Source organism: Chiloscyllium plagiosum, unplaced genomic scaffold (genome assembly GCF_037043375.1).
Source record: "Chiloscyllium plagiosum isolate Xiang-an unplaced genomic scaffold, Cpla_swu_hap1 HiC_scaffold_17, whole genome shotgun sequence".
Classification (NCBI taxonomy): Eukaryota; Metazoa; Chordata; class Chondrichthyes; order Orectolobiformes; family Hemiscylliidae; genus Chiloscyllium; species Chiloscyllium plagiosum.
The window spans coordinates 78,404,028-78,476,116 of NW_028270155.1; the positions used below are offsets into that span (position 1 = coordinate 78,404,028).

Below are 72,089 nucleotides of genomic sequence, written 5' to 3' on the forward strand. Positions count from 1 at the left end.
TGTGCACAGTAAACCACTTGTATCCAGCCAGCTCACAATCAATCTGCTTATTCTAAATCTTCTTGTTATGTTTTGTTTTCATGGCTTCTTAATGATTCCCTGGCTGAACATAGAACATAGAAGAATACAGCGCAGTACAGGCCCTTGGGCCCTCGATGTTGCGCCGATCCAAGCCCACCTAAACTACACTAACCCACTATCCTCCATATACCTATCCAATGCCCTCTTAAATGCCCATAAAGAGGGAGAGTCCACCACTGTTACTGGCAGGGCACTCCATGAACTAACGACTCGCTGAGTGAAGAACCTACCCCTAACATCAGTCCTATATCTACCCCCCATTAATTTAAAGCTATGCCCCCTTGTAATACCCGACTCAATACGCGGGAAAAGGTTCATACTGTCGACCCTATCTAACCCCCTAATCATCTTGGCTGCATGGGTGTTTTTTTTTCCTGATGGTGGAATATTGAATAAAATTAATTATACAAACAGAAATCTACTGTTTTTTTCTACTTAAACTATTTTTTAAAAAAATTATGAAATGGTACAAAGTGCAATTAGTTAACAGTAAACACAAATCAACTGGTCATAAAAAAACACAATTTACAGGGGAAGGGGCAGCAAGGCTGAACCTCAAACCTCACTGAAACCTCAGTTTTCAGGGAAAAGAAGACAAACCTCAATCCCATTTTCCCTCAAAGAGGTAATGGAAACAGACAAGATGGTCCAATCCAGGAAAAAAAAAGTGCATAGAACACAGACCCCCCCCCAGCAACCTTGCAAGGCACCCTGTGAAATTCTGTTAAAATGTGAAATTGGAGGGTTTTTTTTCTGATTGGTTAAGGCTAAATGATCATTATCATAAACTTTTCACTGTTTCACTGCACAGATCCTGCCTGACCAGCTGATTGTTTTCAACGTTTTCTGTTTTTTTTTCAGAGAAGTCTGTAATTATCATTCCATGTCTTACTTCTTGATTGTACGTGGTGTAGTCAGGAGGTGTGTTTGTACCACTGTATTTCTAGAGTTTGTCTCTTATACAGTTGGACTAGTCATGTTACTTGTCAATTATAAATCTAAGGGCCATGATAGTTTATGTTGTTGAAAGTCAAGGACAGAAACATGGATTCTGTTGCTTGTAAATCATTTGGGATCTATCCCAAAATGCTGAGGGAAGTGAGGAAGGAAATTGTATGAAATCTTTATATCCTCTTCAGTCACAGAAAAGACCTGAGTGAACTGGAGAGTAGCCAACGTTATTCTTTTGTTTAAGAAGAACAGTAGGGATAATCCAGGAATTTAAATGCTGGTGAGATTGTAGGGAAATTGTTAGAGAATATTCTTGGGATTGGATTTCCACAACTGTTGGGGGGAAAAGGACTTGTCAGTGAAAGGCAGCATGAACGTGACTGGGGGTGATGGTGTCTCTCAAATTTGATTGAGTTTTTTTGAGAAGTGACAAAGACAATTATTGAGGGCAGTGTGGTAGATGTTGTTTATATGGACTTCAGAAAGACCTTTGTCAATGTTCGTCGTGGCAAGCTGATACAAAAGGTGAAGTCACATGAGATCTGTAAGCTGCTCAGATGGTGATCACTGGTGATTTGGAGAAGAATGTAAGGGTTCTGATTGGTAATGTTGTGGATGACACAAAAAGTTTGAGAGCTGCAGGTAGTGAGGATGATGGCCAGAGTAGATGGCAGGATATAGATAGGCTAGGGACTGATGAAGAGAAATGGCAGATGGCATTTAATCTGGACAAATGAGAGATAATGCATTTTGGAAGGTTTAACTCTGGCAGAAATCTGCAGTAAATGGCTGAACACTTAGAAGCATTAATATACAGAGGAAGTAAGGCATAAATGTCCATTCTTCTCTAAAAGTGGCAACAGAAGTGGATAAGAAGTTCAAGATGGCAGTTAGCATGTTTGCCTCCATTGGTTGGGGCACAGAGTTTAAACATTGGTCAGTCATGTTGCAGCTATATAGAAGTTTAGTGAGGTCACATTTGAAATATTGCATACATTTCTGATCACCACGTTACCAGAAGGATTAGTCATAGAATCATACAGAACGGAAACAGGCCCTTTGGTACAACACACCTATGGCAGGCAAATTTTCCAAGCCAGACTAAACGTAATTTCCTGCGTTTGGATCATATCCCTCCAAATCTTTCCTATTTATGTATCTGTCAAAATGTCTAAAACGTTGTTACTGTACCTGCATCTATCACTTCCTCTGGTAGTTCATTTGAACCACTATCTATGTGAAAAGACTGCCTCTCAGGTTCCTTTTAAATCTTTCTCCTCTCACCTTCAAACATACCCTCTCGTTTTGAATTCCCCTACTCAAAGGCTTTGCTACTCTTTGCTAGTCACCTTTTCTGTGCCTGCCATGATTTAAAAACTTCGATAAAATCATCTGTCAACTTTTTGTGCTTCAGTGAAAATAAAGTCCCAGCCTGTCTTTGGAGACAGAAATGGTTTACGACCATGTTGTTTGGTTGGAAGAATATTAGGTATGAAGAGAGATTAGACAAACTTGATTTGTTTTTGTTTGAACGTCGGAGGCAGAGGGGTGACCTGATGGAACTTTCCAAGAGTATGAGAGGCATTGATAGAATTGATAGTTGAAGTCTTTCACCACAGTATAGAAATATATGCGTATTACTAGGGGTCATGAATTTTAGGTAAAAAGGGAAAGGTACCATGGAACAGATCGTGTACTGTTTATCAGAAGGTTTAAAAACTGGGGTCCTACACTAGTAAAGTATATAAATCACTGACTGTGCATTTCAGTTTAGTTTCTGGATTCTGTGCTGAGACAACAGTTTGAAGTTTGATGGTTGTGTAAACCTTGTGATCGTAGAATTCACCAGATAATCATCAACTGAAAGAAGACCCATGGGATTATCCAGAGACAGGAACATGGACCATCGTCCCTGAACACAGCGTGTTCAGTCTTTTCTGGAAATTTGCTGATTTATATTCACTTTACTCAATTGTCTTATGCTCATTAAAGGTATGGCTTGTTAACCTCGATATGAGTTTCTTGCATTAATGAATAAATTTTTTCAAATACTTCTTCCATTTATTTAACGGATCCAAAGTGTTCATGCTCAATATGTGAAGGCCTCCAAGAAATAGTGATAAATTAAGTATGTAATCCATGGTAGGGGCATTCACTTATTCACATTCACTTTATTCAAGAAATTTTTCTGCAAATAAGTTTCAAGGTCCATTAGACTGCAATAATTCAAATAAATGTTGTCTCCAAAAGCCATTTCCAGCAAGAGAGTGGATCAAACTACATTCAATCTGAACGATCTAATGGAGGCAGATAATGAGTGGGAAGCTGTGAAAGCAGCAGAAGAGGTATTGATAGTCGGTGAAAGAAATTTGTGCTGATCCTTACAGCAATTAGGTCTTGGTATCGAGACTGGCTCTAATGTACTGACGGGTCTGTCAGTTTCCAAGTGATCGATTGCGATAGGGGACCTGTTTAGTCAGAGGCACAGAAAGACATTTCTGTGGCCAACAGCAAGAAATCAGACTGGTGTGTTGCCTCCCTGGTGCCAGGATCAAGCATATCTCGGAGAGAGTGCAGAATTTTCTCAAAGGGGAGTGGTCACCAGCAGGACGCCATTGTACACATTTGAACGAACGACATAGGAAGGGAGAAGGATGAGATTCAAAAGGGAGAGTACGGGAAGTTAGGCAGGAATTTAAAAATGAGATTCTCAAGGGTAGTATTATCTGACTTACTCCTGGTGCTATGAGCTAGTGAGGGGATGGAATAGGAGGATACAACAGACGAATGTGTGGCTCAGGAGCTGGTGCAGAGGAGAAGTGTTCACATTTTTGGATCATTGGAATATCTTCTGGGGTAGAGGTCAGGCAAGAGAGGAAGGAGAGTGGCATTTCTGATAGGGATAACATTACAGCTGTACTTAGGGAGGATATTCCTGGGAATATGTCCAGGGAAGATATTTGGGTGGAACTGAGAAATGAGAAAGGGATGATTATCTTATTTGGATTGTGCAATGGTGTCCCCAGTAGTCAGCAGAAAATTGAGAAACACATTTATCAGTAGATCTCCGTTATCTGTAAGAATAATAGGGTGATGTTAGGGTATTTTAACTTTCCAAACATAGACTGGGACTGCCATCGTGCTAAGGGATTAGATAGAGAGCAATTTGTGTGGTCTTTACAAGAAAATGTTCTGATTCAGTATGTGGGTGTACCTGCTAGAGAAGATGCAAAACTTGACCTATCATGAGAAATAAGTGAGGGCAGGAGAAGTAGGTGTCAGTGGGGAGCACTTTGGGGCCAGCGTACATAATTCTATTAATTTCAATGTAGTGATGGAAAAGAATAGACAGGATCTAAAAGTTAAAGTTCTCAATTTGAAGAAGGCTAATTTTGATGGCATTAGGCAAGAACTTTAAAAAGTTGATTGGGTGCAGATATTCGCAGCTAAAGGGATGGCTGGAAAATGGGATGCCTTCAGAAGTGAGAAGATGAGAATCCAGAGACAGTATTTCCTGTTAGAGTGAAAGGAAAGGCTGTTAGGTGTAGGGAATGCTGGATGACTGAAGAAATTAAGGATTTCGTTAAGAAAATGATTGAAGCATATGTCAGGTATAGACAGCAGAGACAAAGTGAATGCTTAGAAGAGGATAAAGACACTAGGAATATGTTTTGGAGAGAAATAAAGAGGACACAAAGAGAAAAGTGGACAGTTTTGGCAAATAGGGTTAAGGAGAATCCAAAGGAATTTTATAAATCCATTAAGGACAAAAAGATAACTAGGGAGAGAATATGACTCCTCAAAGATCAGCAAGGCAGCCTATGTGAGGAAGCACAGGAGATGGGGTAGATACGAAACAAGTATTGTATGTCAGTGTTTTCTGTGGAGAAGGACATGGAAAATACAGAAATAGATGGTGACATCTTGACAAATGTCCATATTACAGATGAGGAAGTGTTGGATGTCTTAATAAACACAAAGGTGAATAAATTCCCAGGATCTGATTAGGTGTACCCTGGAAATCTGTGGGAAGCTAGGGAAGTGATTGCTGGGCTCCTTGTTGAGATATTTGTCTCATTGATAGACAAAGGTGAGATGCCAGAACCCTGGAAGTTGGATAATCTGGTGACACTATTTAAGAAAGATGGTAAGGAAAACCCAAGGAATCACAGACCCGTGAGCCTGACATCGATGGTGGACATATTGTTGGAGGTAATCCTGAGGGACAAGAATTACATGTATTTGGAAAGGCAAAGACTGATTAGGGAAAGTCAACATGGCTTTGTGCATGGGAAATCAAGTCTCACTAACGTAATTGAGTTTTTGTTTGAAGAAGTAACAACGAGGATTGTTGAGGACAGAGCGATAGATGTGATCTATATGGAGTTCAGTAAGGCATTCGACAAGGTTCCCCGTGTGCGACTGGTTAGCAAGGTGAGATCTCACGGAATTAAGGGAGAACTAGCCATTTGGATGCAGAACTGGCTGGAAATTATATATTTATATAATTTATATAATTTATATAAATTATATAAATAATTTGATTGGGAACATTGGAGGTATAGTTAGTAAGTCTGCAGGTGACACCAACATTGGAGATGTAGTGGACAGTGAAGAAAGTTACCTTAGATTACAACAGGATATTGATCAGAAGGGCCAATGGGCCAAGGAGTGACAGATGGAGATTAATTCAGATAAATGTGAGGTGCGGGAAAGACAAGTCAAGGCAGGACTTATGCACTTCATGGTAAGGCCCTGGGGAGTGTTTTTGAATAAAGAGACCTTGCAAGTGGAGTCCAAAGTCGATGGGATAGTGAAGAAGGCATTTGGTATGCTTTCCTTTATTGTTCGGAGCAGTATGTATGGGAGTTGAGAGGTCATATTGTGGCTGTACAGGACATTGGTGAGGTCACTTTTAGAATATTGTGTGCAATTCTGTTCTCCCTCCTATGGGAAGGATGTTGAGAAACTTGAAAGGGTTGAGAAAAGATTTACGAGGATGTTACCAGGGTTGGAGGATTTGAGCTATTGGGAGAGGCTGAATAAGCTGGAGTTGTTTTCCCTGGAGCGTTGGAGGCTGATGTGTCATCTTATATATGTGTATAACATCATGAGGGATATGGATAGGGTAAATAGGCAAGGCCTTTTCCCTGATTTTGGGGAAGTTCAGAACTAAAGGACATAAATTCAGAGTGAGAGAAAAGAGATTTGAAAGGGACCGAAGTGATAACTTTTTCACACAGATTGCGGTGCATGTATGGAATGAGTTGCCAAAGTAAGTGGTAGAGTCTAGTGCAATTACAAATTTTCAAAGTTATCCAGATGGCTACATGGATAGAAAGGGTTTAGAGGGATATGGGTCAAGTAGGGTGTAGGACCATTTGGCGCAGCCACTTTGGCGTGGCCGGTTCGGCACAGACCATTTTGCTGCAGATCTGTTTAGCCATGGAACTGTTTTGGCGCAGCTCGTATTGATTTCAGGATTAGTTAACAACATTAATGAAAGCAGTAAAAAAGCTGTTTCGGCGCAGCTCATATTGTTTGCTGGCTTAGTTAACAAGTTTATTTTATTTTTTTTCTCTTTCACATTTTTACTGAAGAGGATAAACATTACTTTTATATTTATTGCTTTCATTAATATTTTTTACTAAGTCTGAAAACGAATCAAATTTTATTCTTTATGGGCGGCACGGTGGCACAGTGGTTAGCACTGCTGCCTCACAGCGCCAGAGACCCGGGTTCAATTCCCGCCTCAGGCGACTGACTGTGTGGAGTTTGCACGTTCTCCCCGTGTCTGCGTGGGTTTCCTCCGGGTGCTCCGGTTTCCTCCCACAGTCCAAAGATGTGCAGGGTCAGGTGAATTGGCCATACTAAATTGCCCGTAGTGTTAGGTAAGGGGTAAATGTAGGGGTATGGGTGGGTTTCGCTTCGGCGGGTCGGTGTGGACACTGTAATCTAATCTAATCTAATTGCGTTCAGTAATGTGTTTAACTAAGCCTGAAAAGGAATCAATTTTTATTTTTACTGCTTTCATTAATCCTGAAATCAATATGACCTTCGCTGAAATAGCTCTGCAGCTAAACGGGTCTGCGGCAAATTGGCCTGCGCCGAAACGCTCGCGCCAAAGTGGCTGCGCCGAATGGTTCCACTCTGGGTCCAGTACCGGCAAATGAGACTCGATGATTTTAGGATATCTGGTCAGCATGGACAAATTAGACCGAAGGGTCTGATTCCATGCTGTCCATCTTTTTGATCTATAACTCAACATGATTCTGATTTTGAGAATGCTATTCTCTCCAGCTGTGGTGACAATAAGACAATTAGTTCGTTCAGAAGGGCCTTCTTATTCAACTCAATGTTGCGGTCTCATCAAAAAGGTAAAAGAGCACGTGTGTCACAGTGATAACAACTGTTGGATAAAGGATAATAATTTATAGCGTCCACCAGGGCTATGTTGGCTTAGAAAACCTCCAAAAATTCTGTGCAGCCATTCAAATTGATTAGGGGCCTTAAAATAAAGAATGCTGGAAACATATTTAAATGTCATTTAGCTGAAATTATAACAATTTCTCTCCCCACAGATTACAACTGACCTCCAGAGTGATTTTGAGTTGTTTCTGTTTTACATCTGATTTCCAGTGTCTGCAGCATTCCACCTTTGTGGTAGGCTCAGAACCTTTTGCTTTGGGAGGTCAACTAAATGTCCAACCGTTAACTGGGTGAACAACATTCTGAAATTAAAACTATTCCCAGTGTTTGACTAAACTGGCAAGTTACAGTCCGTAAGCCCATAAATTAAACAAAGTTTCTTGAAAAGTTATTGATGAATTTGTCATACAGATCGAATGACCTGTCAATAATGAAAATTACAAGCTACCAGTTTCTCCATTACTCCTGAATTCTTAAAGCCAAATATAAAATCAAAAGTGTTCTAACGATCATTACTCTTGATCTATATTTGCCTGTTCTGTTCTCAGTTTAATGTTTCATTTCTACTTCCTGTGTTAGACTTGGTTCTTTAACACATTTAGAAGTGATTTTTCTTTGACATGAATCCTATCCTTTTCATGATAATATCCAAGATATATTCATTGAAAGAACTCCATGTTTTAGTTACCCTGTTTTCTGCTTCATGAACTATCTCCAATGTGACTCTCTTTGAAGGAGTTCAATTGTTCGCTTACTCTTTAGTGGCTCACTTATTCATTTTGGTAATGGTGATAACGACAAGAACAAATGAATGAACTGTTTGATATTTGAGGCTGGCATGGTGGCTCAGTGGTTAACAGTGCAGCCTCACAGCATCCAGGGATCTGGGCTCAATTCCAGCTTTGGGTGACTGTGTGGAGTTTGCATATTCTCCCTGTGTCTGCGTAGGTTTCCTCACAATCCAAAGATGTTCGGGTTAGATGAATTGGCCATGCTAAAATGCTTATAGTGTTCAGAGATGTGTAGGTTAGATACATTAGTCAGGGGTAAATGTAGAGATAAGAGGGTATGGGTCTGTGTGGGATACTCTTCAGAGGGTCAGTGTGAACTTTCTGGGCGGAAGGGCCTGTTTCCACACATTAACAGAAAAGAGATGCTGTTGGGGTTGGAGAGCTTAAACCAAAAAGAGGATCATATTTTTCACACCCCCGCTCTATTACTCATGACTTCAGCTCAATCGTCAAGTTATCCTTACTTCTCTGCAGCATTCAACCTTTCTATTCCAGAATAAATGTTTCTTCTGATGTTATGTCTCTCCCAGATATGATATGGAGGTGCTGATGTTGGACTGCGGTGGTTAAAGTTAAAAAAAAAACACACAACACCAGGTTATAGTCCTACAGGTTTATTTGGAAGTACAAGCTTTCAGAACACTGCTCCGAGATTACAGTATCATGCAACTGAAACAATATATTGGACCTAGATTGCTGTTAAGTCTTTCACCTTTTAGAATGAGTTGCAGGCTTCAGTACGTAAATATGAGTATAAATCCCAGAACTTCTTTAAAGTCCCATTCTTGAGATAAATGAAGTTTTTACACAAAAAAATGACACCTCATCCCAGACAATGCATTAAAGGTGTGAGGTTAGGCGGGGGTGGATGGGGAGGGGGTGGGTGATCTGTGTTTGGGGCTGGGGCTTGTGCGCTTTGAGCTAGGGTGCGGGGGGTGTGGTTGGACCGGGTTGGGGAGCGGGTTTGTTACAGGTTGGGGGTGGTGTTGGATGGGGTTGGACCGAGTTGAGATCGAGGGATGGGATTGGATTAAGTTGGGGGGCGGGGGGGCGCGCGCTTTGTGCTGGGGGCCGGGTGGTTTTGGACGGAGGGGACGAGGTGGGGGCGGTATTGGGGGCAGGGGCGTGTTGGGGGGTTGGTGGGAGGTGTTGGATGGGGGCTGGGGGTTGGGGCCGGGCAGGCTGGGGGCTAGGTTGGGGGTGAGAGCTTGATCGCTCTTTGCTGCTGCAGTCTCCTGAACAGGGACCAGACTTTAAAGCCCCAGAGGAAAGACATTTAATCGATTTTCCAAATAATCAATTTTCCGAATGAAATAGTGCCCATCCATCAGGTTCAGATAATCGAGTTTCCACTATATAAGCCTGTGAGATGATGTCTGCACAGGTGTGAGTCTTGAGGGTGCATGTATGTGTATATGAGAGAAAGCGTGATTTTGATAGAGGGTCTGCATGCGTGTGTGAATATGCAAGAATGTGTGTGTGTGTGCATGTGTGTGCATATTGTGGGGTCACCTGTAGTGTGACATGAACCCAAGGTCCAGGTTGAGGCCACCTGAAGTTATCTGGAGAGCGAGCTATAGGGAGAGGCTGAATAGGCTGGGGCTGTTTTCCTTGGTGTATCAGTGGCTGGGGAGGGGTGACCATATAGAGGTTTATAAAATCACGAGGGGCATGGATAGGATAAACAGACAAAATCATTTCCCTGGCATGGGGGTGTCCAGAACTAGAGGGCATAGGTTTATGGTGAGAGGGGAAAGGTATAAAAGGGACCTAAGGGGCAAAGTTTTCAAGCAGTTGGTGGTGCGTGTAGGGAATGAGCTGCCAGAGGAAGTGGTGGAGGCTGGTACAAATACGGCATTTAAAATGCTTCTGGGTGAGTATAACAATAGGAAGAATTTAGAGGGATATGGGCCAAGTGCTGGAAATTAGACTAGATTAGGTTTGAATATCTGGTCGGCATGGATGAGTTGGAGGGAATGGTCTATTTCAGTGGCTGTGTGTCTCCACGTCTCTATGACCCTATGAATCTATGAGACTCGAAATAAGTTCTGAGATTTACATATTAATGAACTGAAATCTGCAAACCATTTTAAAAGATGGAAGACTTAACAGCAATCTAGATTTATTCAATATTTTGTTTCAGTTGCATGACACTGCAACCTTTTGCTACAAATTCTGTGTCTTATGATCCTGTTCCACAGCTATCTGATGAAGGAGCAGCGGTCCGAACGCTATTACTTCCAAATAAACTGGTTGGTCGATAACCTGGTGATGTATGATTTTTAACTCTATCAGATATGTTTGTTAAAAGAACTGTAACTAACATCAATGATCATCCAGCCAAATTGTATCCCTGGAGAACATGTTTTCTATATATAAATAATTATCCCAGTTCCAGATCAGCTGTGACTAATCTCTTTTCTCTGAGTATGAAGTATCCGTTCAATCTACTTCCAACACTTGCTGATGTTGAATTCATTTATTGCCCTGTACTTGGGGCAGTAGGAGTGCTCAGTAAGTTACTAATAGCTGTTCAGCTTTGGGGAATTAGACGAATGTTTCTGCTTTGAATTTAATGCACAATGAGCCAACAGCTGTGCTCAAAACTGTGTGAGAATACAACACTGTTCTTTGTCACGTTTTCATGCAAAATAACTTGGATTTTTTCTTAAGCTCAAAATCTGTCATGACCCATTATTATGTTATATTGATCTTGAGATTTTTAAGATTATAAAATTGTAATGTTTGTTTAACTACAATTAACACTGCTTATCACAAAATATAATTATTGGAATGTTAATTGATCAATTTACTACCGTATGCAAGCTTATTTTAAAATAATTAAAAATAATTGAAAAGAATATTACAAAACTATTTACCAGTTAAGCTGAAACCTTTGGGAGCAATATGTCAGTGGCTATGTTAGCACAGAGTTGAATGTCCTGATGGATGATGGTTTTAATTTAAGTCTGGCAGAGGTAGACAACTACTTGTGATTGGAGTTGGGACCACTGCTCTTTCTGGATAATCTGAATTCAAATTGCCTTCAGGAGAAATTATGGGATCAACTAATTGGAAGCAAATTGAAGAATGTTAGAATCACCCCTAGAAATAAGAATTGAACAAAAGTCTAAAATATTTTGAAGATGGGAAACAAATTGAGAAGACTATTACTAAGGCACTTGGTTTTCGAAGCGTGATTATAACAGACTAGAGTGAATTAGTGAAAAAGGTTTACTTTTGTGAAGCCTTTGACAATATTCCTCATGGGAGACTAATTTGTATAATTAGTTCATAGGGGATTCAGGGTGATTTTGCAAATTTGGTACAAAATTGGCTTAAAGACAAGAGACAGAGACTTGTGGTGGAGAGTTGCTGTTCAGACTGGGGGCCTGTGACCAGCGGTGTTCCACAGGAATTGGTGTTGGCTCCATTTTTTGTTTATCATTTATGTAAGTGATTTAGATGAGAATTTAGAAGGCATGGTTAGTAGGTTTGTGAATAACACCAAATGTCATATGATAGTGGACAGTGAAGAAGTTTATCTAAGATTACAAGGAGATCTTGATCAATTGGGTTAATGGGCTGAGAAGTGGCAGATGGAGTTTAATTTGGATAAATGCAAGGTATTGCATTTTAGTCAAACAAACAAGGACAATACTGATACAACTAAAAGTGTGCCATTGTGTGGTTGTAGAATTGAGAAATCTGGGGTTCAGGTACAAATACTTTGAACTTTGCGAAACATGAAGGCAGGATGGTTATGAAGGCATTTAACATACTTATCTTCATTGCTCAGTTCCTTGAATAAAGGAGTTTTGACATGTTTTATAGTTGGACAGAACATTGGGAAGATCTCTTCGGGAGTACTGTGTCCTGCTCTAGTCATCCTGTTATAGGAAGGAGACTATGAAGCTAGAGATCGTTCAGAAAATATTTACCTGGATGTTGCTGAGAACGGAGGGTTTGAGTTATAAAGAGGGGCTGGATAGGTTTGGACGTTTTGCAATGGAGTGTAGGAATTTAAGGAGTGACCTTACAGAGGTTTATAAAATGATGAGGGGTATAGATAAGATAAATAGAGACAAAAAAACCTGCAGATGCTGGAATCCAAAGTAGACAGGCAGAAGGCTGCAAGAACACAGCAAGCCAGGCAGCATCAGGAGGTGTCGATGTCAACGTTTCAGATATGACCATTCTATATGACTGTGTGTATGTGTGTGTGGGGGGGGGGGGGGGGGGGGAGGGGAGAGGTGGTAGCTGCAGATAAAGGGGGTGGCGGGGGCGGAGTGGTGAAGTAGGGATAGTGAAGACAGGCAGAGGGTACAACCTGGTTGGTCAATTGGAGGAATTACTCTGGTTGGTGGCAGGGAGCAGTGGAAGGGGGGAGGGCTGGGAAGGGAGGCGGTGGTTAGGGAGGGTGGTTATTTGAAACTGGAGAACTCAAAGTTGAGTCCTCCAGGCTGTAGGGTGGCCAGGCGGAAGACAAAGTTTTGTTACTCCAATAAGAGCTGTGCTTTGTTTTGCCAATGCAGGAGGCCAAGGATGGTCATGTTGGAATGAGAGTAGTTGGAGGAATTGACGTGGGCGGTGCGTGGGAGGTCTGGTTGGCCCCTGCGAGCCCGGCTGCGATACTTGGTGAACCCTTCCTTAAGTTTACATTTGGTCTCCCCGATGGAGAGAAGACCACATTGGGAGCACCTCATGCAGTAAACTAGGTTGGAGGAGAGGGGGGGTTGGTGTACCGCCAGGTTTCACATCTCTTCTGGGTGTAGGGGAAATATCTGGGAGTTTGGTGCCGTTGAAGGGAACGGTCCTTGTGGAAGGCAGAGAGTGGTGGGGAGGGGAAGATGTTCTTGGTATGGGGTCTATTTGGAGTTTGCAGAAGTGTTTGAGGATGTGGATTGGATGTGGAGACTGGTGGAGTGGGAGGTGCGGATAAGGGGGACTCTGTCTTTATTGCATTGGGGGAGTTTAGAGCAAGATTAGAGTGATGCTAGAAAAACACAGCAGGTCTGGCAGCATTGGAGAAGCAGGAGAATTGACATTTCGGACAAAAGCCCTTCATCAGGAAGTGGAACGGGGAACGAAGGTGATGCAATGGAGGGCTGTCTGGATGACGGAGGGAGGAAAAGCAAATTGTTCAAAAAAGGTGGACATCTGGGATGCTCGCAAGTGGAATGTCTCCTTGTCCGTGCAGATGCGGCGGATGCAAAGGAATTGGGAGAATGGGATGGAGTTCTTGCAGGATACAGTGTGGGAGGTGGTGTAGTCCAGGGAGTTATGGGAGCCTGTAGGTTTGTAGGGGGCATCCGATGGGGGCCGTCACTGGAGATGGAAATTGTGAGGTCAAGAAAGGGGAGGGAGATGGAGCAAGTGAATTTGAAGGCAGGGTGAAAGTTGTGGATGAAATCGATGAACTGCTCCAGTTCAGCCTGGGTGCAGGACAATGCACCGATGCAGTCATCGATGTAACGGCAGAAGAGTAGGGGTACATGGCCAATGTCGGTACTGAAGGGACACTGTTTGATATAGCCGACAAAGAGGCAGGCATAGCTGTGGCCCATTTGGGTATCTGGAGGACAGTCCTCTATATCGCAGAGGCTAAACACCAACTCTTCAAACCACATCCTTCCTCCCCCTTGCCTACGAACCCATCGCTATCCATCAGGCCCAAGTCCAAGACATTGTCAGTGCCCTCATCGCCTCTGCTGATCTCCCCTTCACTGCCTCCAAACCCATAGTCCATCAGCCCCATAATGCCTGGTTCCTTCCAGTCACTGCCTATTTCCATTCCTCCAACCACTCCCTTTTTGACACGACCATCCTTGGCCTCGTCCATTGACAAAACAAACCACAGCTCCTATTGGAGGAACAGCACCTTATCTTCTGCCTGGGCACCCTACAGCCCAGAGGACTCAACTTTGAGTTCTGCAATTTCAAATAACCACCGTCCCCATCCCCAACTCCTTTCCCAGCCCATCCACATCCTCTCCACTGCTCCCTGCCACCAACTGGATACATTCCTCCCATTGACCAACCAAGTTGTACCCGCTGCTTGTCTCCACCTATCTCCATTTTACCACCCTGCCCCCGTCTCCCGCTTTATCTGCAGCTCGTTCCACACCCACCCCCAATCCTGAAGAAGGGTCACATCTAAAATTTCGACTTCTGAACTTCCTGCTACTGCCTGGCTTGCTGTGTTCTTCCAGTATCTTGCCTGTCCACTATATATCAGATGAATGGCAGGTATCTTTTCCCTTGGGTGTGGGATTTCAAGACTAGGGGCATATTTTTAACGAGAGAAGACCAACATTTTTTTTAAAAAAAGCACGAGGGACTTTTTTATACAGAGTGGTTCGTCGATGGAATAATGTTTCAGAGAAGTGGTGGATGGGAATACAGTAATAAGTTTTAAAAGACAATTGGATAAGTACCTGAATAAATGTTTGGAGGTATACGGGCTAAGGGTAGGTGGAACGAGTTTAGTTTGGGAACATGGTGGCATGGACTTGTTGGACCGAATAGTCTGTTTCCGTGCTGCATGACTCTATGACTCTATGCCTAGTTAACAGCTTGAGATGAAATGCACTGGTGAAGAACTGCTATCAGATATGCTCGTTTACTTAACGTTTAGTAATCACCAGGATCAGTACAATTGCATCCAGGTATGTCAGAGAATTAATGATGGTGACTGTTGAGCAATGGCCAAAAGTTCTCCATCTTCCTTAAATATATGACTGGACCAGAGGACTGATGCATCTGGGAATTGAGCCAAGCCTATTGGCGTTAGGTTGCATTGATTAACAGCTGAACAGCCAACTTAGCTCACTGACTCTCAACCTAAGAGACGGGTGAAGTATGTTCCAACCTCCTTTAATTGAATCGATATTAATTCAAGAAACTACAACCTGTGTTGTTCGTTTATCATACAAACAAAAATGGTAGTGAAATTGTCATGATTAGTTGCACATATTTAAAGACCCAATTTGTTGTCCATCGCTGTTGAGCAATACGCATCACAATAAACTGAAATACTAAAGCATGTATGCAATATTAAAATCATGAAAAGGGCCACTGCCATCAAACTGAGTACTTGTCATAATTCTCAGAGTTATTCTGTCAGAATGTAGTCTGATATTCTGAAGGAAAACTAGAAAAAGCAACTGGTAATTGATCACTTTGAATGGGAGTAAATTAAAAATCATTGTTTGAAGAAATGTATATAAAGTAATAATGCAAAATTACAATGAATATACTGGACACAGCTTCCAACCAAACCAAGATGGACTACAAAGCTATCACAGATCCAAACTGAAGAGCAAGACACATATGTTCCTTTTAAGGAATGTAATTACCTTCTAGACTGTGAGTAATTTAGCCCAATTGGCTGGTTTGCCTTACAGCGTAATGCTAATAGCATTGGTTCACTTCCTAGACCTAGTTGGGAATTTCTCAATTTCACCCTTGCTGGTGATCCTCAGGATAAACCATCACTAGTCATCTCTCTCTCTGTCTCTGTCTGTCAGAGTAGCCTTCTGGGATGATCGTCACTTTATTCTAAGTGCAATCATATGCAGATTGCCACACTATTCCTCCAATTTTACTGACTGAAATATCTGCACTTCTGACAGGAGATTCTGTTCAGGACACTATCAGATGTACTTCCATTCTGACAGTTCCTACAGAACAGTTCGGGAGAGGATAAACCACGACAAATTTCTCACATCAGTCGGTTGCAGTATTCTATAATTGAAAGTTCTATAAACACGTGAAAGCTCATATGAAAGGTCAGATATGCGATGTAAGTGTGAGGTTAGGTTGCCAGAATGGTTGGTTTCCCATTCGGTAGGTTATCATATTGATGGTTAAGGTTAGCGGATCAGCTACGGTGGGTATCAGATGAGTAATGGTCGGTAAGTGATCAGTCGGATGGCAGATAAGTCGGTTGCAAGGTGGATGGAAGTGTGGGAGTCAGATCTTGTGCTGTTAGAGCTGTGCCTCGAAGTGGTAGGTGTACTGGATCCCAGAGGTAAGAGGGTAGATGTAGGCTAAGGTTCTTGGTTTCTCGAGAACTGTGTTTGTGTTTGTGTGTATGCGTTGGTGGGGGATGGGAATGTGTGGACATGGAACAGTTGTGGATGTGTTGTAACTTGTGCATTTGAACGATTATTTTGCTCAGGAATGAGATTAGATGTTCAATGGACTAATATTTCCTGAGTTAATATTTACTTAACTGTAGTGGAACCCGATACATTCTCCAAGATAACGTCATATTTTTACAGTGTTCCAAGCATATTGTAATTTTCAGTGGAATCTTCAATCTTGAAATCTATAATCCTGGGGACTCTACAAGGTCACAAGCTGAAAGTCCCATCTACACTTCAGCAACAATTTTCTGGCAAGCAATAACTCCAGGACAAAATGTGATCTATTTGGATAATGGAATGAGATCAAATGGGCATTCTTGTCTTCATCTGTGTGATGCCTCAAACACTGTACAATGTACATCTATTTCTAAAAATCAACCTTTCTTATTTTTCATAATTAACTACAAGCATTTTCATTTTTCCTATCAAGAATTCAAGTACACTAAAAATGCGCTTCTAGGTATCATGTAGTCACATTAACAGAAAAATTGCTACGAAACTGCTGCTTTGAATCTGGACAATAATATTATCTTTTATTTAACAGTTAACTTGTTGGCGATCGCAATCCTATCTCGCAGAAGCTGTGGACTCTCCAAAAGTGTCAATCATTACCTGGTGGCCATGGCAGTGACAGATCTTCTGGTTGTCATCTCTGATGTAATGTTGAGATGGCTTATCATTTACTTTCCAGTTTCTTTCCTGGATATTACTCCTGTATGTAGTTTGGTTGCAGTGCTTATTATTGGCACCACAGTCTGTTCAGTTTGGCTCACAGTTGCTTTCACCTTTGATCGATTTGTGGCTATTTGTTGTAAGAAACTCAGAGCAAAATACTGCACTGAGAAAACAACGCTCATAGTTATTGGAACAGTAAGTGTGTTGGGCTGTTTGGAAAGTATTCCCTGGTTTGTGAAATACAGAGCTAAATACACCTTCAATAACCTGGAGTGGTTTTGCATCACAAAACCAGAATATTACACTTCAATCTTCTGGGCAGCATATGAACTTCTGCATCGTTTTCTAACCCCTTTAGTACCATTCCTTTTGATAGTTCTCTTTAACATTCTGACAGTCAGGCACATTTTCATGGCAAGTAAAGCCCGCAGAAGACTCCGGGTGAAAACTGAAAGGGAAGGTCCGAGTGACCCAGAGATGGAAAGGCGCAGAAAGTCCGTCATTTTACTCTTCGCTATCTCAGGCAGTTTCATCCTGTTATGGACGACTTATGTTTCATGCTTCATCCATCAGCGAATTGCATTCATGTACAAGTTATCTCCTCCTTCACGTATCATGGGTACCATTGGATACCTGCTCCAGCTCCTCAGTACCTGCACAAATACTTGCATCTACACAGTGACCCAGAGTCAATTCCGAGAGCAGTTAAAAACAATGGTGACATATCCCTTCCGTTTGATTCTCAGAGCTATCAATCTCTGAACATTATGTTTGCCTTTATCAGAATTCATTTTGATCTTATGGGAAAAGATTTATTACAGTTATTGCAAGCAGGGAAAAGTCAATTGAGAAAGGCAACAAGTGAGAGGAAGATCCAGAGGCATACACAGCAAACTAAATATGTACCTGCACACAAGATGCACCGCAGACAGACATTCCATAGTGAACAACCCTTAGACATACTGGTAGGAAAAATATGAGACCATCAGTTGTGACTGAGATCAGGATAGACAAATGCCTCTTAAACGTTGTTCTTTGTCCCTCATTGAACCACATACATGCGTGTGAGTCAATGAGCACATGACTATTTGTTCAATGAGTGAAAAAAATCATGCCTTTCCAAATAAGATCCGCTCTTTTTGTGACCGGAAACCACCACAAAACATTATGACATTCGAGAGAGTACACTGAAGGTATTCTGGAAGCAGTTGTTGCGACCTAAAAATGTGGCTGAGGAACGAATGGATGGAATGATACATTTGCCACTGAAATTGGGATGCACAAAACTGAGGTAGGCTGAGACATTATGGATGGGGAAGAGGTCCTTAGCCTTCATGTTGAGGTCAGTGATTGGTGGATATAGATAAAAAAGAGATTGACAGAAAAGCTTAACGGGGAGATGACGAAACAGTTTATCCCAAAGTGTTGTAGCTATCTAAAATCTCTGGTCTGAAAGAATATTACAGGCAGACAACTTTGATTCTTTCACAAGTTATTTTTGTTTGGATGTGCACTTGAAGTGCTGCAATCTGCAATGCTTCGCACTAAATCCTCCATAGTATGATTTGTTGTGTTGGCCTTTTGTTTGGCTGGTTTTGCTGGTTTGCTTTTGGTTTTCAGTGTTGTTAACATTTTAAAACAAAATCATTTTATGAAGCAGCCCACTGTAATTGTAGCAATTTGAAGGGCAGGAAGGCAAAACTACTGCTAAACTCTGTATTGCAAGCAGTAAAACAATGATAAACCTCTCACTGCTGTTTCGTAAAATAAAACTTAGCAGCAATGTCAGATTAATCTGTTAAAATTCCATTTCTTGTTACTTTTTCGGCGCTACATATCAGTATCATGTCTTTGACATTATTTCTCTCAATCTATGTGCAGGTTTTCCTCAATGATTCTTGGCTATGTAACCCCTTTTCACCAATCACTCTCAAATGAAGATATTCACAACTTTACCAAGGATTAGGAAAACACCAGACTGGTGTAAGCAACATTCTAGGAGTTATAAAATAACTGATATTGATCACAAATTTAAAATTGAGAAGTACTTGATCTGCGTGTTGGATTAGTGTGTTAAATTATAAATCTAATTCTTGTAATTTGTGATATTGTTTCTTCAATTGATGTGACATACAAGCTGATTTTTCCTTGGATTGAATACTATCTCAAATTTTGTTTGCAATCCATCGATTGACCCTCTTACCCATTTTGCTTTTGTGATTGACAGAAATAAACTGTTGTTGCAATTCTCCCATGCGTTCCTTGAATGTTTGCCATTTCCTATCCACTGTCATCGCTTTTAGTAACTCTCCCCAATTTATCAAGGCCAACTCATGCTTCATATCTCCACAGCTTCTTTGGTTAAGATGCAGTATCCTAGTCTCTGAATTAACTTCCTCACTCCACATCTTGATAAACCATTCTATTGTGTTATGGTCTCTCAGCCCCACGGATCTCACGCAGTTAGATTGGCAATAATTCACTTCCCATTACATATAATCCAGTCTAAGATGGCCTGCTCTTTAGTAGGTTCCTCCACATATTGGTCAAGAAAACCATCCCGCACACACTCCAGGAATTCCTCCTCTACAGCTCTGTGGATAATTTGATTTGCGCGATCTATGGGCAGAGTAAAATCATGCATGATCACCGATTTTCCCTAATGGCATGCACCTCTAATTTCCTTTTCTATACTGTTCACAATGTCCACATCCAGTTTGGGGGTCAATCAGTTTAAATCTGCTGGGACCTTTCGTGCCCAAAATCTGTTCAAATCCCGGATGACAACCCCCCAATCTGTTATAAAATGGATGTTGATTTCCCCTTGAGAACTAAAACCAAACTACCAAAGAGGAGCAGCTCGCCTTATAATCTGTAAAAATAGAGTGAAAATGGTTAACCTGTTTTTCAGCAACGTCTTCTGAGTAAATAAAATAAATCCCTGAAACTCGCTTGAAAATCAACAGGTGACAATTGAATTATCTAACACAAATAGTGAACAAATAAACTGAACTTTTAACAAACTGAATAATTCCCTTCTAACTACAAACTATTACTGAACAAAACAAAATTCTAATTTGTATGCTGTTCCAATGAACGAAAGTCCAGCTCAAATAACAAAAAAAATAATTTAGTCTCTTGAAATTACAGTCAGGTTATGTGTCTTCTGGGATGTCCTGCACCTTCTCCATCTATTCCTCTGTCAGGAATGCATTCTGCGTCATTTGTACCGTTGTTGTTTACTAAGTGTTATCTCAAATGCTTAGAGAAGGCTGTGAGAGACAACGGCTCTCTCTCAAGAGCTGAGGGCTGGTAGCTCTGACTGATGGCAGTTAGCTCTGAGGTCTTTGTCCAAATGCCCCCTTCTTTTATGCCAACAGATTCAAATTTATAGGTTTTTGGTATCTAAGTACTTGGTTTACATTGATTGGCTAAATTCAAAAATCTTGGTAATTACTGCTACTGGGACTGCTAACTGTCCAGCCTGTTGAAACAAATGTTTCAATCTGGGTTCTCTGTGCACTTACAGAATTTCTAGCTGCTGTTCATAGCCGTCTATTGTCAATCTCGAAGCAAAGAAAAAACACAATTTTTTAAAAGGGACATGCAATGCCTCCCCATTCTCTAAGCATCTCCCCCCACAACCCCAAACGCTTTATAAACACCAACTTCGCAACAATATGAACAATAGAATTAGAAGCAAGGGTAGGTCAATCAATCTCTCTAGCCTGCACTGTTATTCAGTATATTCAATAAAATAACTGATATGCAAATGCAGTCCATTTGGGAGAACAAATCAAAAAACGTTGCACAAACAAGGTCATAGGGAGTCTGACTGTAACCTCAAATCAACAGCACTCCAATCACCTTTCACCTCTTCGCTCCGCCAGAACCTATCAATTTGTGACTTTAAAATATTCAAGAACTTTGCTTCTGCCACGTTTTGAGGAACAGTGGTCCTCAAAGATTCATAAATTACGGACACAAAAAAAAGTCCATTGCTGCTTCAATGGTCACCCTCTGATTCTTTTAAACTATGATCCCTCATTCTCGGTTTTACCGTCGGAGGAAAAATCTCCAACTTTAACCTGTCAAGGCCCCTTAGGATTATATATGCTGCAATCAATCAGCCTATTCCTTTCAGTCGCTGTCTAATCTTTTCCCACAAGAAAAACAGATTTTGTCATCATTTTTCTTTGCCTCGATTTGGCCAATCACAGCTTACAACTCACCAACAGAACCACAACAACGAGCACCCGAGGTACAAATCTTCGCACAAACTTTGATCACCAAGTAGTCTTTCAAACGTCTTCAGACTGATAAATTCATTTTTATAGTTGTGCACTTGTAAGTTTTTGATAGCTCACTCAAAAAATGCATTCATGACAATAAAAATCCACAATGCACAATGTGCACAGTTTAGATTGCTATATGAAAACAATACACATATGTACTGAAAATATTGCTTAGGCATTTATCAATGCACTTTCTTCAAATGTGAATTGATTTCTTTTGGCAATTTCATTCTCACATCAATAAAGATAACTTTATTTTTCATTATTCAGAGACATTCATGAGTCATGACATTGTTTCCTACTATATCATACTATAACAAGATTGCAACGTCAATAGTGGAGCATCAAGGATGGAGCATCAGTCTGCACTGTCTCGGCAGAGTGCCACTCTACATGGAATGTACGATAAGAATAAAATTTGAACAACAAACTGTCAATTATTAACTTAAGTGAAATAACCAAACAAAGTAAACCATCAAAATATGAGGCAGAGTAGCAATTACATCTCTTTCACTCTCTGGATACGGAAAAATCAAAATGATCATTCTCAAAGCAAGGGGACAGGCTGGATTAAAACAAGTGCCGCAATGAAAGCAAAATGAAAGATAATCTTGTGCCAGTAAAGACAATGAAACACAAACAAGTTAAGGACAATTAACCAACAGAAACCTTGTGAACATTTGTCACAGTAAAGCCCATCATTTCTAAGTTAAAATGCAATGATTGGACAACGGGAATGAAAATATCGGTATTACCCTGTGTTACAAGTACAAGCGGAATTATAGTGAATATGTGACAGTGTACAACCACATAAAAATGTTCAATAATAACTTCAATACTAATATGTCTAACTTCGTACAGATTTAAAAGAAAGAAGGAGATCTTTAACTGTTAGAAATAATTGAGTTGTGATTTTTAGTGGTAACTGTTGCAATAATTTTAAAGCTGAAATCAAGCAGAAATTAATGCACAGTTTTGCAAAATTACTATCGATTTATATGAGGAAAATAAACCTTAAAGTTGATAAGCAACATAAACATCTCTGTGATACAATCTTTGCATCTATCCTTTGAGCATATTTTCATTTGCCACATTTAGTGGCTGTTTTTCACTGCTGCACATACTGGACTGATTTCTTGGCGCTTGAGTTTCGATGAAGTACTGGAATCATTGAATTTCAAAGCAAGGTGAGTTAGTTTGCTGTCTGTCATGCTCTGCTTTGTCTGAAAACACAGCCTGGAGACAAAATTAGTGCTCATTTAAATCGTCCTCGATGAAAATTTCACAAAGCAGTTTACAACATCATTTTGAAATCAACTCGTGTTGATGATTATTTACACAAGAGTCTTAGGTAGATAGAATAGTGAAGAAGGTATTTAGTATGCTTTCCTTTATTGTCAGAGCATTGAGTATAGCAGTTAGGAAGTCATGTTGCGTCTGTACAGAACATTAGTAAGACCACTTTTGGAATGTTGTGTGCAATTCTGGTCTTCCTCCTATAGGAAGGATGGTGTGAAAGTTGAGATTCAGAAAAGATCGACAAGAATGTTGCCAGATTTGGAGGAATTAGCTATAGGGAGAGGCTGAATAGCTTGGGGTGTTTTCCCTGGAGTGTTGGAGGCTGAGGGGTGACCTTATAGAGGTTTATCAAATCATGAGAGTCATGGTTTGGGTAAATAGATACGGTCTTTTGCCTGGGTTGGGGGAGTCCAGAACTAGAGAGCATAGTTTTAGGATGAGAAGGTAAAGATGTAAAAGAGACATAAGGGGCAACTTTTTAATGCAAAGGATGGTGCATGTACGGAATGAGCTGCCAGAGGAAGTGGTGGAGGCAAATGCAATTACATGAATAGAAAGGGTTTAGAGGGATATCGGCAAAGTGCTGGCAAATGGGACTATATTAATTTAGGATATCTAGTCAGCATGTACGAGTAGGACAAAAGGATCTGTTTCCGTGGTGTAGATCTCTATGACTCTATATGACCTGAAATGAACCTCTGCATACATTGTGATTTCTTCTCGCTGTTTAGGAATTATACCATACTTAGACCCAACTAGATTGAGAGCAGGGTATGTCAGCTTATCCTCAGGCATCTCTCGTTTTCTCTAGAAAGTCAAGATTTAGCATTCATTAGATTATTTTATATTGCAGTCAAGACACAAGCATACATTCTTAACATGGGCAATTAGTTTGTTGGACTGACTTTGCTTACTCTTCATTACAACCATAATAGTTTGCAGTTTCTCACTCTGAACCGTTTCTTGCCAAGAATATCACACCACATCACAAAAAGCAAACATTATGTTTCAATTTTACTAATATTAATAGAGTTTTAATTTAAAGTCACCAAGGATATTTTGCAATAATGCAGTGTTTTGAAGAAAAAGTTGCATGCATTAGTTTAATTTAATTAGGTTTTTGAATTCTGACAAGTGATTTTCTGTTTTAATACATTCTGCTACAGATTGAGCATGCAGTGCAGCAATGAAACAAAAATACATGTGTTTGTTAATAATGATAAAAAATAATCACAGGTAACATTGCTTTAAAGTAAAAGTATGGGAGGCAATTACTTGAAATAAATTAGTAACGGCTTTCATTTGGACGGTATATGGGGCAGGATTTGACTGAACATACCCTGATATTAACTTAATTAAGTTAGCACAATGAGAGAAAAATAAGAACTGTACTTACCATTGACAATAGAAAATTAATTACCGCCCTTTTGAGTAAAGGAAGGTAATTATTTCAATAGTTCAGTTCAACAGTAATAAATAAAGCACTGAAGTCTGAAGAGCATTTTCAAAGAATTCATAAGGTACACTTAATGCCAGACGGTATGTTTTAAAGTAAATTATTGATGTTTTAGGTTAGAAAATGGGTCAGCTATTTAGGGAAGAACGTGTTCAGGTTGGTGACAATGAAAGAAATGCAACAACCGGGTATATTTTTGTCGAAAAAGTAAACCACAAAATTTCGGTGATCAAAAAAGGTACTTTTGACCTGCTGTGCAGTATTCCTCAATCATAGATAATTTTCTGTCCGCTTGAAACAATAAAACACAGGATAAGCATTGCATCTGCACATCATTCTGCTACCTACAACAGTTCAGCTGGGATATTTCACAGCAAGAAGTGCAATAATGGAGTAAAGCTTTCTGAAGACGTCAAGAAAGGAATTTCATTTTTGCTGTACCTGCAGTACAGAGGTGAATCGATTCTACATGACTTACAATTTTTACTGGGATGTAAACCTCAGTGGCAAGGTCAATATTCTCTGCCAATAACTGCTTACCATTAACAGTCCAGTTGCAAACCAGCTTCTTGGCTTACTGGTGTCCAGGTAATTTAGGTACATTGTTGTCAAGGAGGGAGTCCCAGGTACTAGATGTATTGAAAGATCAGGCTTTTTTGCATATTAAATTCAAGGATGTAGAATCAAACATATTTTAAAAACCAAATTCAAATCCAGGCCTACAATTGAGATGATAAATCTGCTGAATTCAATTAAAGACTCTAACAGCTTTGAAAATATATTTAAAGGGATTAAATCTGCTGGTTGAATGCATTCAGTTGCAGTCAAGAATCAATAAGTGTCATTGAATTGTGTCCTCTGGAGTTGGCACATGGGCTTCAAGTTTGGCCCAAATGTTCTCGGTTATTCCTGAATATGTCTCCGCTTCTTTTCAGTTGCCACACATAGGGAGGCTCCTCTCACATTTCATTGATTTTAAAAATTAAAAATGAAAGCAGTTTGCATCACAACAACTCATCTATTTCTATTTCAAGACAACATTTTGCTGCAGCGCATTGCAGTAGCAGAGAAGCAGCCTCCAGTAAAACTTGTAGAAGGAAGCCAACTTGTTCAAGCTGCCTGCATAATATATTTAGAAGAAAGTAAGGACTGCAGATACTGGAGAGTCAGAGTCCAAAAGGGTGGCACTGGAAAAGGACAGCGGGTCAGACAGCATCCAAGGAGCAGGTGAGTTGACGTTTCGGGCATAAGCCCTTCTATCCTTCTTGATGAAGGCAGAACGTTTGAAATATCTACTCACCTGCTCCTCGGATGCTGCCTGATCTGCTGTGCTTTTCCAGTGTCATCCTTTTCAACGATACATAATATTTTCAGTTCTTTGGTACAGGCAATGGTAGAAGTCAGGCATAACCACTGATCTCAACTTAATAGATGAGTTAAGTTTGAACAGTAAAGAAATAAAAGGGAGAACAATCATCTCGATTTGTAAATTTTTAAAAAAGTATCATTCAAAAAGCCAATGTAATATTACGTCTGTAATCAACATGGTAAAATTATTTTGTATATTGTCACTTGTTAAGTATGAAAGAAAAGAAAAATCATAGCTATTTCCCAGCTGCAAATCTATGATTGATGGTTAAATATATTAGCACAAGTTAACTAATACAGCTTACACGTTTATGAACAAGTTTGACTGTTGAAAATAGTTGCAACGGTTTGGGAAACTGCCTACCATTTTCTATTTTCTTGAGTTTTGTTTTTATTCAACTGAATTTGTGCTTTTGAGAGCTGATGAAATCTTCAAGACCTATCTTGATATGTTAGGTGTGTATATATAATATATAATATTTGTGTTCCCAGTTTAAATTTTTCAACTCGACTTCACAATTAAAATAGACAGAATAAAAGAAATTTGCCTCACCACATCTTCATGCTGAGTTGGATTTATTGTTTTTTTCTCTCGCCCTCCTGAGAAATAAAAATGACATGAGCCGACAATAAAAAAGGATGATACTTGGACTCATCAGAAACCAAAGGCAATTGTAAACAGGTTACAATAGGACCAACAGTTTTGCAATGTAGCTCTAGACATTACACACAGATGCTTTGAATTTATGTCTTGAGGGTTGAAGCAATGGAAATTTCTTTCAGCAATGTGCTTCACTATGACGATTCTGATCTACATCTTAGCAAACTGAAACTGCAAACGTTCTTATTTTAGATTTGATGTGAATCAGGTTTGAAAAAAGTTTCACGTAAAATAGTTGTTTAAATTGTGCAGTTTAGAAATGAGCTCCCAATTATATTAATTTCAATGGGACATTTCATTCCTGTACATACCTTTGGTTTTATAGAACAGAAAACCCTTGGCAATCATCACGGCCAATATTAGAATTGCAAGTGCACCAGCAGCACAACTAGCCACCATTGGAACACTGATTTTCGAGGCAAAATCTGTAACATTAATATAAATTCAAAATTAGAAATTGCAATATAAACTGAAGAAATGCAGTTTTAAATATCATAAGGATCATTTTTAATTGTACTGCCTTGGAAAAATGATAAATATAGTACATAAAGGCTGAGCATTTCAATTTTGTTGTCTCTTTATTTATCTGATTGCTATGCAACTGGAAACAAAATGTCTGGAATTTAGAGGAACAGGTAAATGATAAAGGTGTCTCGACTAATGACAAATTTAAAATGAATGGAAACAGCACTACTTATAACAAGTGCTCAGTTTTCTAAGCTATGTTGCAAAATAATAAAGTATTTGTTGAGAGTTTAATTGGATTGCATGCAGATCAAAGTCAGAAAAAAATATAATGGAGCCTGTTTTCAGATTTGTTTGAATTGCTTGTGGAGGTGAAGTTCAGCTAAACTAATTCTAATCTCTACAGCTACGACCCAATCAGCTATGAATCTGTCTTGAGTATTTAATCAAGCATGTGACTCTCTGATCATTGGAAAAATAAACTGGAGCTAACATGATTGGAGGTAAATGGAAAACTTAAATTCGATATTATCCATTCTTCCTCAAGAATTAGCATCAAACTTTCAGTCCTTTGTGAGTAGTCAGTCTATACATGAAAAAAATTATTTGACCTATGGTAAATAGTTTTGGTCAGGTCACATGTGAGAACTATATATCAATTCCAAACAACACAAAGGAAGAAAACTTGAATCCATTAAATGGGGTCAAATTTTGATTTTGACATAACCACATATAATAACTTTCATAACCATTTCCTACTTATTTGTCTATTTTGAAACATATATGAGCATTTAATGTACAACATATTATAAAATGTTACCTTTATTCGTAATAGTGTAGCTGGCATTTGCAGGAAATGAGCTTGAAACATGATATACTTGACACATGTAAACTGTGCCGCTTTGAATGGCCTCTCGCAACTCTAAGGAACTGATGACTTTATAAAGATCCTCAGTTTTTGCTTGCTGTTCATTCCTAAATCCTGTCAAGATGTTTATCCCATTTTTGTGCCAAGTAAGGCTAAAGGCTTTTGGGTAAAAGTCAGACGTTCTGCACTGGAGTCTGAGAGAAGCAGAAAAATGGTCTTCAGATGGCACAGAGACAATTTTCAAAGGGGCTGGTGAAGCTGAATGGAAAATAACACAGACTGGGTAAGTCAACTTTTCATCTTCTGCAAAAATGTACTTGTTAAGTGACCAAAACAACATACTTCCAGCATGCCAGTTGCATGAATTTTTTTATGGACAGCACTTGAAAATAACGTTACATTTATCACATTAAAATATCCTAAAATCCTTTCAAAATATCTTCTGCGTTTATAGGAAAATGAGTTTTCAGGCTTTGTCCTGACTTAATAATAAGAATACAATAGAATCATTAAAGTGCACCTTTCTTTACAAACATGATGATGAATTTGACCTGGAAACTGGGAATTTAGCAAAAACCATCCAAGTGATGGGACTGAGGATTTGGCTGTTCCCATGAGTTAAGGGACATCGAAAATGCATAATATTGCAGATATTCATCCTGTCCCTCTGGGTTCAAATGCAAAACAAAATACATTAAAGTATTTCAATGAATATCTCTGCAAAAGCCAATTGCAAAAATCGGAACCAACCCATGACCAAATGCAGCAAGAATTGTTTGAAAGTAACATTCATGCAACACAAATGCCAGGTAAACACTATCTCCAAGAACAGACAATCTAACTATCAACGCTTGATATTCAATGGAATCACTATCAGTGAATCCCCAACTATTGACATTTTGGGGGTTACCACTGAGCAGAAACTGAACTGGGTTAGCCATATAAATAGAACCGTAGGTCAGAGACTAGGAATACTGCAACAAGTAACTCAGCTGCTGACTCCCCAAAACCTGTGCAGCATTTACAAGCCACATGAGAGGGGTGTGTTGGAATGCTCCCAACTTGCCTGTATACCTGCAGGTCCAGGAGCACTCAAGACGTTTGACACCATCCGCTTATAAAGCTGCCCACTTTATTGGCACTGCAGTAAGTCACTCCACCACAGACACTCAGTAGCAGCAATGTATACCATCAAGATTTACTGCAGAAATTCATCAAAGATCCTGAGAAAATACCTACAAAACCCAAAAGCACTAACATCTAGAAGGGCAAGGGCAGCATGTCTATGAGAACACCACCATCTGCAAGTCTCTCCCAAACCACTCAACATCCTGACATGGAAGCACATCAATATTCCTTCACAATCACTGGGTCAAAATCTTGTAAATGTCTCCAAAATAGCATTTTGGGCTATTTGCAGCACATGGACTGCAGCGATTTTATGCAGCTCCCCACCACTTTGTCAAGAGCAACTAGGGACAGTCAATAAATGCTGGACCAGCTAGCAACACCCATGTCCCAGAAGTGTTTTTTAAATACATAGCAGATCAGAAAATTTGTAGTGCCAGTGGTTTTCCAAGGTTTCAATATTCTTGAACATATTTCATTTTAAATAAGTGCAATTATTTAACACTATTTGTCCAAATCTAATAATTGTTGTTTGTTTTTATCTTTTTCTGAGGTGATACTTACCATAAACAGTAAGTTGTACATTAGTTTCTTTCCCAATCGTTCGCTGTTCGGACTTGACTGCACAGATATATGTTCCAGCGTCCTGGACAGTCACATTCAGAAGATTAAAATAGGCTGCTCCTTTAACTATACGGAAGAACTTTCTGCTATCCTCCTGCAGAAAGGTCTTATCACCTTCTCTCCACCAGTAAGCGATAACATTCGAATGGTCGATTTGGTAGGAGAAAGGACATAGCATGATAGCTGTTGAACCTCTCTGCGCCGTTATCAGTTTAAGATCCGGCTTCACTTTGGCTGAAATACCCCCAGCAGTACCTGTCAACCAAGGATGCACACCGAGATTAAACAGAAAAACGGTCTGCACCACCCAAATAACATCATTATTCCACACTATTGATGCAACAGCATTTTACCGTATTTAATGTTCGACTAATTCTCCAATTTTTTAAACTATTGTCTGAAATAAATGTCATATTTTCTTCCCAGAAACGCAGTAAATGAATTCTGGGAACATTTGACTTGACAAAAAAACAACATTTTATCGTTTTTTAAAATCCAGATTAACTTTAAATTACATTGTGTCTTGATTATGAACAGTTAATGCACAGCAAACGAAATATGTACCTGCACACAAGATGCACCGCAGACAGACATCCCATAGTGAACAATCCTTAGACATACTGGCAGGAAAAATATGAGACCATCAGTTGTGACTGAGATCAGGATAGACAAATGCCTCTTAAACGTTGCTCTTTGTCCCTCATTGAACCACATACATGCGTGTGAGTCAATGAGCACATGACTATTTGTTCAATGAGTGAATAAAAAATCATGCCTTTCCAAATAAGATCCGCTCTTTTTGTGACGGGAAACCACCACAAAACATTATGACATTCGAGAGAGTACACTGAAGGTATTCTGGAAGCAGTTGCTGCAACCTAAAAATGTGGCTGAGAAACGATTGGATGGAATGATACATTTGCCACTGAAATTGGGATGCACAAAACTGAGGTAGGCTGAGAAATTATGGATGGGGAAGAGATCCTTAGCCTTCATTTTGAGGTCAGTGATTGGTGGATATAGATTTAAAAAGATTGGAAGAAAAGCTTAAGGGGAGATGACGAAACAGTTTATCCCAGAGTGTGGTAGCTATCTAAATTCTTTGGTCTGAAAGAATATTACAGGCAGACAACTTTGATTCTTTCACAAGTTATTTTTGTTTGGATGTGCACTTGAAGTGCTGCAATCTGCAATGCTTCGCACTAAATCCTCCATAGTATGATTTGTTGTGTTGGCCTTTTGTTTGGCTGGTTTTGCTGGTTTGCTTTTGGTTTTCAGTGTTGTTAACATTTTAAAACAAAATCATTTTATGAAGCAGCCCATTGTAATTGTAGCAATTTGAAGGGCATGAAGACAAAACTACTGCTAAACTCTGTATTGCAAGCACGAAAACAGGGCACAATGATAAACCTCTCACTGCTGTTTTGTAAAAAACTGAGCAGCAATGTCAGATAAATCTGCTAAAATTCCATTTCTTATTACTTTTTCGGCTCTACATATTAGTATCATGTCTTTGACATTATTTCTCTCAATCTATGTGCAGGCTTTTCTCAATGATTCTTGGCTATGTAACCCGGCGGCACGGTGGCACAGTGGTTAGCACTGCTGCCTCACAGCGCCAGAGACCTGGGTTCAATTCCCGACTCAGGCAACTGACTGTGTGGAGTTTGCACATTCTCCCCGTGTCTGCGTGGGTTTCCTCCGGGTGCTCCGGTTTCCTCCCACAGTCACAAAGATTAGGTGAATTGGCCATGCTAAATTGCCCGTAGTGTTAGGTTAAAGGGGTGAATGTAGGGGTATGGGTGGGTTGCGCTTCGGCGGGTCGGTGTGGACTTGTTGGGCCGAAGGGCCTGTTTCCACACTGTAAGTAATCTAATCAAACCCCTTTTCACCAATCACTCTCAAATGAAGATATTCACGACTTTACCAAGGACTAGAAAAACACCAGACTGGTGTAAGCCATATTCTAGGAGTTATGAAATAACTGATATTGATCACAAATTTAAAATTGAGAAGTGCTTGATCTGCTTGTTGGATTAGTGTGTTAAATTACAGATCTAATTCTTGTAATTTGTGACATTGTTTCTTTAACTGATGTGACATACAAGCTGATTATTCAATGATCGTTTTCCCCCTTATTGTTCTGGAGCTTCTGCAGCCTTCTTTCCTATGTTCTGCATTAATTTTGTCAAGAAAATGTCTCATCATGAGGAAACCGCATTGAGTATTATCTGTCTCGGGAATCCATCAATTCCATAACAATACAAGGATCCTGGAAAAGGGATGAATTTGGGAATTAGCAATTGTTGTGATCCGTTTTGCACAGAGATGTTAAGAAGTATATTTATCATGATATGAATGTTTTCAGTTTAAAGCTATAACAGATGCACTATTAATATGTGTTATTCATATTCATTCACTGTCTGTGAATCCCTATTAATCACTATCTAGATTAGTTATTTCATTCTGAAGTGCTCTGATAATTTAAGAGAATATGTTTGCAGATCAAATGTCCTATTTTGTTCTGGACAATACCATTGTCCAGAATTCTGTTGCAGCTGCTGTCATCCAGGTAATGGCAAGTGGAAATGTTCCATAAAACTATGTAATTGTACTCCTTGGATAGAAGGCAGACATTCCTGAGTCATGATATGGATCACCCCACGTTAGAACAGTGATCTTCTGAGTTGCTCCTAGATCCAAATTACCTATCCCTTTCCTAGTAGCACATTGGATGGGCCTGAACTACACTGACTGCACTATAGAGTCTGAGAGTCATACAGACCCTTTGGTCCAACCAGTCCATGCTGAACATAATCCCGATCTAAACTTGTCCTACTTGCCTGCTCCCAACCCATATCCCCATAAACATTTCTTATTTACGTACTTATCCTAAGCTCTTTTAAATGTTGCAATTGTACACCCACCCACCACTTCCTCAGGAAGTTCACTCCACACGTGAACCACCCTCTGTGTAAACAACTTTCTCCTCCCATTTTTTTTAAATCTCTCTTCTCTCACATTAAAAATGTGTCCCTTAGTCTTGAGATCTGTAATCCTAGGGAAAAGACAACTACAGTTAACTCCATCTATACCTCCATTAGTTAAGAAACTTCTCTATAAGGTCATTGCTTAACCTTCTATGCTCCAGTGAAAAAGGTCCCAGCCTTTCTTTACAACTCAAGCCTTCCATCCTGCCAACAGTTCACTTCCAGTTTCATAAGGCTACCTAAATGTGAATAATAAATAATGTGATCAGTCCAAAGATGTGCAGGTAAGGTGAATTGGCCATGCTAAATTGCCCGTAGTGTTAGGTAAGGAGTAAATGTAGGGGTATGGGTGGGTTGCGCTTCGGCGGGTCGGTGTGGACTTGTTGGGCCGAAGGGCATGTTTCCACACTGTAATCTAAGCTAATCTAATCAGTGATGCACATATTGGATTGAAAAATTCCTGAATTGCATATGACCATATTCCGGAGAACAACTGTCAAGTATATAGGTTATAGCCAAGATTGTCTTGGAGAGAATTCAAATTTTAATTCTCCAGCTGAGAATTGATATATGCAAGCTATGTTTTATCAGTTAACATATCTTCTACTACTGGAGACCATGTGGACTGAATTAACTTGTCTTCAGCATTATGATTGCGATGTGTGGTCTTTCCAGGTGTTGCAATGTTGCAGCAATGCATGGCTTTTCTGTGAATTGTTGAAGTTTAAAATCTCTTTTAAGTCATGGGATTTTAATCATTATTTTACCCCACTGTTAAAAACATGACGTCTCCTCCTGTCATGTGTGTGCTTTGTTATTTTTCATCAAGCAATAAATGTGACACGATTGACTGCAGAAATATGGTTGCTGCACTTGTGGTCAGATCATTTAACAATGTGCAAGTGGAAAGAGAGGTAGCAACTCTGCAGTTCAATGATAAAATATGTAAGTAACTGAAATCTAAAACATTTCAAAGTTTGGCTGTTCAGTAAGACTATTAGTAAATTAAACAAGTATGTTCATAAACGAATATGTGTTTCATGCGTTGAGATCACCTGTAGAATATTTCAACTTGCTGATACACTCAATTGAATGATAAGTGTTACACAATCCACTGACATGTAGGTGGCTCCAGGTTGCACACTTTGTCAGCAAAATAACAAACCAATCCACTGCTCTCAGTTACCTCAAGAGTCAGACTACCTTGATGGAATGACTTTAACTTATATGTGTGTGCCTGCATGTCAACATGTAGTGTATTTAGAAATGCAGAAAGTAGTTTTCAGTAAAGAATAACTTTTTGTTATTTGAACAATATTTGAAGAAATAATTGCCTTTCATGTATCTAAGAAATATTTCTTGGACCAAATTCATCATTGGTGAATGCCCAGTTTGAGGATCACTAAATTATACTGTAGTAAAACATATAGGAAAAGAAAGCATCATATAAGCAAGTACAAGTTACATTTATTCATTCACTAACAAAAGGACAACCATTGGGAACTTGCATGAAGCTCAGTTCTTTCAGACTCTGGATACTCGGAATCTGGGTCCAATTGGGATGCCTGGAAATAGTGACTCACTGACATGTTACTTGGCGATGAAGTTTCCATTTCCGGTGGGAAGTCACTTGATGCCTAAAGCCCTCTGAAAGAATTCACAATCTGAATAGTAGTCGAGAATTCAGAGGGCTCTGAGTAACTTACCTGTTCTGAAGAACAGTCTTAGTGGGCGGGAAATGTTAACTCTGTTTCTTTCTCTTTCGACAGATGCTGCCAAACATGCTGAGATTCTCGAGCATTATCTCTGTTTGTTACTTACCTGTCACTTGTTATTATATGGAAGCATTTGAGGCTAAAACTTCAAAGGCTTTCAAGAAAGATGCCAGTGTAGTTCTTAAGGGATCATTGGATACGGGGAGAAAGTAGGAACAGGGTACTGAACTGGATGTGTAGCTATGATCAAATAGAATCACCCAGACTCGAAGAGCTGAATGGCCTGCTCCTGCTCCAATATGCCATGTTTCACAAGGAAAAACAAGTATCAGAATAAACCTTGCATTATCTCCAAGTTAATGAAAATCTGACCCCTGTTGAACAGACCCCATCCCACCCTGCTGGGCAGTCCACTCCTACTAGATCAGTTTAACTTAAACCACCCTCAGAAACTGATACTCACCCGTAGGAACTAAGCACTACACTAAACACTGCCACCACAGACCTATGCACCTGACCCTATCCAACCCATCTTCCCGTCTCATTCAAATACTGACTCTGACTGGTCCTCATCAACTTTTCCCTACAACTCCTCAACCACCTACCAAAACTACCCAATGCATTTGCTACTCTGCAACACCCTACAAAAACCAAGACAAATTTTATCTCCACATACTTTGATTGAAGATTTCTCTTTTTGATGGGAAGATACTGTTATTTGAAGTTAGATTCAGAAGTTGTTTTGACTTCTGTTGTTGAATATTTGGATGCTGCTTGCCAAAATGGACTAATCATAAAAAGCTCTCAGAGAGAATGAAGGATACTATTTTTTTTAGATTAGATTAGATTACTTACAGTGTGGAAACAGGCCCTTCGGCCCAACAAGTCCACACCGACCCACCGAAGCGTAACCCATGCATTCCCCTACATTTACCCCTTTACCTAACACTACAGGCAATTTAGCATGGCCAATTCACCTGACGTGCACATCTTTGGACTGTGGGAGGAAACCGGAGCACCCGGAGGAAACCCACGCAGACACGGGGAGAATGTGCAAACTCCACACAGTCAGTTGCCTGAGTCGGGAATTGAACCCAGGTCTCTGGTGCTGTGAGTTTGTGCCACCGTGACTTTGCATTTGTCACATCACTATTTATGACTCAGTGTAGCTTTCTGCACTACTGCAGTCCCTTGCTGCTTTCCCTTCGTCTCCTCAACCTGTTGCAAACCGAACTGGAATACTGTTTAAAATGGTGCTTCAACTCATACACAGATCAAATTTAAGATTGCTGGCATGGTACATTTTTATGATTTTTTTGTTTCAGCAAATAAAGTTAATTTTATACTGGAAATCTGTACAGACTCCTTATTCTAGTCTGTGGTCTGTCCCAGAAGCATTTAATTCTCATAACTGTAAGAACTAATTCATTTGTTCAAATGTCAAGCAAATTCCCAGTTAACTCCTTTGTGGTTGATGTCGACATTGCATCAGTCTGTCTTGGTGAAAAGAATCACCAGTTACTTATTTATTATTTAACCAGGATGACTGTCTGGGTGGAGTTTGCACATTCTCCCCGTGACTGCGTGGGTTTTCTCCACGTGCTCCGGTTTCTTCTCACAGGTTGGGTGAATTAGCCACGCTAAATTGTCCATAGTATTCAGGAATGCTAGGGGAATGGGTCTGGGTAAGATACACTTCGGAGGGTCGGTGTGGAATTGTTTGGCCCAATGGCCTGTTTCCACACTGTAGGGATTCTATGATTTCTAAGATTCTATGAATTAGAGAAATCAAAAATGTGTTCTAACTGAGCTCGCAACTGAAAATCCCAAATTATCAGATACTCTGCAACATCCTGCCCCAGACAAGACACAACCAGCTTCCCTGCCCCAAAGAACCCATGAGAGAGAGAGAGAGAGAGAGAGAGAGAGAGAATCAGTGGATGAGTGCCATGCCTCTAGGAATTCCCTGGCTGTTCTCTGTTTGGCTTGTCCTATAATTGTAGTGTTGTCCCAGTCGAACTCATGTTGCTTGTCATCCACGTTTGTGGCTACTAAGGATAGCTGATCGTGTCGTTTCGTGGCTAGTTGGTGTTCATGGATACGGATCGTTAGCTGCCTTCCTGTTTGTCCTATGTAGTGTTTTGTGCAGTCCATGCATGGGATTTTGTACACTACGTTGATTTTGTTCATGCTGGGTATCGGGTCCTTTGCGTGGTGAGTTGTTGCCTGAGAGTAGCTGTTGGTTTGTGTGCTGTTATGAGTCCCAATGGTCGTAGTAATCTGGCTGTTAGTTCAAAAATGTTCTTGATGTATGGTAACATGGCTAGTCCTTTGGGTAGTGGCATGTCCTCATTCCGTTGTCTTTCCCTTAGGTCATCTGTTGATGAACTACGAAAGTAACCAACCCTACACACACACAAAAAAAATTGCATCAAGACACTGTTCAAAAGGGCCAAAATACACTGCAGCACACCAGAACTGCAAAAAGGGGAAGAAGAACACCTATACAATGTATCTGCCAAAAACGGATACCCCCTCAAAGTTTGTGAGAAGATTTGTAGCTCGGGTGCTCGTTGCTGTGGTTCTATTCGCTGAGCTGGAAGTTTTGTTGCAAACGTTTCATCCCCTGTCTAGGTGACATCCTCAGTGATTGGGAGCCTCCTGTGAAGCGCTTCTGTGGTGTTTCCTTCGGCATTTATAGTGGCCTGTCCCTGCCGCTTCCGGTTGTCAGTTTCAGCTGTCCGCTGTAGTGGCCGGTATATTGGGTCCAGGTCGATGTGTTTGTTGATGGAGTTTGTGGATCAGTGCCATGCTTCTAGGAATTCCCTGGCTATTACAGGGCAAGCCAAACAAAGAACAGCCACAAACTCCATCAATAAACACATCGACCTGGACCCAATATACCGGCCACTACAGCGGACAGCTGAAACTGACAACCAGAAGCGGCAGGGACAGGCCACTATTAATGCCGGAGGAAACACCACAGAAGCGCTTCACAGGAGGCTCCCAAGCACTGAGGATGTTACCTAGACAGGCAAGGAAACGGTTGCAACAGAAACTTCCAGCTCGGCGAACAGGACTACAGCAACGGATACCCCCTTTTTGTTTTACATTCAATTGTTGTTTCTCCAACGTTTTCCTTTAAGCTTCACCCCCAAAATTCGCAAGCATCATTCCTGAGACTTCATCCATCTTGGTCTCACTCATCCCCTCATTATTTAAGAGATAAAGTTCCTCTGCCTGATTCCTTTTTAGGGGTATCTGTTTCATTAAGTCATTGGTTGAACCTTTGTATACAGGGCATGATGCAACAGCCAATGGCCACCAATACCCCAGCTACTATTATTAGAGAAGTAAGGATGGAGATCACCACCCCCTTCCATTTTCCAAACCATAATTCAAGCCATCCCGTGAGAGATGTGTCTACTTCTGAATTTTCAGCCAGTTCCTCTGCTAAGGTAGAAAATCCCCTTAAGGTCTGATTAATTGAACCATTAGGTGCAGTGTTATTAGGAATAAAAGTACAACAGCTTCTTCCTAACGTCACACACACACACACACACCTTTCCAGCTAAAATCATATCAAGGGCCATTCTGTTTTCCTATACCATCCTACCTGTCGCATCAAGCTGTTCTGATATTCCTTTAACCGTATCTCTTCTATAATTTATAAATCGCTGTTGATTATAGAAAATGTAATTTGTCCAATCTACATTTTTATTAACTGTTACCCACCAAAAGAGAGCTGACTCAAAGCCTGCTGCAAGCTGGTTGTGAGCCTTGAACTCATCAGGTACCCCACTAGGGACTCCTATAGATTCGAGATAAATCCTGTCATCGAAAGAAGTACCTAACAGTGATCGCTTACTCCTTCCTTTTTTCCCTACTATCTTTTCCTTCTCAAATGCCAGGGTAAATGGAATTGCCAATTGTACAATTACACATATCCCTCTCCAATCTGGAGGTAGGGTTGGTCTCAATACTTTGCCTCCACAGTACCACCACAGATCCACTCAGGGAACCTTCAGTGCTGAGTAGTTATCCTTATCCTTTTCGGTGACATTCTTAACTTCTGTACATAATTTCTGCTCCCCCAAGTCTCTAGACGATTTGGACCTTGCCTATGTACTCACGACGCGTGATTTCCGATTGTGGCTGAACACATGGGTTGAAGTGGTGCTGTTCAGTCTTCCTTCTCTTAGGGAGGGATCATCAGAGATAGGGAGGTGCAGTTCCTATCATTCCATGCAGTCTCATCCTGATACAGGGCTATCATACATTCCTGTCTCGCTTCCATCCGAGCAGAAAGGGGACAACCTGGGCCACTGGTCTACTGGAGGCACATGCATCACAATTGCTTTTATTCAAACTTTCTATTGTGTACTTTACCCATTCTACCCAAGCATTTGTATCTCCGTAGTCAGTTTCTATTTTGATGGTCTATTTCAAGTCCTTCACCACTGTAATTTTTACCACTTTAGGGTCATCGGGAGGGGTGAATGGTTGTATCTTATTATCCAGTTGTTCTGCCTGTTTTCCCTTTCCTTCGCTAATTCGAGAACAAAAGCCCGAGAAATCATTCCCGTTTGTTTACATTTCTATCCCAAATGTTTCATTTGATTGTATCCGATAGGTGCCCCCCAGCCCCTCCCACTCCCCACCCCCCCACAGAGTTGTTTCGTGCCTTGTGGTTTTCTTTATCATTAGGTGTATTGGGTTACACTTTTTATCGGGACAATCGAAAGCTGCTTGGAAGGGGGCCCGGTGTACTGTGATGAGACCATTATACCAAGTATCATCCCCAAGGCCATTCCCGTAGGAGTTAAGATGTACCTCTGAGCTGTGGTGCTGTCTTTGATTATCTCTATCCCCACGATTTACTAAGCTGCATGTATCGGCATCTATTACTTGCAGATTATCAGACTCAGGGACCGTTAATAACACATATGAAGACAATGTTTGACAAAATCCCAATAATAAGAGAACTAGTATCATAACCTTAAGCATCCCCAACATTCTTAAAATCGTGCTGAAGCACCGAGAGACTTAATATACAATCCCATAGAAATAATCCCGCGCTCACGTCGCCACTGTATAATCGGTTACTCAAAGTCTCTTTAGCCTGAGTTTCAGTGGTTCTTGTGTTGATTCGGCTGTCCAGACTTCTTCCTCAACTGGAGATTCCACTGGCCCTTTGATCCGAGTGTAGTGAGTCCATTCCTTTCCCCGCCATTCTTATCGCTGTTTCAGTGGTCAAAAGAGCCTGATATGGCCCTTCCCAGTCCAGTTGCAATTTAGTCTCTGTCCATGATTTTACTAAGACCCAATCTCCCTGTGAAATCAGATGAACAGCAAATTCAAGGGGTGGAGTCTGTGCCAATAAACCCTGTTTCCTGAGGAAAGACAAAGAGGAGGACAGGCCCAGTATATAGTTCTTTAAGAACACGTCTTTACTTTCGGGAATTGGCAGTGGCCAGAGGATATGCCTCCACCCATCCGGATAAATGATCAGCTATTACCAACGTATACCTCAGTCTTCCTACTCTGGGTAGTTCAGTATAATCTACTTGTATACTCTGGAAGGGTCTCAATCCCAGGTTTCTTCCTCCCGGGACTTGTTTCCTTAACACTTTCTTATTTACTTTTATTTTGCACGTTATGCATCCCTCACATATCTGTTTGGCTATCATATATATCCCTTTGCATCCATATTTCCTTAAGACATTACTTGCACTCCCCAGTGGCTCCCCTGATGTAAGTTTCCGACTATCCTCTTCCAATAGGGCTGTTGCTGCCATTGCCTGCACACACGCTGACCAGTAATGTAGCTTTCCATTCTTTAATTAACAATGAATTAATGCAGTCATGATTTAAATTAACCATGAATCAATATGACAGGTCACTGAGAACGTGTAAAGGATTCCTGCCAATTAATATTGATTCAGGCGAACACAATCGATTATTATAAATATTATATAATACATATATATTAATTATATACATATATATTATATAAATAAAATACTCATTATCTGTAATCCAGAGTGGAAACGCAACAAATGACTAAAACATTTTTAAAACTGTAGTTGCACAGTTCTGTTTGTTTACCAGTCACTTGTGACTTCCCATTCTCTTTCTGTAATTGTTTTGATCGAGTACATTCATTTTCAAGAACCTCAACAGGTTTCATAGCACCATTTGCAGTTAATTCAATCCCCAACTTGGTGGCGGTATTCTGTCATGAGCGCAAAACTGATTCTTCATGCCTCTCATCACAAAACTGTTGCCATAATCCAATTAACTCTTTCGTTCCCGCTGCCTTGGGCTTAAAATTTAAGGATAACCTTGCTGCCCCTGTATCGACTCGAAAATTTACGCCCTCTTTGTAAGGTCCCAGCTTTAAATTTATGAAGGGTTCCTGGTGGGTTCTGGGGGGGCAGGAACCCCTGACACCGCTATTCTTCATCAAACCTCATAAGCGGTATCGCCCTCTCTTCCCTTTTGAGATCTGGTCACTTCCGCTTAAAGTGACCTGTCTTTCCAAAATAGTAACATCCCACCTATGGGGATTTCCACCTTGATCCCTGTCCCTGTCCACCAGACCCCTTAACATCTCTCTTCCCTTTATTTCCAACATGCTGCCCACCACCATTCCAGTTTCCTGCTCCTTTTAGTTTTGTCCGTTGCTTTATTACCTCTTCAACCGTGGCTATCATTATTTTTGCCTTTTGTTTCTGCTTCTCATGTTAAGTTGCCAGATGTTTGTTTAAACCTTGAATTTTTTTAAGAAATATTGCAATATTTCTTGTTCCCTGTAGCTTCAAAACGCAATTCATCAATTTATGCTTGCCTAACTTTAAAGCCTGTTCCTAAATATACATTTTGAAACCTTACTTATAAATATGTATTTATATATTATAAATTCATTTATTCAGTACTTAATATTTAAAATGTAAAACGCATACAGTTCCCAACTTTGAAATCCACCCAGATTTAGTCCCTTAATTATAATCCAAATTAGTTTTCATAAGTAGTCCTGACAAGTCATTGCTCAATTACAGTGCAACAGGTCGTGAAATAACCAGAGCTGCCTTAAAAGGATTTGTGTATTCAAGTTAAAAAAAACTTCTAATGCATGAATAATGGCCGAATCCAAGGTCACAGATATTAACCACAGGATTTTTTTAAATTACAATCTAAGGTTGAACTGAAACTTCAGCAGTCCTCCATAAATCGCTTTTATGTAAGGATAAAAGTGATTAGTTAGAAACGGATAGTAAGGCAGTCATGACCTGTAAAAAGAACAGGAGTAAACATTTTATTTCATAATCACTGTAAAATCCTTAACCTTAAAAGAAATCACGTTAAATTTCCACAATAGAAATCAGATTCAAAACATTCCTGGATCTCAAGCTCCAGGGAGCAAATCATAAACATTCAATCACCAACAAACAAATGTGCATTCAAACCGAATCACAAATGGTTAAACTTTCTATTAGCTGTACAGCTCTTCTCTCTCTCTCTCTCTCTCTCTCTCTCTCTCTCACACACACACACAAACACACACACCATATCTCGCAGACACTTGCTGAGTTTCCTGCAATAACTCCTGTAGAGGCTTCTCGCTTCACCCCTCTATCTTTTGAATATTTTTCTGGATGTCTGGCCTAGGTTTAGTTACAAAGTGTACTCTCAGTAGCCATTCAGCTACTAGCACTTCCGACATGAAACATAATCTGATTCCTCCTGACTGAAAGGCTGTTTTCTATTGACATATAAATTCAAATATTTACAAACACAGTCTTCGTCCGGCCGTACTTTGGCCAGAAGACGGAGGGACGAAGAATGGATTCCTTAGTCCATACAAAGCAACAATATTTAATCATATTTTTTCCTATCTTTTCCCCTTGTATTGTTTTCCCAATTCCACAACATTTCTCCCAAAAGGACTTTCTGGAGGTATGTTGTCAGGGACCCCGCCTCCATTTTCATTTCCTTTTTTTTCCCCGGAGGGTTTTTCCTTAACCTCAGCACAGCACATATTGAGTTTCTTCATTAGTCCTTAAACTCAATTCCCAGCCACCAAGGCAGTAGTTAAAAATCATTTTTCCTTTCTTGGTCCATGCACGGAGTTGCCTGGCCCTTCTCCGCGTTCAGAGCCGGCTTTACTCTCCCCACTGTGTGGTTCAGATGTCTCCTTTCAAGGATTCTTACCAGTCGCCCAAGGGAGCGGACCAACCCAAGACATGAGACCGCTCCACAACCTGGAATGGACACGTCTTCTCAGTGTCCAGGGCCAGCCACTCCCAACCAGCGATGGAAGATATCCTGGACCAATCCCCAATTGTGGGAAATAGAACCCACTTTCTGAAATAATTTCAGTCCGAGACGAGATCTGAAGCAGCAGTATCGTTTATTATGCTCACGCAAGAGGGGTGTCTACTAAACACGCCAAGTTTAACGAGTATACAACTTTTATACAATTCATTTCTCCTTTCCTCTTCCCATTGCTCCTCCCAAGTTTACATCTCCCACTGCTCTAATCCTGGCGCCCATTACTCTTGTTTATCTCTTGCCTTATCCGGCCTTGTGCGTGACAAAGTGCAGGTTTTGCTTGGCCGTTTCACCATATCCCTCTGTGGTCTATTGTTAGCGTATACCCTCCTTCACTGCCATCTGCTTCCTTGCTTTCTAAAGCAACATTTCTTCCCATTTTTTGTTCACACTTAGCTTTATGACCTCTTGATCGTGTTTTTTTTGTTATTTGCAGATGCAGGAAATATATGCTTATAACTGTTTGTACAAGCATATCTAGTTTAACCTACACCCCCACCCCAACTTCATGATTCAGCCTTGTGATTTTTCCAGACAACAGCATTTGCAATTGCTCCTCACAACCTCCTAATAGATCTCTTCAAATTCTTGAAGTTTCCCACCTCTCTTGCTTTTTAGACAGTAGGTTGAAGGTTCCCGCTTGTCGTAGCAGAGTTTAATTAGCAAGAATCTGTGAGAACACAAGAAATCAACAATACTCAAAAATCAATTGAACTGACAATAATCAGCCTTTATTGTAAATACTGCAGCAATTTGCCTGAGACTTGGAAAGATGAGGGATCCAGTTCGCTCCCTGTTTTACTTCCAAGTTTTGCGCCTTATAAAAGAAAAGGAACACATTATATACTGCAAAATATACTGAGCAATTACAGATTATCATGAACTGTGCATCACCTGAAACACTGAACCTTAGTCTAGAAACAACATTGATCATTTGCATCCTTCCATCACTCTGTTTCCATGATACAGACCTGTTGTTTAGGTTGAGATCTATAGTTTGACATATACAAGGAGCTGTGAAAAAGGTTACTGACGTTTTATCAAACTTATAGAATTTTTTTTGCATTCAGCCTGGTTCTGAAAGCTGTTTCTGACCTTTTGTCTTTTAAAGTGTTGAATTAACACTCGAGAATTTATCACTTTTTCCCATGATGCATGTTAAACGTTGCCCGCAATACCACACACTACTCATTGGGTCAAAGCAAATTCCTCAAACCCCTCTAAACCATCTGTTCCTCACCTTAAAATTGTACCCCTTGTTCTTGATGCCTCTACTAACAGGAAAGGTGTATCCCTATCTACTCTGTCAGTGCTGCTCATAACTTTATAATCTGCTGCAATGGACATTAATGTGATGATGTTTCAAATATTATTATCAGGAAAATGACAAGACATTGGATATATGCAATTGATTAAATTTCAGAGGTTACTGAAGTTTGGGGCTGATGGAATGTTTAAGTCAATGTGTACTTTGATTCCATCCCTGTGATATTAAAGATGTGATAGAAATTCAAATTGCTATTTGTTGAATTTGGAGTTGCAGTGGCCAGCTGAATTGACTAGAATTTGTTTTTTCCTTTATTACCAATTCTGAGCCAGATTTTTGCATGCATTGTTTAAGACCAGGGAAATGCTATAGTAACTGAGTTGGAATTATGGAATAGGACATCTTTGTTGTAATTTTAGTGGTAGAATTTCTTTCAGACTCTTCAAAAAAGCTCAAAATTAAAACTAAATGTCTTCCATGTTTGGTTGAAAGACTCCAACACCTCTGCAGACAGTCATTAAATGGCTGGAGATTGGATACATGATTCATAAGAACATAAGGAACAGGAGCAGGGATAGTGTTTCTGGTCCATCCAGCCTTCCCCATCATTCCATAAAGTCATGGCTGATCAGCCGCAGTAAATAACTTCATTTAATGCCAGTTCCTCACAGCCCTCAACACTTAGTCTCTCATAACAACTCCCCTCAAGATTTTAATTTCTGGCTGTCAATGTCAACACAATTATTTCAAATAAGCAAGGTAGGTTTATAACTTGTCTGATTCCTCCCATATCTCTGAATTCACAAAAATCTGGAGGCTTGCCTGTACACTTTGATTAAGTATATCTTTGGATATCATTACATTGACAATTTTTTGTATTTTAGGACAAGTTATTTGATTCTTGATTCCTTTTTGAAGTTAACTATGGCTAATCTCCATTGCGACGCTTTAATTCCATTGTAGCCATGATATTTAATAGGTCATTAGGGAACTAAGCTACATGGGATTCTGGTGCACATTCATTCCGATTTGCTAATGGTGTCTGACCATTGTCGGTTCTTTCAAGGCTCCACAATCCCTGTTACAATTTTGATTAACAATCTTTGACAATACACCAGACCAGTTTGCCGCTGATAGCATTTCTGTTATTTCTGAGAAGTCTATAAAAAAAATCCATGTGGCTTATTTCCGATATAAATTGTTTTGAAAAAATGGGGAACTGATCATTTTAAGTTCCCGTGCTCATTGTTGGTCTCCTTCACAAATCTTCTGAGATCTAAGAGAAGATCATTCAATCCCAGGTTTATGCCTTGGGTTTTGTTCCCCATTGTTGTTTGGTGACCCTCTGATGATACTCTCCAGCTTCTTCATTATTGTTCAGTTTTTAGAGCTGAGTTAAGCTTCAATGAGTAGCCTTAGTTTTGTGGTCACTTTTGCAATATTTTTAACTGTTGGTGACTAAAATAATAAAACCACCAGCTCCGTGTGTTTTCAAGCTGCTGAATACATAAAGATATGTGTATAATTTTCTGACTGCATTTCACTCTCCTGTGTTCTCCTCAGTTGGCTGCATCCTTTGAAGAACTGAAGATTACTTCCGAAGATGATCATTGCATACCTATTATATGAGAGATGATATCGACCTGCAGTTAACATAGTAATTACCGAGCAATGAGATATCAAGGCATACAATGCTTTGCACTAAATGTTGGGAAATTTTACGAGAAAATTTCAGTGAATGCTTTGGACTAGTACAGACTCATTGGGCTGAATGGTAATTTTCCTCTGCTGGAGAATTCTAACTTTTTGACTCTGAATCTGCCCGTCTATTGGCATGGAACGTAGTTTGGTGATATCGGTAAGCCACCTCTGATGCTGTGGGTTGATTCATTTCCACTAAAACCCGCGAAGGAATTAGTCTAATCTACTGATGCATGTAAGAAAGGATGCCCAAGCAGAGCACGTGCATTATCCTTCCTCTCACGTTTGCTGCATATGCACTCTGTGAACCAAACTGCCCATCGAAATAAAATCACAGAGTCAAATAAATATGATCGATATGAATGAACTTGAAAAGGTCAGAACCGGAGAGGAGTCATGCCTGATACCAAACTATTTGTTGCATGTTATCGGATCTCAAATCTGCTGCTACTCTAGGCTCTGAAAGATGATTGAGACCTGTAACAAGGTGAAGGAGAGATTAAAGTGAATAATTATTGGTAGCCAGCGTGAGGAAGGACAGCTTTGGGGGTGATGTACTTCAGTGGGCAAGTAAAGGGAGGGAGTTTTCGGGAAATAGCTGAGGGGAAACAATGGATTTGAGGGATTTGAGGGGACAGAGCTTTGAAACTGTTGAGGTGATTGATGATAAGATGTTGGATATAGGCAGGGTGCTTGGGAGAGAGGGCAGTAGTGTTAATGGGAATCGAGTTACAGTACTGGGGGATGAGAGTGATGATAATAGTAACAGGGGACAGAGGGGGTGGTGTTGGAGATAGAGGGTGAGGATGACTCGGGGTAGAGGGCTCAGTTTTCATGAATGAATGATGGGGGGAGAATAATGATGTGGGTGAGCTGGATGACAATGAGGGAGGGAAACGGGGGTAGTGCAATGCAGCATGAATAGTGAAAGTGTGACAGTGATAGGTGACAGAGGGCAAATTTTGTTGGGAAGAAGAGTAGGTGATTGGGGAAAGGAGAGAAGGATTGTAATGGAGGAAGGACCAACATTTATGAGGGAGGGATATGAGCTGGGGGCAAGTAGATGACAGTCGGCAATAGGAATAGGGAGAGGAGAATGGGGACAGGGACAGAGAATGAAGCTGGGTGAAATGAGCTCAGATGGGGTAAGGAACAATGGTAATAGGGCAAGAGGGCACACTGTGGAGGTTGCCGTGACAAGAGAGGCAGACAGCGATGGAGGCATGAAGCCAATGATCATGGAAAAGCGGGATCAGGATCGAAGAAGAGGAGGATGGTGTTGAGAAGAGGGAAGTGGTGATGGGAAAGGAGGATTGCTTTGGGAGAGACTGACAGTGATGGGGAGTGGGAGGCAATGATAGGGATAGACAGAGGAGGGAGGTAATAAGAGATGGATTGGTGATGAGGAGAGCAGGAAAGAGATGGAGAGAAGGGTGGTGGGATGCTAATGGGAGAGGCAGATGCAGCTAGCATCAATAATGCAAATCTCAGCTTATTTGATACATTACCAAAGTGGCAATAACTTTTGATTATATCAGGGGAAAAGGCACATCACAGCAAACAAAGATGAGAAATTGGAGCAACCATCTACCGCAATCACTTACCGTCTCTTAGGCGCACCTCAATCCATCTCTGTTTCTCTTCCTCTCCCTTGCCAACTCCTTCCATCCATCCTTCACCTCTGTCATCCTTGTGCTCACTATCACACTTCCACACCCCATCACTCTGCCCAATTTGCTTTGTAACTGTCCCCCGAAGTCCCCTCTACCCTTATCCCTGACCCCTTTGTTTTGGAGAGGGTATTGAACAGATAGCGATAATTTTGGGATAGTGGGACTGTGTTTAGAAGAGAGCAATATTGATGGGAGAATGGGATGCTATGCAGGGAGTTGGGGAAGGGTGGCGGATAGTGATGAGGGGACACCGACAGTAATAGGGGTGTGGTGTCATTGATTGGGAGTGTGAGTGGTAGTGATGGGAAAAGGGAGGTGGTGGTGGGGAGAGGAAGAAGGGGATCAGATCATGACAGCAGTGTTGAGCCAAAGGAGTGGTGATGGGGAGTGTGAGATAGTGATGGGAAGAGAAGGCCAGTGATGGGGAGTGGTAGGTGTTGCAATCAATTGTGGAGCTACTTCAGTGGTGCAGCTCTCAAACTTATTTCAATACATTATAAATGTGGCAATTACCTCTGAATGCACCCCACCCTGTGGACTGGCTGTCCATAGTTGACAGAGAGTTGGTTCACTGAGGTTTTGTCCAATCATTGTCATGAGTCATACAACACAGAGGAGGCCATTTAGCCATTAAGGTTGCATTGATATGAGTAGAGTAGGTTTTTCCCTGATTATATGTTTTTGAAATAAATCTCTTGATCAAACTTAAAATATAACCCATAATTATTAATTTAACCTGGAGCAGTGTTTTGTAGAGGAATAAGACGGTGCTATTTTCTGGGTCTAGAGATTTTGAAGGAGCAAAAATGGCCTTTTGTAGAGTGATACGCACTTCTTGTCAGATGTGAAAGTTTAAGGAGCGTTTACGGATTGCTGTGGTTTATATCTGCAATAGATGCTGTTGGTTGCGAATTTTAGGTGATCAACTGGATCGGTTGGAGAGACTGTGAGAAGCAATGCGGAATTTACAACAGTAACAGTATGTGATGGATGGCATTTAGATACAGATACAGTCACAGAGATGGGTTAACTTCAGGAAAGAGAGGTAGGCTGTTACTGCAGAAGTCTTCTGTGGCTCTGTCCATTTCAAAGAAGTATGCATTTTTGGACAATGTAGGGAGTGATTGATTCACAGGGAACATAGCGCGAACAGCCAAATTTCTGGTATTGAGACAGGCTCCAATGCAACGAGGGGTACACCAGCTTCCAAAAGATCAATTGTGTTAGGGGATTCTGTAGTGCGAGGTACAGACAGACGTTTCTGTGGCCAGCAGTGAAAAATCAGAATGGTGTGTTGCTTCCCTGGTGCCAGGATCAAGGATGTCTCAGAGAGGGTGCAGAATGTTCTCAAGGGGGAGAGGGGCCCGCAAGAAGTCATTGTCCACATTGGAACCAACGACATAGGAAAGGAAAAGGTTGAGATTCTGAAGGGAGATTGCAGACAGTTTGGCAGGAACTTTAAAAAGGAGGTCCTCGAGAGTAGTAATCTCTGGATTATTAGGAGCTAGTGAGGGTAGGAATAGGAGGATAGAGCAGATAAATGCATGGCTGAGGAGCTGGTGTATGGGAGAAGGATTCACATTTTTGGATCATTGGAATCTCTTTTGGGGTAGAAGTGACCTGGACAAGAAGTACGGATTGACCTAAATTGGAAGGGGACTAACATACAGGCAGGAAGATTTGCTAGAACTGCTTGGGAGGATTTAAACAAGTAAGGTAGGAGGCGGGGGTGGGGGGTGGACCCAGGGAGTTAGTGAGGAAAGAAATCAATCTGAGACTGATACAGTTCAGAATAGAAGTGAATCAAACAGTCAGGGCAGGCAGGGACAAGGTCGGATTAATGAATTAAACTTCATTTGTTTCAATGCAAGGCGCCGACAGGGAAGGCAGATGAACTCAGGGCATGGTTAGGAACATGGGACTGGGATATCATAGCAATTACAGAAACATGGCTCAGGGATGGGCAGGACTGGCAGCTTAATGTTCCAGGATACAAATGCTACAGCAAGGCTAAAAATTGAGACAAGAGAGGAGGGGGAGTGGAGTTTTTGATAAGGGATAGCATTACAGCTGTGCTGAGGGAGGATATTCCTGGAAATACAGTCAGGGAAGTTATTTGGTGGAACTGAGAAATAAGAAAGTGCTGATCACCTTACTAGGATTGCATTATAGACGCCCGAATTGTCAGAGAGAAATTGAGAAGCAAATTCATAAGGAGTTCTCTGCTATCTGTAAGAATAATAGGGTGGTTATGGTCAAGGATTTTAACTTTCCAAACATGCACTGGTATTGCTATAGTGTTAAGGGTTTAGCTGGAGAGAAATTTGTTAAGTGTGTACAAGAAAATTTTCTGATTCAGTATGTGAATGTACCTACTAGAGAAGGTGCAAAATTTGAACTACTCTTGGGAAATAAGGCAGGACAGGTGACTGAGGTGTCAGTGGGGGACCACTTTGGGGCCAGAGACCATAATTCTATTCGTTTTAAAATAGTGATGGAAAAGGATAAACCAGATCTAAAAGTAGAAGTTCTAAATTGGAGAAAGGCCAATTTTGACGATATAAGGCAAGAACTTTCAAAAGCTGATTGGGGGCAGATGTTTGCACGTAAAGAGACAGCTGAAAAATGGGAAGCCTTCAGAAATGAAATAATGAGAATCTAGAGATTCCTGTTAGAGTGAAAAGAAAGGCTGGTCGGTATAGAGAATGCTGGATGACTAAAGAAATTGAAGGTTTGGTTAAGAAAAAGAAGAAAGCATATGTCGGACATAGACAGGATAGATGGAGTGAATCCTCAGAAGAGTATAAATGTAGTAGGAATATATTTAAGAGGGAAATCAGGAGGGCAAAAGATAGCTTTGGCAAACAGAATTAAGGAGAATCCAAAGGGTGTTTACAAATACATTAAGGACAAAAGGGTAACTAGCAAGAAAATAGGGCCTCTCAAAGATCAGCAAGGCAGCCTTTGAGTGGAGCTGCAGAAAATGGGGGAGATACTGAACGAGTATTTTGCATCAGTATTTACTGTGGAAAAGGATATGGAAGATATAGAATGTAGGGAAATAGATGGTGACATTTTGAAAAATGTCCATTTTACAGAGGAGAACGTGCTGGATGTCTTGAAATGCATAAAGGTGGGTAAATCCCCAGGAATTGACCAGGTGTATCCGAGAACTCTGTGAGAAGCTAGGGACGTGATTGCTGGGCCACTTGCAGAGATATTTGTATCATTGATTGTCACAGGTGAGGTGCCGGAAGATTGGAGGTTGGCTAACGTGGTGTCACTGTTTAAGAAGGGTGGTAATGACAAGCCAGGGAACTATAGACAGTGAGCCTGAAGTCAGTGGTGGGCAAGTTGTTGGAGAGAATCCTGAGGTTCAGGATGTACAAGTATTTGGAAAGGAAAGGACTGATTCAGGATAGTCAACATGGCTTTGTGCATGGGACATCATGTCTCACAAACTTGATTGAGTTTTTTGAAGGTGTAACAAAGAGGATTGATGAGGGCAGAGCAGCAGACGTAATCTATATGGACTTCAGTAAGGCGTTCGACAAGGTTCCACATGGGACACTGGTTAGCAAGGTTAGATCTCATGGAATACAGGGAGAATTAGCCATTTGGATATACAACTGGCTCAAAGGTAAAAGACAGAGGGTGGTGGTGGAGGGTTGCATTTCAGACTAGAGGCCTGTGACCAGTGGAGTGCCACAAGGATCGGTGCTGGGTCCACTACTTTTTGTCATTAATATAAATGATTTGGATGTGAGCATAAGAGGTACAGTTAGTAAGTTTGCAGATGACACCAAAATTGGAGGTGTCGTGGACAGTGAAGAAGGTTACCTCAGATTACAACAGGATCATGTTCAGATGGGTCAATGGTTTCAGAAGTGGCAGATAGAGTTTAATTCAGATAAATGCGATGTGCTTCATTTTGGGAAAGCAGGACTTACATACTTTTTAAAAAATAGCTATTTTATTGAAAATTTAACTTGTTTTTACAAACTTACAAAATAATACACACAAATATAAACATTAATATACAATTAAATATTAAATAAATAGTAACCAAATCCTAACAGACAAAAAGAAGAGATAAAAAAGGAGAAAACAAAACTCAACTAACTACTAATCTAACCTATAACCAACCAGAACATATAATAAAATATCTTTAAAAACTCAAGAAAAAAAGGATAACATAGTAATTAAATAGTGAAGTACATGCTCAGAACGAATTAAAATCAAGTCATAATAAAACCCGTATTCATGCGGGATTCCTCCCCCAAGGACCCCCCGACCAGCCAGAACCGCTGCCACAACTAGATGAAAACCCCTGACAAAATGGCCGAAATATCTGTATCTATATAATTCAGGAAGAGCTGCCACAATTTATAGAATAATTCAATATTTTGGTGCACCGTATTTGTATGGAAGTCAAGGGGAATACATTCCATGACCAACTTATAACAATTCGAAAGTCCCGGAAGGCCCTCTGCTAACCAGTTTACTCAGATATTTTTCTTTGCACAAAAGGAGAGAACGGAAAATAATTTCCTCCCGTGCACATCCAGAGAAGGCAAGCTCGAAAAGCCCAGAAGAAAAGATACTGGATCTACTCTAATTTCCGCTCCCAATTTTTCTGTCAAAGCATTTGCTACTCTGACCCAGTATTTGCAGTTCTTATGACATGTCAATAGGCAATGTGTGAGAGTGCCCACCTCTATTTTAAATTTGGGACACATTGGAGATGCTCCTGCCCTACATTTTGCCGATCGTTCCGTTGCTATATGAGTCCTATGGAGTATCTTTAACTGAATGGCTTGGGTTCTATTTCAGATGGAGATTTTTCTGGCATTTTCCAAGATGTCGTCCCACATTTCTGTAGATATTTCCAACCCCAATTCCTGATCCCATGTTCTAAGTAAACATTCCATGTCTGCCGAAACTTCATCATGTTGTAAATGATAGAGAGTGCTGACCGAGGGTAAACCCAATGGCCATAACACTCTTTGTTCTCTATCTGATTTATAAAGGCTATCTAATAACGTAGTCTTCTTCTGTATGTAATCTCGAATTTGTAAGTATCGAAAGAGCTCTCCATTAGGTAGTCCAAATTTCTGGTGCAGCTTTTCAAAAGACATCATGACCTTCTCATCAAACAGATCCTATAAACAGGACATATCCCTGGACCTCCAGGATTCAAACGTGGTATCTGTGAGCCCCAGTTGAAAATCCCATGCCCATAGGAGTATAAGGGGAAGCTTTATGAAAATTACCCTCGTTTTGCTGCATTATCTTCCAGGCTTTGATTGTGTTTAATACTGTAGGGTTTTTACAATGATCCATAATGATCTTCATCTTATCTAAAAATAAGAGGTTAATAAGAGGATACTTTGCTTGAGAAGCCTCGATATCCAGCCAGATTGATTGCGGTTCAGACGAGACCCAATCGGCTATGTAGCTTCATAGAGAACTCAGCTGATACTTCCTAAAGTCTGGAAAATACAGCCTCCCCTGCTTGTAGAAGCTGTAGCTTGTTTAACTTAATGAGGGGCCGTCTATGATTCCAGAGAAAAGAACCAAGCCAACCATATAATTTGTGCAATGCCGGTCTCGGCAACATCACCGGGAGCATTCTCATAGGGTATAACAAACGGAGCAAGACATTCATTTTAAATAGAGCTATTCTACCTAGTCAAGAAATTGGAAGATCCCTCAATGTTGAACGTCCTGCCTTACCCTTTCAAGTAGATGCACAAAATTGACCTTGTGCAGCTGACCAAATACTGGGACGATAAAAATACCTAAATATAAAAAACCCTCCAGAGACCACCGAAAGGGAAAGTGAGATCCGTCCAATCAGTGGGACATACGAGCGAGACCATGGCCTCCGATTTTAAGAAATTAATTTAGTAACCTGAGAATGCACTAAATAAATTAATAACTTGGATCAGGCGAGGCACGGACATCAAAAGATTACTAAGAGAAAGGAGAACATCATCTGCATAAAGGGTAATTTTATGTTGAACCATGCTAACTCTCAGGGGTTAGAATCAGCCATCAGCCTTTCCATCAGCCCGTGTAGCTTCTGCTAGTGGCTCAATTAGCCACTGAGGACATCCCTGATGGCAGGCCCTACCCTCACTGACGTTATCCGAGCCTAAACCATTGGTGATTACGGCTGCTTTGGGGTCATTATACAATGTTGTGACCCATTTAGCAAATACGTTTCCAACGCCAAACCTTTCCTTTGTATAGAACAGGTATGACCATTCAACCCTGTCAAATGCCTTCTCTGCATCCAACGAGAATACTATTCTTTCCTGATGACAGACTTGAATCACATTCAAAACCCTTCTAATATTATTAGATGATGTCTGGCACTTGATAAACCCCGTCTGGTCCTCTTTTATGATATATGGCAATACCCTCTCCAGCCTCAATGCTAATGTTTTCGAAAGGATTTTAAAATCTACATTTAGCAAAGATATTGTTCTACATGATTCGCAATCTTCTGGGTCCTTTCCTTTTTCGAGAATGAGAGAAATATTCGCTTCTCTCAACGAAGGCAGGATGCAGCCCCGGCCATTAGAGTAGTTGTACATGTCCATATGTAGACCAGCTAATACTCCTGTAAACTCTTTGTAGAATTCAACCTGAAATCCATCTGGACCAGGTGCCTTACTGCTCTGAAGCTGCCTGATTGTCTCAAGTACTTCCTGGGTTGTTAGTGGAGCATTCAGGACTGGTACCTGTACCGGGGTTAAGTCCGGAAAGGCCAGGCTTTTGTTACGAATTTACGAATTTACTATCCTTCATTAAGAAAGAATCCATACACCAATGTCGGGGAGGCTGTCTCATTTTTCCTAGTCTTTATTTCTATATACACTGCAGCGTGATCAGAAATCATTATATTACCTATTGTGCAGGATAGAATGGAATTCAAAAAGGTCGAGGGAGCAAAAAACATATCAATTCCAGTGTGACACTTCTGTTTAGAATAAAAAGAAAAATCTCTGCCTTGCAGGTGGAGGCACCTGCACACATCTACTAATCCTAGCTCTTTATTCAAATCCGCCAATTTCCTGGATCTGGGGGATATACCCGCAGTACTCTTTGGTAGCCTGTCTATTTCCAGGTTCATAATGCAATTAAAATCTCCTTCTATAATTGTGTAATGAACCCCAAAAGCCATCAGGTTACAGAATGCTTCCATTATAAATTTGAAAGAATGTGCCACGGGACAATAAAGATTCAAACTCCCATATTCCTCTCCACTTATAAGGGCTTTAATCAGTATGTATCTGCCTTAAGATTTTGAAAGGGAGATTCTTTTGAATGAGAATGACTACTCCCCTAATTTTTGAACTGAAAGATGAAAAGAATGCCTGATCAAATACACCCTGTTGTAATTTCAAATGTTCTTTATCCAGTAAATATGTCTCTGGTAAGAGAACTATATCAAGCCTTTCTTTTTTGAGGTTTGATAATATTTTCTTCCTTTTCATTGGCGAATTTCTCCCCTTGACATTCCAGGTGCACCACTTAATTCAATGACTAACCATAATCATCCAGACAAGTCCGTATCCTCTTCCAACTAGCGCCCCACTCTCGACCCAGAAAACCCATTATAAAACAACAAAAAATTATACTTTCAAGCTAAAGTTAACAGTGAGTACCCTACCCCACCACACATACCAACATCCAGATACATTTAGTAAAGATAATACCATGTATAAACATATAAAACTAAAGTTACAGTCTCAGCAGGTAATAACTAAGTATAATAACACAAAAGGGGGGAAAATCCCGCTCTAAAAGAAAGAAATGAGATAGACAAAGCAAACACCCCACTCCCTCACCTGAATCAAATCAACTAAGAACAAATATGCCCCAAACACCCCCCACCCCCACCCCCCAACCCCCGGGGATGATATTAAACATTAAAAGGAAAAAAAAGGATAGACGGGGGAGGAGGGTGCAGAACAGCATCGTTAACCACACGGATTAATTCTTACTATCTATTTAAGAGAGTCCAAAGATTCCTTGGCCTTCTCCTGCGATCCAAAGTTATAGAAGGATCCTACATGGTTAAAACACAGCGTCACTGGGTAGCACAAGGAATATTGGATGTTTAAGTCCCTTAGACGCTCCTTCGTTTCATGAAGTGCCCTCCTCTTGCGGACCAAAACTTGGGAAAAGTCCTGAAACAGCATAATCCTAGATCCCTTATATGTCATGGCCTGGGAATCTTTTCCGAGGGTTCTGGAGGCTTCCAAAACCTTTTGCTTCTTACATAATTCGCTCTAGAATTAGACTTGCCTAAATGGATCACCTCACATTTCTCTGGATTGAAATCCATCTGCCACCTTTCTGGCCATTCTCCAGTGTACCTTTCTCCCCCTGTATTATTTATCAGTCCCTTATGCTTTCTGCTACTCCACCTGTAATTTAGGATGTCACAAAGATATTTGTCAGGGCCCCAGCTAGTTCCTCTCGCGCCTCCCTCAGCAACCTGGGATAGATCCCATCTGGTCCTGGGGTTTGTCCACCTTAATAACCTCTAGCCTACCCAATACATCTTCCCTACTTATGTCAACGTCATCCAGACTAATCAAACTGCTATCTCTAATCTCAAGATTCATCATGTTCCTCTCCTCAGTGAACACTGATGCAAAATAATCATTCAGAATCTCTCCCATTCTCTCAGGTTTGACACACAGTCTTCCTTCATTATCCTTTAGTGGACCAATCCTTTCTCTAGTTACCCATTTGCTTCTTATAAAAAAATACTTTGGGCTTCTCCATAATTCTCCTTGCTGAAGGTATTTCATTACCTGTTTTCGCCCACTTGATTCCTCATTTAAGTCTTGTCCTACTCTTCCAATATTCCTCCAAGACCCGTTCTGTTCTTAGCTGCCTCGACCTTATGTACGCTTCCCTTTTCCTCGTGGCTAGTCATACAATTTCTCCTGTCATCCACGGTTCACGAATCTTGCCTTTCCTATATTTTGCCTTCAACAGGACTTGCCTATCCTGCACTATCTTCAACATATCTTTGAAAGTCTTCCACATATCAAATGTGGACTTCCCTTCAAATAGCTGTGTCCAATCCATATTTCCCAGCTCCTGCCTAATTTTGATATAATTGGCCTTGGCCCAGTTTGGTACTCTTTCTTTCAGACCACCCTCGTCTTTATCTATGAGTATTCTAAAACTTACAGAATTGTGGTCACTGTTCTCAAAGCAATACCTCACCGCAACTTCTACCACCTGTCCTGGTTCATTCCCCAGTACCCGGTCCAATATGGCCCCTTCCCTCGTCGGACTTGAAATACTGCTCTCGAAAACTCTCTTGGACACTTCTTATTCAGCTGATAAGGAGAGTGTGTTCAGCCAGTCCCATGTGTATGGGAATATGGGAGGAGCGGTGATGTTCCTGTTGCTGACCGTAATCACTGGGAGCCACTGTTAGCAAAAGAAGCGCAAAGGCAAAATAAAAGTCAGGGGTTCAGTTAGTTACAGAGGGGAAGTCCGGTTGTAACGAAGAAGTGGAATAATTGAGCACAAAGTAACACAGATATAGCATAAAGGTCCTTCTGAACTTTTCCTTCTTTTTGCTTCAGAGCATTATTGTATTGGACTGTATGTTTGATTCGCTAGATTCTGTTTAAACTTTTGCAGTTTGTTCAACGTAATTATCAAGAATTCTGGACCCCAAACCTGAGCTAGTAGTTATTTTCTTCCGAAGGGGCTCGTTGGCCTCAAACTCGTTGTGCTTTGGAAACTATTTGTGAGAGTTTTAAATGTGTAGTCATACTGGAGAAAGTTAATGCAGCGTTGGACTCTGTGGGTGATGTTTTATATTTTTAGGACTGCAGCATCTGCGATTCTAATCAACACAAATACAAACTTTATGTGGACTGCTAGATTTTTAAAAAAGACTTAATTTAACATACGTGGAGGAATAATAATACCGTTCGTTTCTAGGAATGTGGAGAAGTGCCAAAAATTCCGTGGACAGTGAAGAGATTGTAATTTGGTGTCATTCACTTTGGCATACTGCAAAAGTGGTTTAAAAAAAGTCAACACTGAAATTGCAGAATTCACTCATTCTGTTTTAACTCCACTTTGATTACATATTTCACTTTTATATGTTAGTCCCTGAATAATCACATCGACCTGTCATCCTTGCGGGCGCAAGGGAATCGCAAGCATTTTGAAGAAACAATGTGGTTTCGTTTCTATTTTTAAAATGTCTGCCCTGGAGAGATGAGTATACACATGTCAGACTTCAGCGATATCGTTAGACTGTTGCCCGGCTGATCCTGCTATCAGTTTTGTGAATATGAATGAGCTTTGTATTTATGAGTATGCGTACAGCCTCAATGGGCTAGATTTTCCCGCTCGAAAGTACATTGACTGTGATCTCATATAAGGAATAGCCACTGGTTGATGTATCAATGCAGTCCAAAAGTCACGTCTCATTAATTTTATTGAACCCTGAATGTCAGTCAACCTGAAAAGCACTGCGCAAGAATACATTATTACTGGAGTCTGTAATAAACTTGCTCATCTCAGACAATTTACAACATGTTTTGAGTTAATCCATCAAAAAGTCTCCATCTGTAATTTCTCATTCCACTTATATACAAATTCGACAATGAAAAGGCCAGAGAGTTTTCAGTTCATAGATGATGACTGGGTGCTTTATGCAGCTTTAAATATGACGGGCTTCCAAACATCTACATGTCATACAGATGCTGAAAAGAGGTTTATGGTAAAGTGTGCTGGAAAGCATTATGAAGTGATATATCTCTGACTATCATTCAATGCTTGGTGTAAGAACTTCAATGCGTGAAGTTAGCTAATTGGAGACCAGTTAGCCTAATGTCACCATTCAGAAAGAGTGAGGCAATTCATAATTTTAAGCTTATCGGTAGCAGTCACCATGGTTTCTGACGTTTACTTCAAAATCTCGAGCACTTTTTACAAGGGGGTTCGAATGTGTTTAGTGTTATATGGAGTTCTACTAAGACCAGACTTTCATTGCAGTAAGCAAGTCCGAGTAGAACTTCGTAAGGTCATGTCCGACTGAGAGAACGCGGAATGCAGCAACTGAATAAAAACCGAGAGAACCGACAATGCTGTCAATCAGAAACAAAACCAGAAGTTGCTGGAAAGGTTCAGCATATCAGGCAGCATCTGCGGAGAGAAATCAGAGTTAACATTTTGGGTCGAGTGACCCTTCCTCAGAATGCAGCAACTGAAGTTAATTCAATTTTATTCTGGTTAAAAAAAGGAGCAAATATGGCACTGCAGAGCACAGGCAAAGGTACAGCGCACACCAATCATTAATTCAATAGTGGAACAGGCTTGAGGGGCAAATGTTCTTGCTTCCTCGTGCTCGTGAATGGCATTTTAATTTAAATATGTTTTTCTTTTTAAAAATAGCCCTTGATACGATATGGCACACGGAGAAAAGCAATGAACTGACAGTATTCTCAATCCTTAACTTCATACATGGAACAATCGGACACTGACGATGAATTAACGTCCGCCAGTCTCGATTTGAACGGCACCAGCAAAGTAAGAAACCCGAACATAAACGCCAAGGATCCAGAGTGTGCCGAGCTAAAAGTAGCAGCACCAACCGGAGCAACTGAGGCCGTCTGCGGAGAAACCAGCATCTCAGAATGTTGCTCATCTTAGAGGCAGCATTTTAGCGATGTGCATCGATTTCATTTCTTTCTCGAGTGTGATGCGTCCAGGTCTTAAGAACATCGCATCTTCAGTGATGTTCCTTTCCTGTTACTTCACAAAGAACTGCTGACCAATTGTTCATATTCAATCGCAAATTAGGATGACTGTCGGTTTGTGAAAGTGTTTATTAATTAATAAACAATGCTCTTGCTCTACTCTGTTTAAGGCTAATTTCCGCTGCGTTTCTGTTTAAGGGCGATGATAATGAACACTGAATTAATGGGAGAGTTGCATTTTAGTTCATTTTCCTTACCTAAATTAATCGACGTTTTGTTCTTACCCATTACAATTTCTTTCTCGAGTGTGATGCGTCCAGATCTTAAGAACCTCGCGACTTCAGTGATGTCCCAGTGTCTCTGAATATTACATGTGAATATCCCCTTGTTCTCGAATTTCAAATCGACTTATCTCTAATGTGAACACGTTTTTCTTAATGAACTGCGAATGGTTATGCAGTCATGATGATGTGCCAACATTCTGGAGCTGGTGAATTTGTTTTAATCATCTCTTGCAAAGAATTACATTGCATTTTGTAAATTGAACAACCCCCTTTTGAGGAATAGTTGTGGGAAAATTGTTAGCAGTCGCATAATTGATCAGAAAAAATGCCAGTCGTCCTGCATGTGTGTTAATCGATCTTCATATCCTGCATTATTTCACTGTAGCAATTCACTGGAGTAATTCACTTTGTTCTGAGCTAAACTAGTTCAGTATAACCACTAGCGCGAGGCACAAGTCGACTAATATCAGTCCGCCGTCCTGTCAAGATCTTTTTTTGGGGGATATTCAGTTTAAAACAAAAACACGATGGTGTACAAAAAAAAAATAAAAAAGAACTTACAGTAAGGTCTACCAGGTTTGAGAACTGTCTGCGAAAATGTTATTCCCTCACTGTGGAATTCTTTGTTCAGGCCTTGAAATGTATGGACTTCAGTATATTCCGAAAATCTGTGTTCGAAATGTGTTTTACTGATTTTCCAGTTTTTATTAGTCGCATTTAGTTGTTGATGACAAAAGAACCGTGGTATTTCTAACGTCGGGAGTACCCACACAGCTATTGAGTGTGAAAGAACGGCTGGTCAGATTAGGCACTTGGCAAATACAAGTGAACATTTTAATTAACTCTGTAGTGCTGGCATGAGGAAAGAAATATCATTTTCAGCAAATTATCCGGTTTTGTCAAATAAAGACTGAGTGCCTACTGTGAGCAAACATGCTATTTTCAAAGTTATGGCAATATCTTACGGATCTCTTACGGATAATGAAGGCCCCAATAAATGCTGGAAGTCACAATTGCCAATGTCAATTCTCGGGTGACAGGACATGCAATTTCAAACGTTCGCCTGTAACGGACATGTCTGATCTGGATTCCTGCCTCAGAGCAGCTGAGACAATTATCAGCTTCGGCAGTTCAGCCAGACGTCTGTAGATTGTGGTTTATAAAATGCTTCATTGTTTGCTATGTTTTTTTTTATCCCCAAATGGAAATAAAGATTATTTTTAATTTCAAGGTCTAGGATATATTCGCGTCAGTCATTAAATTGCATCCGCTGATGTCCACTTGTCAAATTTAATTGCAACAAATTTAAATAAATAGCATTTATTTCTCTCTCGTCATTCGAAAATGCATGCCAGTCTTAAAAATATTCTTACATCTTTCTTTCTAAAGTAGGTGTTATTGCAATAGCTTGCTTTGGTTTCGTTTTTTGCCATTCCGAAGGCAATATTAGGTGAAGCAATTTAAACATTTGCACATAAACCGTAAGATGCTATCAATCTATTCCATAGATCAAATGTTTGAGATTGAACAGCGCGGTTGGCTGTTAACATAACTGACCGTGGCTAGCCGAGATAAAGTGGTGGAACATTTTGTGGTTTAACATTGAGTGCATCATTGCCTTAAATACATACTGGCTCATTACGATTCAAGTCAGAGTTGTTCCATTTTCTCTATCTAATGTAAGATCAAAACGAATTAAACTTCGCACCTCCAGTATGTCACAGCAGGAACTCAGCGATCCAACCTGTGCAGTTATTTTTTATCGAAATGTAACGGCACTTGCGAGATGCATGTTCAGATATGAGGTGCAAACATAAAAAATATAATGCACAGCCCCGTCCTGATGCCCCTGCCACACTGTTTGACTTAAAATTAATATTCTAAAATTGTCCTTGATAGAGCATCATGGAGTTCCTCTTGGATGGAAATTGTTTTATTACATGAAATAATGGAGTACAGACGGCCATTTTGATAGCGCTGCGCATCGCTGTGTACTTACTGACATACAAGCTTAGTTGTTCATTTTAGAGATGTATAATCATTCATGAAATCAAAACTGTATATTCTAGTACTTTTCACCATTGGAAGTTAGCCACAAACGCAAGGAAGGCAAGAGTTTGCACGAAGAACAACTGAACCAGTGGAATATAGACGGAGCAAAATATACTTTGATGTTAATTTCTTTTTGTCCAGTTAACTCCGTCCTTTATTTCGGTACTGGTTATCTGAAAGGGCGGTGCTACTAAGTGCTGAATTCTCAATAATTCTATTTGAATTTCCTTTGTAAGCTGGTATAACCATCGCCACAAATGATAGATGCCCAGGTGGTTGGTCTGGGAGTCAGGCTTATTTTTTTATTGCCTCTTGACTTCTCTAATAGTTTTCTGAAGGTCATAGCTGGATTTTCCCTATAGCCCAGAACTGACCGACTTGTACTGTTCGGACCTGGACTTCAGTATGTAGTGGATCTCCTGGTTCATCCATGATTTCCGGTTCGGAGACCCTCCAGATCAGTAATGAAAAACAGAAAAGTAAGTAGGTTATATTTAGTACACATGGTATTAGTGATGTAATATCTGGCATCATGTGTACAATAGTGCTCTTGTTACTTAAGGAAAGATGTAAAGGCTTTGAGACCAGGCCAGAGATGTTTACCAGAATAATATTTCGAAGAAAACCATTGATTTATAAGGATTGGTTGGAGAGAATAAGTTTAAGCTTCGGAAGAATAAGTCAAATTGACTGAAACATGCAGAATCCAAAGTGGGTCTTGGCAAGGTGCATGTTACCAGAATATTTGCAATCGAGGGAGATTGCAGAATTAATGGCAGTTGTATAAATGCCATAGTCCTCAGTGTAACACATCGTTGAGGAAAACATCTTATTCTCACACCAAAAAATCAATATCTTTGCATCGCATCACACTTCCTCGAAGGGCGGGGTAGCAGAATATTTGTTCTTTTTAAAAATGCAACCTAGATAGATGTTTGTCAATCGTGGGGTGGGTGTGTGGGGTGTGGGGTTTCGCGGTTGGAAATTCACTTACGGTCTTAAAATGCATCGTAGCTTGGCTCAGTTAGGAATATTAAATGCGATTATTTGAAAGAACACACTGATGTTTGTGCTGCTCATACAGTCCACACATCCCCAACAGAGGGAAAGACTGGCTTGAATGATCAGCTCGAGCCGTACACAGCAAATGGCTAACTGTTGCACTGAACTTTAGCAAAATGAACAAGAAAGAGTCATGTTCCTGATCAATGAACCGGATGTTACACTGCACTCTGACACTGTCTATCCAATGTCACTTTCAAGTTCTTGCAAACTATCAGCCAGTTCACGCTCTGTCTCTCCGGCAAATAGATCAACATGTTCCTGAGTATTGCACTTTTCTGTCTCTTTATTCAGACAACAATTTTCCCAGGTATTCTCTCTCTTTCTACAGTACATTGCCTTTCCATAAAGTCGACCTGTTATTTAATCTTATTTAATATATTGTGTACAATTCACTTTTGGACAGGTTAAGTCAATTAATGAACTCCACTCTTTTAACTCTTTCATTTAATCTTGCTAGTCTGTTTGTAAATGTCTTTTTCTGTAGGTTCTGGGGAAACCTCGGATAAAGTGACCCAGATACCAGGGAACGTGACTAAAACAGTGGGTGCAAATGTGTCCTTCCATTGCTCAATTCCTTTATTTCAAGTCGGCCAAGCTGTCAACGTAACCTGGTGGAAGCAAGGTGATCCTCATTCTCTCAATGCAGAACAAGATGACCGAAAAGTAATTGGCCTCCAGACTAAATTCAGTGGATTCCTTCAGATAATCAATGTCAGTGTACAGGACAGAGGAATGTACTATTGCACAATCGTCCAACAAGGCAAATTGATTGGAAACGGAAAAGGGTCCAATTTAACAGTGTGGGGTATGTATGAAAGCAAAATTTAAGCAATAGAGACAAGTAATATTTCACAATTGAAATACTTCTCGGGTGTGCTTGCGAAAGTTCACATTACAGGATTTATTAAAATGTATTTGATGTTATATGTCTTCAATGGCAAGTTAACATTTTTGTCCAACCCTAATTATCCTTGAACGGAGTCAATTCTTGATCAATTGGGAGAATTGTTGAGAGTCAGCAACGTTGCTGTATGTTTTGAGTGATATAGTGTCCAAGCAGGTCCGAATGGCAGGTGGTGTGCGTGTGCTCCTTGGAGACATCTCCATAGTTCCTGATACATGCCCACATTTAAGTTGCATCGCTGACTGCTGTACTTCATGTTCAGTATTTCAATAGTTTAGAATGATGTATCAGCAGTTGTACCTGAATTATACAGCCGTGGGACATAAACAGGAATCTCATGTACTATTGCAATATGATGAAAAGATACATGCTCTGATCAAGGGTCATCCCAAACGTTAACTTGCTTTCTCTCCATGGATGCTGCCTGACTGGCTGTGATCGCCAGCATTTGTTGCTTTCAGTACAGATTCCAGTATCTGAAGTAATTTGCTCCGACATTTCAATGATATTGGTTAAGAGCAATAGCCCATTGCAAGCGACACAGATTTAATTATTTATTTTTAACATCTTCTTCACTCAAAGTTGACAGTTGAGAAAAAGGTTCCCTGGTGCATAAGATTTAACCCTGGTTTTTCACTGCCAGACCTGTTGAGTTTCTCCAGCAATTTCTGTTTATTTTTGTTGATGACGTTTCTTGACTGGCTTATTTTTAAGTGAAAGTGAGGATTGGATATGCTGGAGGCTAGAATCCAGAGTGTGGATTCTGGAAAAGCACAGCAGGTCAGGCAGCATCCGAGGAGCAGGAGAGTGGAAAAGCACAGCAGGCCAGGCAGTATCCGAGGAGCAGGAGACTGGAAAACCACAGCAGGACCGACAGTATCCGAGGGGCAGGAGACTGGAAAATCACAGCAGGTCAGGCAACATTCTTGATGAAGGGCTTTTGCCTGAAACGTCGATTTTCGTGCTCCTCGGATGCTGCCTGACCTGCTCTGCTTTTCCATCACCACACTCCGGGCTCATTTTATGCCGGTGTGATTTTAACAGGTAAATATTAAAATGTTGAAAGCTGATATTGCTAAAACCTAAGAACTGCTGGAGCAACCGCCCAGGACACTCCATATGTTTTTGCTTTGCAATAAATAAGTCACTACGTTGACTTGCGTGTCTGTTATGAATCAGTTATTTTTCCCCTCTGTCCCCTCTACATAACTGTCGTTTTCACCGTTGCTTTGTTGAACCACCGGCGATAGCAAATCATGAATCCAATTCCAGAGCCTATCGATAGTTATTTCCAGCTGAAAAACTGAGATCTGTAATAACAGAAGTTCACGTTTTCTTGCCCACGCTTTGTCCGGGGATGAGTTAATATTCCCGCTGATACTGCACTATGTTCGCATCTCGGCACCAACAGCGCACATTGTCCAACCCTCACCACAGTGAGCACCTCCCCCACAACTGGACAGTAACTGTCCAGCAATGGGCCGAAACAAAAGATTGGGCTGTAATCCTCGTTTGACGTGAAGGTAACTTTATTTTTTCTTCCTGTTCACTTCCCTAGTTCCACCGACTCCACTGAATATTCTCTCTCAGCAGCCTGGAAATGATCCATCCGTGACTCTTGCTGTTTTATGCTCCACATCTCCCTTTTACCCGAGGGATATCAGTTTTACTTGGTACAAAGATGGCAGTAAAACTACAATAGGAATCAGTACAGTCATTCGAGCAACAGACGACAGACTACACGAAGCATACAGCTGGTTGGAAGAAACACAGGCAATCCGAGCCGGAACTGTTTATACCTGCATGGTATCCCACAGCACCCTCCAAAGTTCAGCTGCGGTCAGTCACATCGTAACGAATGGCAGCCCGGGTAAGAATTCTACTGGAACCATATCATTAATAACGCACATCAAATCTGTGATACATGGAATTATACCGCACGGAAACAGACCCTTAGGTCCAACCAGTCCATGCCAAACCTCATCCCAAACTAAACTTGTTCCACCCGCCTGCTCCTGGTCCGTAATCCTGGCAAACCTTTCCCATATATGTACTTACCTAAATGTGTTTTAAACCATGTAATTGTCCCCATATCCATCACTTCCTCAGGAAGTTCATTCCACATGCAAACCGAACTCTGTGTAAAAACATTGCCCCTCATGCCTTTTTAGAAGGTCTCTCCTCTCACCTTAAACATGTGTCCCTAGTCTTGAAATTACCCATCCTAGGGAAAAGACAATGACCCTTCACCGTATCTGTACCCCTCATTATTTTATAAACTTGTATTGCGTCACCTCTCAACCTCCTAATCTCCAGGGAAACAAGTCCCAACCTTGTACGTTTTACTTGCTAGAACCATGTAGTGTGCTCTTTATAATCATAAATGTGTTCTATTCAAGAAAATATTCAATATTTTTGTTGACATTTTCCAGGCAAATTCTTTGAATTTGCACAGAAAATTAGAATTCACCTGGAGAAGATTACGTTTATTTTCTCTTTCTTGAAAATATCATAAATATATACTTTTTTGCAACAATAGCTAGGACACAGAACATAGAACAGTATAGGGCAGCATTCAGGCCCTTTGGCACACGATGTTGTACTGAACATTTATCTTAATCTAAGATCAACCTAACCTACACACCCCTCAATTTACTGCCATCCATCTGCTTGTCCAGCAGTCGCTTAAATGTCCCTAATGTCTCTGACTCTACTAGCATCGCTGACAGTGCATTCCATCATCCACCACTCTCTGCAGAAAGAACCTACCTCTGATATCTCCCCTGTACATTCTTCCAATCACCTTAAAATGAAGACCCTTCATGACAGCCATTTCTGCACTGGGGAAATGTCTCTGGCTATCTCCTCTGTCTATGCCTCTCAATGCCTTGTACATCTCAATCAAGTCACTTTTCTTCCTTCTCTCCAGTGTGAAAAGCTCAAGCTCACTCAATCTCTCTTCATAAGTTATGCCCTCCAATCCAGGCAGCACCCTGGTAAATCTCCTCTGCACCCTCTCTGAAGCATCTACATGCTTCCTTTAATGATGCGACCAGAACTGGACACAATATTCCAAGTGTGGTCTAAACATGGTTTTTTCGAGCTGCTGAAAAATCTCGAGGCTCTTAAACCCAATCCTTTGTGCCTTTCTAAAAAACCCTATCAACGTTGGTGGCAACTTTGAGGGATCTATGTACATGGACACCAAAATCCTGCTGTTCCTCCACTCTGCCAACTATCCTGTCTTTAACCCTGTATTTAGCATTCAAATTCGACCTTCCAAAATGAATCACTTCACATTTATCCAGGTTAAAATACATCTGCTACTTCTCAGCCCAGGTCTGCATCCTGTCAATGTTTTGTTGTCGCCTGCAAAAGCCCTCAACACTATCTACAACACCACCGACCTTTGTGTCATTGGCAAACCTACTAGCCCACCCTTCCACTCCATCCAAGTCCGATATAAAAACTACAAAGAGCAGATGCCCAAGACCAGATCTCTGCAGGACACCACTGGTCACCAACCTCCAGGCAGAATGCTTTCCATCCACTACCATTTGCCTTTTCTTTCGGCCAGCCAATTCTGTATCCAGACAGCCACATTTCCCTGTATCCCATACCTCTTAATATTCTGAATGAGCCTACAATGGTGAACCTTATCAAATGTCTTACTGAAATCCATATACACCACATCCACTGCTCGCTCTTCAGCAACCTGCATCGTCACATCCTCAAAGAACTCAATAAGGCTTGTGAGGCATGACCTGTCCCTACCCTCTCTCTGATCATTCTCTTATTCCTCATGTTAAGTGAAGAATGCATTTGGATTTTCATTAATCATTCCTGCTAAGGCTTTTTCGTGCCCTCTCCTAGCTCTCCTCAGTCCATTTCTGTGATCCTCTAAAGCTGTGACAGAACCTTACTTCCTCAACCTTAAGTATGTTTCCTTCTTCCTCTTGGTAAGAAGCTCCTCTTCTCTTGTCATCCAATGCTCCTTCACTTTACCATTCGTTGCCTGTCTCAATAAGGCAAAGTTATCCAACACTCGCAACAAGTGGTCCTTAAACAGCCTCCATATTTCCGTTGTGCATTTCCTGTAGAACAATTGTTCCCTATTTATCCTCCACAGCTCCTGTATAATAGTGCTATAATTTTCCTCTCCCCCAATTAAATACCTTTCCATACTGTCCGTTCATGTCCCGGTCATGACTGTGGTGAAGGTGAGGCAGTTGAGGTCACTGTCACCGAAACGCTCTCCCACCGAGAGATCGGACACCTGTCCTGGCTCGTTGCCTAGCACCAAATCCAATGTAGCTTCCCCCAGTCAGCCTGCCTACGAATCAAGTAGGCGAACGTGAGGGCTGCAGATGCTGGAGATCAGAGTCAAGATTAGAGTAGTGCTGGAAATGCACAGCAGGTCAGGCAGCATCCGAGGAGCAGGAAAATTGACGTTTCGGGCAGGAGCCCTTCATTAGGAATGGTGAAGGGATTCTGCCCGTAACAACGATTTTCCTGCTTCTCGGACACTGCCTGACATGTTGTGCTTTTCCAGCACCAATCTAATCTTACCGAAGTATTGAGAAAGGAATCCTTTCTGGACACACCTGACAAAATCAGCTCCATCCAGACCATCTGCACTAAAGAGGTTTCAATCAATATTGGGAAGTTGAAGTCATGCATAACAACAATTCTGTCACACCTTCACCTTTCTGAGAGCTGCTTTCCAATCTGTTCTTCCATCTCTCTACTGCTATTGGGGAGTCAATAGAAAACACCGAATAAAGTGACTGTTCCTTCCCTGTTACTGACTCCCACCCATACTGACTCAGTAGACAACCCCTCCACAACAATCTCCTTTTCTGCAGCTGTGATGGACTCTCTAATTAGCAATGCCACTCTCCCTCCTCTTGAATTGGATTGAATTTATTGTCACATCTACTGAGGCACAGTGAAAAGCTTTGTCTTGCGAGCAGTAAAGTCAGATCACATAGCTAAGTAGTATAGATAGTAAATAATAGGTAAGCAGCAGCAAAAATAAAAACACAGGTACAGGCGAATGTTAAGAGTTTGTGGCATGAGAGAATGTGCAAACTCCACACAGACAGTCACTCGAGGCTGGAATCAAACCCGAACGCCTGGCGCTGTGAGGCCTTAATGCTAACCACTGAGAAACCATGCTGCCCTTAAACAGGTGAGTAACTTAAACTATTTTCCAGTCCTCTGCAACCTGCCTTGAGTCCAATGATTCCTGAGAGATCACCACAAATGCCTTTACGATCTCCTTCGCTATCTCCCTCAGAGCTCAGAGGTGTACGTCTGGTATGGATGATTTATCTACCTTCATATCATTCAGCTTCCCCAGCACTTTTTGCTTGTAACAGCCACTGCACTCACCTTTGCCTCTTGAATCTCTTGAAATTCAGGTATGCTGCTGGTGTCTCCACTGTGATAACTGATGCAAGTACATGTCCATGGACTTGACATGATGCTAAACATTAATTTTTATAATGTTTGGGACTAATACTGCAACAAAGTTTGAATGAGAGACATGCAATGGTTTTCTTTAACTCTGGATTTAATAGAGTCAAAGAGACACAGAGATGTACAGCACGGAAACAGACACTTTGGTCCAACTTGTCCTTGTCTGGCTTTGTTTCTAATTTCCAGCATCCATAGTTCTCAGACATTTTTTTAAACTTATCGATCTGCATGATGTGACAACAATCATCAACTACTAGATGTATTGGAAAGTGTATTCTAAAAGGAAATGATAAAAAAGCAATTATGAGGCAGTTACTTTGGCATTACCTATAATGGCAAAACGTTCGTCCAAAATAGAGTCATAGAGATGTACAGCATGGAAACTGACCCTTCGGTCCAATCCGTCCATGCCGACTAGATATCCCAACCCATTCTAGTCCCATCTGCTAGCAACTGCCCCACATCTCTCCAAATCCTTTCTATTCATATACCCATCATGATGCCTTTTAAATGTTGCAAATTTACTGCCCTCCACCACTTTCTCTGGCAGCTCATCCCATACGCGGACCACCACATTTGAAAAAGTTGCCCCTGCGGTCTCTTTTATATCTTTCCCCTCTCATCTAAACCTATGCCCTCCAGTTCTGGACTCCACCACCTCCTCATGATTTTATGAACCTCCACTAGGTCACCCCTCAACCTCCGACGCTCCAGGGAAAACAGCCCCAGCCTATTCAACCTCTCCCTATAGCTCAAATCCACCAACTTTGGCAACATCCTTGTAAATCTTTCCTGAACCCTTTCAAGTTTCACAACATCTTTCCGATAGGAAGGAGACCAGAATTGCACTCAATATTACAAAAGTGGCCGAACCCATGTCCAGCTGCAAAATGGTCTGTACTCAGTACTCTGATCAATAAAGGAAAGGATGTCAAACCCCTTTTTCACTATCCTATCTACCTGCGACTCTACTTTCAAGGAGCTATGCATCTGCACTCCATGTTCAGTGTAATTGTCTGCAGAGTGATACACTGTATCTTATCTGAAAAATATAACATCACTGGAACTGAACCATTGACTCTGCTTTTTCTCCACAGATGACGCCAGACCTTCTGAGTTTTTCTAACAATTTCTGTTATTGTTCCTGATTTCCAGCATCTAAAGTTCTTTGAGGATTTTGTTAAACCTTAGATTCTTACAATGGCGCCTTCAAAGATAGCTGAATATGCACCTTGACGTTCTACCATATCTGCCTCAGAATAAAACTATTTAGAATATCCTGCCTCTCCTAGCTGTTTTGACAAAATGTACAATCAATTTATAATTACAAATATAAGTTTCTGCCAATTTGAAATGCTTACCTGTATGGTTTAACATCAGCTCCTGTGTTCAGCACTGCATACTAGCTGATCATCAGAAAACATTCTGTCATCCATGAATCACACAATTTCACTCCAGCTATTCAAGACACAGTAATTTGCAAAGTCATTAAGTGAAGATTTGTCATCAATGTGATTCCAGGAGGACCTGATTTAAAGTTGACATTTATAAACACATTGCTAAATTAGGGTCAGTTAGAGCAGAGGTACTGGTTCCAGTTTTGGCCACAATGGATGCACTGAGATAGTAGGTTTTTCATAAAACATCTAAAAAGATTCTTGCATATTGTTTAGGGAACAGTCCACATTGGAAACATGGACATTGAGGTTATGATGAATCATAAATTGCGGTGATTAAACTTATCTTCCATGCAGTCATTCTTAGTTCTACAAATGCAATTGAAGACAATTGCAGTTCTGATGGCACTCTTAAAATGAATGGAATTGGCATTCATCATTCAAACATTTGATCCCATGTAAGGGTCCCATACAGGGAGAGGCTAAATAGACTGGGCCTGTCGGTCCTAGAGCTTCAGAAGTTGAGGGGTGACGTAAAAGATGGTTATAAGAAAATGATCAACTAGCATTTTAGAGTCATAGATTCATAGAGATGTACAACACGGAAACTGACCATTTGGTCCAACTCAGCCATGCTGAGCAGATATCCTCAATTAATCTAATCCCATTTGCCAGCATTTGTCCCATATCCCTCTCAACCATTTCTATTCATATGCCCATTTAAATGTTGTAATTGTACCAACCTCAAACACTTCCTCTGGCAGTTCACTCCATGCAGGCACCACCCATTGCGAGAAAACGTTTCCCCTTAGGTCCCTTTTAAAGCTTTTCCCTCTCACATTAAACTCATGCCCTCTAGTTTTGGACTCTTCTATCACAGGAAAATGACCTTGTCTATTTACCTTATCCATGCCCCTCCTGATTTTATCACCCTCTTTAAGGTCACCCCTCAACCTATGATGCTCCAAGGAAGACAGCGCCAGCCTATTCAGCCTCTCCCTGTAGTGCAAACCCTTTCATGGGAGATGAAATTTTTGAATTATGAATGCCAATTGCATTCATTTTAAGAGTGCCATCAGAACTGCAATTGGGATAAACAACATTGCTCAGCTCATAAATTATATAGAGATCAAACCTGTTTGGTTATATCCTGGTGTTGTGTCCTTTGGCTTTGCCCACTCCAGTCCAACACCAGCACCTCTACATTATAATGTAATTGTTTTAATCAGCATCAGAACTCATAGCTCCCTCCAAACTGAATGAATGGATGTAGTTGCTGTGGGGATGTTCACCGGCCTGGGAAATCGGTTTGCTGCTTGGTGAACATGTCCACAGCAACTGCAACCATCATCCAAGCTACAAACCTTTACATAAACCTCGAATGCATGGATGCTGACAAAAACAGCAAGTTCACCCATAGAATCCAAGAGTCCTGAAGCATATTTGGTCCATCACATCAGTATGGTAATTTGAGTGGGGTGCCAGATTTACTCCCATACCACTGTGTGCCATTTGCACCTCAACAAATTAGTCCACCGAAAACACAGATTCCACTGCTCTGCTCCGTATTTCTGTGTAAATCACTCTCAAAAACTTTTATTGTGAGAGTTTTCTGAATCTTCCTGACCTCCTTCAGAAAATAGCTATCCTCACTTAATTTGTGCATCTTTGTGACTAGTTGAATGTTATAATTGCAGGTTGTTTATTCATTCCCTCATGAAAGTTATTCCACTTTACTCAGTCGATCAAACTTCATGATTCCATATCCTTTTGCCAATCTCAACAAACTTCTTTGGTCGCATGAGAAACTTTTCTGTTCTCAAATTCCTTAAATGATCTCAAACCACTCATCATTTTGAACCATCCACTCTACACTACAAGTAGAACCTTGAGTCCTGAATTGTACATAATTTTGCATCAGAGAACTAACCTGTAATTTGCAAATGTTTAGCATGACTTCCATAATTTTGTACTCAATGTTACTCTCACGCAAGTTAAAGAATTCCATGAGCATCTGACAGCATCTTATTACACCAGATGCGCTGAATCTTATGAAACTGCATCCTCAGTTTCAATTGACACTGCATGCATCTCGAAATGATATGATTAAGATCACACTGTCTCTCTGATTTACTTAGTACAACTGCACATTACACAGCTATGTGCATTAAATTGCCCTGTCTGAAGATATCAGTCTTTATATGTCATTCTGTTGTTCTCTACTGTCTC

General features: G+C 40.6%; 3 protein-coding genes across 3 annotated transcripts in view; 2 read left to right on the plus strand and 1 right to left on the minus strand.

Moving 5' to 3' along the window:
• Window positions 1-10,681: 10,681 nt before the first annotated feature.
• LOC148147426 (putative G protein-coupled receptor 139) lies at window positions 10,682-17,839 on the plus strand. The gene is made up of 2 exons (XM_087995625.1): window positions 10,682-10,766; window positions 16,947-17,839. Exons 1-2 carry the CDS (start codon window positions 10,682-10,684, stop codon window positions 17,837-17,839), a joined length of 978 nt encoding a protein of 325 aa, XP_087851751.1.
• Window positions 17,840-23,286: 5,447 nt separating this feature from the next.
• Window positions 23,287-29,860, minus strand: LOC148147427 (natural cytotoxicity triggering receptor 3 ligand 1-like). The gene is made up of 6 exons (XM_087995626.1): window positions 29,812-29,860; window positions 29,182-29,496; window positions 27,442-27,747; window positions 26,468-26,581; window positions 26,049-26,095; window positions 23,287-23,478 (listed from the first exon to the last, which is right to left on the minus strand). The coding sequence occupies exons 1-6, from the start codon at window positions 29,858-29,860 to the stop codon at window positions 23,287-23,289; spliced, it is 1,023 nt and encodes a 340-aa protein (XP_087851752.1).
• Window positions 29,861-62,330: 32,470 nt separating this feature from the next.
• LOC122558648 (immunoglobulin lambda-1 light chain-like) overlaps window positions 62,331-72,089 on the plus strand; it is a 17,215-nt gene continuing 7,456 nt past the window's right edge. The window contains exons 1-3 of the mRNA XM_043707445.2: window positions 62,331-62,385; window positions 62,563-62,883; window positions 64,541-64,852. Coding sequence (XP_043563380.2) covers window positions 62,331-62,385; window positions 62,563-62,883; window positions 64,541-64,852 — 688 coding nt within the window. The remainder of the gene's footprint in view (window positions 62,386-62,562; window positions 62,884-64,540; window positions 64,853-72,089) is intronic.

Excerpts from the sequence above, each read along its gene's own strand:
- LOC148147427 (XM_087995626.1), bottom strand. The coding sequence starts at position 29,860 with ATGTCTAAGGATTGTTCACTATGGGATGTCTGTCTGCGGTGCATCTTG. Across the intron at positions 29,497-29,811 it reads CTGTCTGCGGTGCATCTTGT|GTACTGCTGGGGGTATTTCA; the intron begins GTGCAGGTACAT and ends CTTGGTTGACAG. Across the intron at positions 27,748-29,181 it reads TGTACAACTTACTGTTTATG|CTTCACCAGCCCCTTTGAAA; the intron begins GTAAGTATCACC and ends TTTTCCATTCAG.
- LOC148147426 (XM_087995625.1), top strand. The coding sequence starts at position 10,682 with ATGAAGTATCCGTTCAATCTACTTCCAACACTTGCTGATGTTGAATTC. Across the intron at positions 10,767-16,946 it reads TGGGGCAGTAGGAGTGCTCA|TTAACTTGTTGGCGATCGCA; the intron begins GTAAGTTACTAA and ends TTTATTTAACAG.